Source organism: Anoplopoma fimbria, chromosome 18 (assembly GCF_027596085.1).
Source record: "Anoplopoma fimbria isolate UVic2021 breed Golden Eagle Sablefish chromosome 18, Afim_UVic_2022, whole genome shotgun sequence".
Lineage (NCBI taxonomy): Eukaryota > Metazoa > Chordata > Actinopteri > Perciformes > Anoplopomatidae > Anoplopoma > Anoplopoma fimbria.
In genome coordinates, this window is record NC_072466.1 from 12618567 (window position 1) to 12690655 (window position 72089).

The 72089-nt window shown below is 39.0% G+C and overlaps 3 protein-coding genes across 4 annotated transcripts in view; all 3 read left to right on the forward strand.

The window, feature by feature from the left end:
- The first annotated feature begins 9703 nt into the window (after positions 1–9703).
- Positions 9704–41286, forward strand: kcnk3a (potassium channel, subfamily K, member 3a). Its single transcript, XM_054618573.1, has 2 exons — positions 9704–10062; positions 38795–41286. The coding sequence occupies exons 1-2, from the start codon at positions 9780–9782 to the stop codon at positions 39721–39723; spliced, it is 1212 nt and encodes a 403-aa protein (XP_054474548.1). The 5' UTR covers positions 9704–9779; the 3' UTR covers positions 39724–41286.
- A 14892-nt stretch (positions 41287–56178) lies between these two features.
- Positions 56179–62656, forward strand: slc35f6 (solute carrier family 35 member F6). Its single transcript, XM_054618510.1, has 6 exons — positions 56179–56376; positions 58593–58665; positions 59719–59890; positions 60200–60415; positions 60628–60738; positions 61622–62656. The coding sequence occupies exons 1-6, from the start codon at positions 56300–56302 to the stop codon at positions 62113–62115; spliced, it is 1143 nt and encodes a 380-aa protein (XP_054474485.1). The 5' UTR covers positions 56179–56299; the 3' UTR covers positions 62116–62656.
- Positions 62657–71498: 8842 nt separating this feature from the next.
- hlx1 (H2.0-like homeo box 1 (Drosophila)) overlaps positions 71499–72089 on the forward strand; it is a 3965-nt gene continuing 3374 nt past the window's right edge. For both annotated transcript variants that reach the window (XM_054618625.1, XM_054618626.1), the window contains exon 1: positions 71499–72089. This exon is cut by the window's right edge and continues 10 nt beyond it. In XM_054618625.1, coding sequence (XP_054474600.1) covers positions 71688–72089 — 402 coding nt within the window. In that variant the 5' untranslated portion in view covers positions 71499–71687.

Consider the following 72089-nt stretch of genomic DNA (forward strand, 5'->3'; position numbering starts at 1 on the left):
TATTGCATATGGTCTATTGTGTAGTATGTGATATATATACTGTTTATTTTTATTCTATCCATCTATCTATTTTTCCCCAGTGTAGAGAGAGCAGAAGGACACCACATCCAGGCAGTGCACAGTGACAGTGTTGCTCACATCTCTCCACACATAAATATCCGTGGATGAGTTCTGCTCAGTGTCTGCTGCTGCAAACATTTTCAGGCCAGGATTAAATTCTATCTTGCGGTCTGCCAACCCTGATCAGGAGTAACATCTAACCTTCTTTGTTTTTCTTCTTGTTATTACAGCTTCTTCAGTCTTCTTTGTTCTCAACCTGTATCTGGTTTAAGCCATCTGCTTCCATCCTGTCGGCTCTCCTGAAAGCAGCAGTGGCCTTAAGGTCACATGAAAGTTTTACTGCCTTGAATGAAGAACAAACTTGACTGTGTGTAGCTACAGAAGGCTATTTGTTGACATAAATTTCAAAGAAGAGTTTTTTTAATGTGACCATTGAATATTTGGTGATGCTATTAAAAAAAGCAATGTGTTGAATGTGTTTGCCATGAGGGGGAAAACAGGACAGCAGTGCAAACAGTTGCAGACAGAAATCAAACCAACAAGTGTGACTCCCTCATACAGTCCCCTATGGCCAGTGTGATGCATGTGAAAATTCTAAAAGTAAAACACATAGAAGAAGATTGATAGCCAGACTTTGGGAACAGAGGTCAATGAAAAAAAGAAATCCTAACTCTAAACACAAAGCTAGCATCAAACTCCCAGATTTAGACTTTACAAAAACCTAACCTAACCAAACTGCTACTGAAAATACTCAATATTCAATTTCACATTCATTGGAAAAATAAATATATTTTTGTTGTGTGTGAATGAGACAGAAGTTGTGGCAGTTTTTTCTCGGTTGGATTAAAAGAAGGATCCATGACAAGTATATTTCATATAAATGTGGAAATGAGCACTGCAGTGAGACAACTGACTGTACAATCTTTTCTAAAATTCAGCAAAATGTTGAAACAAAAAAAATTATATTTAAAAAAAACCGTTTTATTTGTTTTGGTCGTATTTGGTATATAACGAGATAAAACAGAACAATCGAGACAAGGAAACAGGATTAGAACAAGTTTAAATATATATTTATTTTCATGTCTTTAATCTCTCAATCATTAGCATCCATTCATATTACAGTAGGGCCACCCTATCAAAGCTTTTTTCTTAAAATATCAACAATTGCTAATAATGTGTACTTTCAATATACAGTGGGGGAAATAATTATTTGATCCCTTGCCGATTTTGTAAGTTTGCCCACTGACAAAGAAATGAACGATCTATAATTGTTATGGTAGGTTTATTTTAACAGTGAGAGACAAAATATAAAAAAAATAATCCAGAAAATCACATTATATAAAAGTTATAAATTGATTTGCATTTGATTGAGTGAAATAAGTATTTGAGCCCCTACCAACCAGCAAGAATTCTGGCTCCCACAGACCGGTTAGATTAGTCCTCTCACTTTAAGAAAGTACTCTGAATCTCAACTCGTTGCCTGTATGAAAGACATCTGTCCACAGAATCAATCAATCAGATTCCAATTTCTCCACCATGGGCAAGACCAAAGAGCTGTCTAAGGACGTCGGGGCAAAGATTGTAGACCTGCACAAGGCTGGAATGGGCTACAAGACCATCGGAAAGCAGCTTGGTGAGAAGGAGACAACTGTTGGTGCGATTATTCGGAAATGGAAGAAACACAAAATGACCATCAATCGCCCTCGGTCTGGGGCTCCACGCAAGATCTCGTCTCGTGGGGTATCGATGATCATGAGAAAGGTTAGGGATCAGCCCAGAACTACACGGGAGGAACTTGTTAATGATCTCAAGACAGCTGGGACCACAGTCACCAAGAAAACCATTGGTAACACACTACGCCGTAATGGATTAAAACCCTGCAGCGCCTGCAAGGTCCCCCTGCTCAAGAAGGCACATGTACAGGCCCGTCTGAAGTTTGCCAATGAACACCTGAATGATTCAGAGAAGGCTTGGGAGAAGGTAATGTGGTCAGATGAGACCAAAATCGAGCTATTTGGCATCAACTCAACTCGCCGTGTTTGGAGGAAGAGAAATGCTGATTATAACCCCAAGAACACCATCCCCACCATCAAGCATGGAGGTGGAAACATTATGCTTTGGGGGTGTTTCTCTGTTAAGGGGACAGGACGACTTCACCGCATCGAGGGGAGGATGGATGGGGCCATGTACCGTGAAATCTTGGGCGACAACCTCCTTACCTCAGCCAGGACACTGAACATGGGTCGTGGATGGGTCTTCCAGCACGAAGTGGCTCAAGAAGAAGCACATTAAGGTCATGGAGTGGTCTAGCCAGTCTCCGGACCTTAATCCCATAGAAAATCTGTGGAGGGAGCTGAAGCTTAGAGTTGCCAAGCGACAGCCTCGAAACCTTCAGGATTTGGAGAAGATCTGCAAAGAGGAGTGGACCAAAATCCCTCCTGAGATGTGCGCAAACCTGGTGACCAACTACAAGAAGCGTCTGACCTCTGTGCTTGCCAACAACGGTTCTCCACCAAGTACTGAGTCATGTTTTGTTAGGGGATCAAATACTTATTTCACTCAATCAAATGCAAATCAATTTATAACTTTTATATAATGTGATTTTCTGGATTTATTTTGATATTCTGTCTCTCAATGTTAAAATAAACCTACCATAACAATTATAGATCGTTCATTTCTTTGTCAGTGGGCAAACTTACAAAACTGGCAAGGGATCAAATAATTATTTCCCCCACTGTATATATAGCTTTTTCTTTCCAAACTGACACATTATTTTATATACATACATACATGAAATATGAACTCTGCATTTAACCCATCCTAAGCATTTAGGAGCAGTGGGCTGCATTGAAGAGCCAGGGATCAAGCAATAATCCTTGCTGTAATTTACATTGCCATTAATTATATCTTAATTGCAGAATGATGTATGTACATTTTAGTACTTTCTTTACATCCATATTAGTTTATTTTTTGGCCCCCTGAAGGTGACCTAAAAAGCCAGGATTTACAAATGTATTCTTGGTATTTTATGTAACATTGATCCATTACTCAGAGTCAATCCTTGACCTCTCTCCCTTTAGGATTAATGAGGGTCATGCTGTCAACGTTGATTCCAGATCTATGGGAAGAAAAGCTGGTGACAGGGAGGGTAATCACTGCTGAAATATTCATATAGAGAGACAAGTGTTATGCAACATCTCAACAGCCATGTGACAGTGTTCATTAGAGTGGACGGTGTTATTGCAGGCAGCAGGGATGACAGAGACTGAGACAGACTGTAGATGACAGGTCACAAATAGATGTATTCTTCTATCTGTATGAAACAAATGTGTCCTCGGAGCAGAAGAGGAGTGGATGTTGATGAAAATCAATTGGCAATCATTTTGTTAATCAATCGTTTAAGGGATTTTCATAAAGCAAAATTGTGAGGATTTTCTCCTTTTCTTTGTCTAATGTAATGTAATGTAATGTGATGATTAACAAAATATCTTTGGATATTGGATTGTTGATCAGACCAAACAAGACATGAGAAGATATCGTCTTGGGCTCTGTGCAATAGAAAACTGGAAATTTTCTGAAAATGTATAATTGGAAGCCACTTGCTTGACAATACTGAAATTATTTGTATATACTGTAGTATGCAAATGTATAGGTTCCAGGTGTGCCTTTTTTAATTGTGCAGTTTGTATGGAATTGGCAACAGTTAGTTAAATAATAATACTTAGCATGGTTTGAGTATCTAGATGGAAAAAAAGTGAAATGAAAACCAGCATGCACACAACACAGCCTTACTCTAAAAATGGGCGTTGCTTTCTTTTAATATTTCAAATTTGAAATTGGTATTTGTTTATTTGACAATAGCTCTAATGCCATATACTGTATACATCCACATTTCCCATTAGAATGAAATGAATATTAGACAACTTTCTTGTATGTTGCATGTTAAAAAAGATATTAGCAAATAAAGTATGTTTTTTACTTGTAGTATACAGTATAATACAGTGTTGAATCAGGACTGTGATACTTTGATGTTAGCCATCCATAGTTTGACAGGTCAATCGTTTCCCTAATTAGAGAGAAAAGTATTTGTTCCCTCTCAGATACAGATAATCAATTCTGAAATTAGCCAATTTCATGCATAATGATGATGGGTTTGACCCACAGTCACATGGTCCAGAGGCACAACTCAACCGTAACAAAATATCCAAAGGTCTCAGACAAACGGTGAAGACACACGAACCAGAACCAACCAGTCAGGTTACCACTCTCACTGCTCTCCTACTTTCCAGTGTAATATCTACATTACAGTCCTTTTCTGTCTGCCATCCTCTCATCCTGAAGAGCAGGTGTATCGCACTCACTGGGGTGCTGAAGCAAAGAAGCAGCTTCACCTCTAATTGGAGGGATGTTTGGAATGATTATCAAATGACAGCAGGAGCAGCAGCAGAGTCACAAAGGCAGAGCAAATGATGGGAAAATGAAAGACTTTGATTGAATGTCAGCAGGAATCTGCAGGCCACATTGAACCTCATGTAATGAGTTGTGGGCAGCTGAAGGGCACCCCTCTCAGGATTAGGATGGTGGGGTGCAGACAGGGGGTGGGGGCTGGTGGGGGCCGATGGGATGGCCCCTGTCTCCCTGGCATTGCCTTAATGATGTCCTCATATCATGGCATTATGTAATGTGCTCTCCAGTAATGTTTAGTCAGCCCTAAGCACCCCAAGCCCTGCCAACGGTGCAAGACATGACATGAAACTGTGTTTCTGTGTGTGTGTGTGTGTGTACTTTGTATATGTCGGTGTGTACATGTACATTTTGTATATATGTTGGGAGTTTTTTTGCCGGGATGGTCTCAAAATCAATGTGCATTGTTTCTACAGGAGCTATGGATTTTACTTTCAGTTTGCTACGCTGAGGAAAGCTAACTGGGAATTTTCAAACGGGACATTCGTGACAGATCATGTCACAATAGTATCAATCGTTAGTGAAATGTTTAAAGTTGCTGAATTATTCTGCAGAAGAGCACTTGAATACACAGCTTGTTGTTGTACATAATATTTGAGGACACACCGGTGTATTTTCACTTTTTCTCCCAGCTCGGTTAGAGTCACACATGGCGCCCTGTGACCTGCCTGTTTCTATTGTTTTCTCTCCTCCTATGACTGTCTTTGCATATCACAGGGGACACATTTCAGAAGAGTGAGTCATAAAACCGAAGGACTGTTCATAGGAGAGGCAAATGAATCACAGTAAAAATCACAGTTTAGAGATGCACAACAAATACACAATGACACTTATTATGTCCACTGGGTTTTTCTGTCTTCTTGGCTAATGTAGTCTCAGATAAAAGTCTCAAAGACATCAAATAAATATTGCAAAGGAATCTACTCCAACAACAAGTAAATACAACATTGCAGTGTCATATGATTTACAGTGTGCACTCTGGAGATTCCCTTATTGAAAATGGTTTAGTTTTGCAGACACCTATTTTAAAGCCACAGAGCATGAATAGAACAACAATAACATCAAATATCTAAGCTAATATTTTATTTTTTCCTCAGTGGATATTCACTGGGATACTTTAGTTTTGAAGAGGTGTTCGTTTTTGGACTTCAGTGTGGACTTACCAGGATCTCCAAAATTGCAGTGATGAGAGTCTAGGATCGATCCCCAGCTCAAACCGCCGGGGGTCAGAAATTGCCACTAGAGAATTTTGACTGATACAGGAAGTGATCACGCTCCTGAGGATGTATTGGTGAATACACAGTGGAGGATAAGCAAAGAACTGACCGGCCTGCAGTTGATGCCCTGCAGACCAAGGACGAACATGAGAAACACACATGCTGGTCCTGGTTTTGCCTTGACGCGCAGGGGAAACAGCAGTCACTTGAGAGTTCCATGGAGCCAAAGAAACAGCTAGAATATGTTTCTATTCACTTTGTTTCTATTCACTTTCACTCACAAAACAGAGCAAAATTATAAAAACAATTTCCTCATTAAGTGGTTCCTCGTCTGAGGGTGGCTTGTTTAATCATGAGTTTAATACGTTTTAGGGTATCACCAATGTTAGCAAATTGTAACTGTGACAATACAAAAGGGCCTATTCAATGTTTTTCTTGTTGTCAACAAATGGAAACAAAATAACCAACAACTGATTTAACCTACAAGTATTGCCTGTGTACTAAAGCCTTATGTATCTTATTCCTCCGTACCATAGAGCTCCATTGTTGTCCAAAACTATTCAAACACATTAATGAGCAGCATTGTTGCACTGCTCATGCATTATGATAAAAATGTGCACTGTAGTTCATTTTAAGTTTATCGCACATACGCAATCCTGCTGACATACTTTCTCCAGCACCAAATGTGTTAATTCACAGCTGAAAATAGTCCCCGATAAATGCACTTGTGTCTATTTGAGTAACATCTGCTAAAAACTACAGTATCCAGGAAATTACTGGGACATTGTGAAAATTAAAGTTTATATTCAGACCTGTTTTTAAAGATTTATGTCTTTGGCAGCAACCAATTAAGTTATCAAATCCAGAATCAAGAAATGAAAGGATTTGATGAATAATACAAAAAATATGTCTTTTCCTGTAAAAACGAATATATAATTGATACTTTTTCTACTATTTATACTTTATTTGATTCTATAATTGACATATATACTTTATTGATTCATAGATTCATCGTTCTGTATTGAATTGATAGAGCAAATGATCATTAAAGCTATTTTTCTCATAAAGATGATTTATAACATGAGAAGAGGTATTGATGCTATTTATAATGTCCTCTTCACCTTCCAAAGAGCATTTTATGAAAGGCCACATTTTGGATCAAAGTGTCATGGATTAATTGATGTATTGATCTTGCCGAGGCCCGCAGCACTCCCGTTAGTGAAAGGAGGATTTATGCAGGCTCAGTCACGGATGACTTGACTGACCTGGTTATTGAAGCTAGAGCTATTTTTGGCCTGGCTCACAGTGTGGAACGATTGGTCAGGATCTATCAGTCAAAGACAGAGCAGGTGAGGTGCAGTAAAGATGCTATCTTCTGTCACAGGGTGGTAGAACTACGGTTATAGATATGATTTAGGTAGTGAGGATGTGTGCTATACTGGCTGTAAATATCCTTTTTAATTACTTAAAAGTAGCAAATCAAACATTTTTCTACTTATGAATAGACCTACCTGAAGTTTCAGGTGAGCAAACTATGGAAATAATGTATATGACTCCATGTGTGCAAAAGAAAGCTTTTGTTTGGCAGAAAAAATCCATAATAATGAAGGAAAAAATCCTATCAGGATTGACTTGACCTTTTCAAAGTGTCCTTGTCAAGCTGTTTCTCCATCTCTTAATGACATACAACACATGAGGGAACCACTGACTAGAAGCCAGTGACACTGAAGGTCTAGAAATCTGGCCTGAGTTAAGCTTTCTCTTCCCATTTTGTCTCTCTGCATCAAATCATCATCATCATGTGGTTCTCTTTCAGCTTAGACACACATTATATTCACTCCACACATACAACACACATAAAGTTTTGACAAAGTTTGTTTGAGTTTTTTACTCTCAAGTTTAAAAAATTGCTTCTTGTTTTGCCTCGATGCACAGGGGAAAGATAAGTTCAAAAAGCGGACATTTGAGAGTGCCATATAGCTGAAAGTAACAGCGGGTTCTGCAGAAATGTAGTGGTGAGTCATGTTGAGAGCATCCCTCATTGATGGAGAAGTTCCTTTATATTTGAAAAAACAAAAACATTCTCACAGCAGGGAATGGGAATGAACATCAGGGCTTTTTACCCCCAACTGCTCTGCTCAAGTAGCTCAGTGGTCACCAAAACAAAGCTGCTTTGGTCCGACATCACATAGGGATTTATATGATTTTACAACAAAAAGCAATCAAGTATATTTTATATCCACTGAAAAGTGACCTCCCTGCCATGTGATACTTTTTTGACCATGTTTTAGGGCGTTACAGTTATCTATTAGTCTTTTTAGTCAGAAAATAGATGTAAATATTCATTACATAGATCAAGGTGATCCCTAAAATTGCCTGTTTTTGTTAAATAAATGTAAAACAAGGGTAAAACATAAAGGCATAAAAAACAAAATTAAATTATTTCAATCAAAATTTCCGTACAAGACATGTCATACAATCTTGCCAAAAACAAAAAGACTGCCATTGACTGCCCGCTCACTCCTCACCAATAGTAGTTAGTGAGGAGTCAGCAGGCAGTCAACGGCAGTCTAAAACAGCCAATAGTGATACAATGAAAAAGTCGCAGTCACCGCAACCATGGTGACTACGAGCATTAAGCAATGATTGGCCACCTAATATATTGTGCAGTTTACTGCAGCAGCATGCGAGTTTAGCCTTGGACAGACACAGAGGTGCACAGTCAACTAAACAATTAATCAATCAATCACTCACTCACTCACTCACTCACTCACTCACTCACTCACTCACTCACTCACTCACTCACTCACTCACTCACGGATACAAGCACACTCATGACCGATTGCATGATACTCCTGGCGTAGATAATATAGAAAATAAACACAACGTAAATATAATAATGTAAAAACGCAATAGAGGTAATACAGGTAAGTAAGGGGAATTTAATATACCTTAAGATTATTACTGAGGGTGTTCACAAAGAGAATAAGTAATAGCAATAATACATTTTTAATTGACTGCTTAAATGGCATCGTTATTAGATGATCACTTATTTGTTGATCATATGTAAAGGAATTTGGTTAATTAAAGAATGATTTAGGGATTACACATTTGGGGGTTTTAAAACTTTTTTATATTGCTTTCTAATTCATGTATTAAAAGATGATGAAAGAGCAGATTTACTGTTTATACATACTGCAACATGCTGATACTAAAAACTTGTAAGTGGGCGGCTGTGGCGTAGTGGAGAGCAAGGTAGTTCTCCAATCAGAGGGTTTCCAATTCGATACCCGGCAGTCAATGTGTCCTTGGGCAAGACACTTAACCCCAAGTTGCTCCCGAAGGCTTGCCATCGGTGTGGACTGGATGTTGCATGAATGTTAGTTAGAGTCTGATGGTGGCACCTTGCATGGTAGCCTGTCATGAATGGGTGAATGATATGCAATATACTACTGATTGTAAGTCGCTTTGGATAAAAGCGTCTGCTAAATGACTGTAATGTAATGTAATGTAATGTAAGTGATGTTCACATTCATGCCCGGCCAAACCCCCACCAAGAGTAATTATAAATAATCTCCCAACCACTGCAGCTAAAATATCACACAATAAAAATGTGCACCTTAATTTACACAGTTGTTGGAAGTATGAAGTATAGCAATAAATGAAAATACAGTTAAGCAGTAGGCTACTTGAGTAAATATACTCGGTAACAACCCAAAGTTGGTCCAATCAGGGTTTTTTTTGCAGCGAGGGTTAAACTGGGATTCACGCAATGAGATGGGAGGCAGATAAAGATGGGGTGGTGGAGGGGTGGATGGGGGAGGATTCCGCCAGTGGGAGGGAGGGAGGGAAGTCAGGAAGGGGTGGGTGAGTGGGGGGGGGGGGCGTGGTGCTGAATGAACAGCTCCTCGGCTCATAAAGTCATCAGAGAGCCTCTCTGCTCCGTCAGAGCTGCACAGCCATGAGCCAGCCGAGCTCCCCGTCCTCCAGACCCGCACTGACACTCCGCCCGTCCCCCTGACACGCACCCGCACCACCATGAAGAGGCAAAACGTGAGGACCCTCGCCCTCATCATCTGCACCTTCACCTACCTGATAGTCGGCGCGGCGATCTTCGACGCGCTGGAGTCCCGGGCGGAGACGACCCAGAGGAGGGACCTGGACCTGAATAAAGAAATGCTGCTCAAGACCTTCAAACTGTCCACGGAGGACTTTGATAAGCTGGAGGAGGTGGTGCTGAAGCTGAAGCCGCACAAAGCCGGGGTGCAGTGGAAATTTGCCGGCTCTTTTTACTTCGCCATTACTGTGATCACCACCATAGGTAAGTCACTGAGGTCATGTCTCGGAACTTTGGCCATTTTTATTTTTTTTATTGTAACAAAAAAAAGTTGATATATTGGGTCAAAAATATTTTTCTGATTCATTTGAGGCCAGATTCATGTCTGTAAACCCATGAATAAGCTGCTAGCCAGCTGTTTTATCATCACATCAAGACTGAATGCTAAAAGAAACATTAGCAGATACAACAAACATTTTAAATTATTACTTAAAGGATCAATATATTACTATGAGTCATACAGATTGAGCATATTCATTAACTCAGTAAGAGTAACACACAACAGGTGGACAGTGTTACAAACCCCCATATGCTTCAACCAGATATCCTTTCTTGATATTATATATTCAAAAAAGCAAAAGTAGCAATACTGCAATGTAAAACACTCCATTACAAATAAAAACCCTGCTTTGAAAAAAGCTGTATCAATACTCTAAGTATCAAAATTAAAACTCATAATGCAGAAAAATTGCAACAGTGAGTTTTAGCCTCTGTTGTTTTAATGCTACATATCATTTTGCTGCTGTAGTTTGTTTGCTTACAGTATGTGTAGGCCACCTGTGTAGTCTGATCAATAACAATGCATCTAATTTTATAAGATCATCATATTTTTGGTGTAAAATCTGAACCTACAGAAACTAGCACCTGTAACGGTCTGGTACATGTTTCAAAATGTATAAAAAGTGGAGAAGAAGTATACCATAGAATGAAATGGAAATACTTAAACAAAGAACAAGTATCACTGATACTTACTTCAGTTCAGCAGCTGAAGACATAGAAATGATGCTTATAGGTACATAACACAATATGATATGCTATAATGATACCATAGACGGAGGAAATACCATAAAATGCGATATTATTTTTAAACTCAACAGGTGCACTATAAAACCCCTACAGCTGTATTATAATCATATATCATGAAATGCTGATAATCTAAAGTCTGATAACATGGCATTTAACTTCCAATTTACAGGATTATTCTATGACTACAAACACAGTGATTGCCGTTTCAGCCTGCCATTAAGTATTAATGACAACACCAAACCCTTGCTGTTCCGTTGTCTTTCTGGCACACAACATTAACACTGAAGATACTCTACTGTACACTCAATATCTTGCAGCCATGACTTGCAGTGAGGTCCAAATGCTGAGCCACGTTATGAGGGTGAACCTTTAAAGCTTTTCTTTGAAGCTAAAACTGAGCTATAGATGTGATTTATTTAAAATGTTCTCAGGATAAAAGAGGATAAAACTATGCGAAGAAGGTTAAAAATACCATAAATACGATCATCATACTAAATCTTGTTAAGTTTTTCACATCAGCGTGAGGTGTGGGTGGCAGCTTGAAGCCCCTTTATTGCAGTGTTAACATTGAGTGTATTGCTTCATGCAGACCTTTTTTTTTTAAAATTGAACCTTGACAAGCAGGTTTTCATCAGAGCCTTTCATACTTGAGCATTTTTTATAATTGTAGCATTAAAAAGGGGTTGCTTCAAATTCAAAATTGCAGTAGTAAAGTACAGGACTAGGACAAGCTTCTCTCCAAATATGAAATTCTGCTGCTCATAACTAAAGGTTGTTTTTGCAGAAGATGCTCCAGGAAACTTAAGTTATGAGACATTCTTTTGCCTCTTCTCTTCTGCTCTAACTCATTATTCCTGCTCCAAAAGGTCCTGCAACACCACAAGGCTCCCATCTCTTTACTCACTTTATCACACAGCCTGCAATCTGAGCCTGTTTGTTATTTAATTTCAACTTCACTCTGCTCTTTGCATAACACTCTGCTTGTAGCTACAACTCCAGGCTTGACCCAGTCAGACATGTTAAATATTAGAAAATGAGAGAAAACAAAAGAAAAGCATGAATTGTTTACCTTCGTCTGAATATTTGTCATTTTTAAGGTTACACCTTTAAAGCAGCTATATGTAAGTTACAGCGACCACTGTGGCCACAGTTGGAATTTACAGGCATTACATTTGAATGATTTCTCTTAAATAAGTTGCTTTGAAGACACCCTGTTTATCTGTGACGTGCTAGAAAAAGGGCCATGAAGTCAAGCATTACCTATCAGCCAACATAAACTACCTGTCACACCAGACCAAGTAAGACTGAAGTGGCATAAGACTTGAGTGTATTGACCATCTAAAATGTTGCATTTTATTGCTTATAAATTAAGCTATTTATATGTAAGAGGTAGATTGTTTTTTATTCTTATTAAAGTCACACAGTCTCGCTTTAACATCTCCTTTTCATCTCTTAAGAAGCCTTCCTTATCACATCCTATCTGAGTCTTCCTCCTGTGTTTAGAGGCCGGGGCAGTTGTCAGTAGTGACCTGTGACTTGTAACCCTATCAGATGCAGGCGGCTAATTGTACACTAACCCAAGCCCGGGTGTCTGTAACTGCGTTCTGTAATTGTGAGCCCAGCGGCCGCTACAAACACAGTGATTGCCGTTTCAGCCTGCCATTAAGTATTAATGACAACACCAAACCCTTGCTGTTCCGTTGTCTTCCTGGCACACAACATTAACACTGAAGATACTCTACTGTACACTCAATATCTTGCAGCCATGACTTGCAGTGAGGTCCAAATGCTGAGCCACGTTATGAGGGTGAACCTTTAAAGCTTTTCTTTGAAGCTAAAACTGAGCTATAGATGTGATTTATTTAAAATGTTCTCAGGATAAAAGAGGATAAAACTATGTGTGTCACTTACCAAAGTATAAGAATAGACCTGAACCTCATATTTCCTGTCATATACTTTGAAATTAGGCATACAGTTAGTTTAAAAATGAGGCCTCAGGACATTCAGATCCAACACAGGACACCCCAGGGACCCTAGTGATAGAGATGATGTGAAAACATGACATGGTGTTCTCTGTATGAAAAATCAAGTAAAACAGTAACAAGTCAGTCTTGTTGAAATTCATATTGTATATAACACATAGCGTGTCCATATTAGAACACATCATTTCCTGGGAAGCTATGACCAAATACGCACTTTTCATATTTCTAAAAATGCAAAACCCCCATAGGAAACCAACACATGACAAGATCTGGCCCGAGCATTCTCTACTAATAATTTAACATAAGTGAAGTAGGGAGGAGAAGTCGTATCAGTCATCACTTTCCACAGAGGAGAGGGGAGGCAGAGGGCAGGGTGTCCATTTACTCAGCAAGATAGGAGAGGGGAGACGAAATGTGATGTTTGTGTGAACATCACAAGGGGAAAATAAATGAGAAACTGCTTCAATATGGAAGGAGTGGATAAAAGTCTGGGGCTGGGGAAGCTCTCCTCCTGGGTACAAACTCAGTGAACCACCTCCAGGGATGCACGTCACGCTGATGACACATTGAACTCACCGCCCAGGCTGCTGTTCAAGGTCAACTACAAACCTCATAGAGGACACATGACACACTGTCTCACAAATAAGACATGGCTCATAACTTCTGTGTGTTATCGGATGTACTGTACGACATCTGATAAGTGAAGGATCCTATTGTGTTGCTCTTCTTGGGCAGCTGATTTGATGTTGTTTTTTTTCATCTCATGTTGACATACATGTCATATTGTGTAACACACAATATCATATCACAGTATGGTTACACAACTTATGTTAATCAAATTAAACACACACAATATACATTTGTTTTCTCTTACTTCCGGTAGTATGAAGTTATGCAGAAAGTTTTGAGTAACAGTGACAATTCTTCTTCCACCACCAATTCAATGGAGGTGAATGGAATTCTTGTATTGGAAATGACATACATAACATGATCTTTTTCCAGAACAGACCTCCCTATTAACGGTATTGATTGGAACAACTTTCTTTTTCTTATTGTTGCAGCATATTGCATAGCATATTGGTTGATTACGCACCTCACAATTATGGTTGAACACCAACGTTCAGTATCAATGTAAGAAGTAGTTTTTGTAAAGAGACAGAAAGTAAAGGTGGAGAAGTCAGGGTGGTGGATTGGGGAGTAGCACGTCTGACTTTGCAGGAGACAGGAGTTCATGCTCTGTTACACACCTGCATTTAACGGTTTATAGTTTAGTATGGTAACTTTTTTCAGTAACCTTACTATATTATACCTTTAATTACCCTACTAAACATTACCATATACCTTTAAATACATTTAATTTTCTAGATCCACAACCTTCCTTTAGCTTAACTATACTGTGGTTTCCATGTGCAGGTATTGCAGAATACAAATTATCCAGAATTTATGTTTTTGAGTTTTTTAATTAATGTTGACACAGTTGTGTTTTTTTACAGTATTTTAAAAGCAATTTAAAGGGTCGGTTCACACAAATGAAATTAAAAAATCTCAGTTATCTTTAGCTGTGTCTAGCCAAGCAGCTTCCATTTTGTATGTCCAAGAATTGAGATATCTGTATCGCGATTTTGGCCAAATTCAATGGAGGTAGACAGGATTTAATTTCTGGAAAATTTCAGCAGAACTACATTCTAGTCTTTTAAAAAAGCCTGTGTGCTGTGGGTTGTATAGATTAATAAGGCCACTGAATGTTTATTTTGAAATAAATTTTAAATAATTGTTTATTTCCAAAATAAATTCCCAGACAACCAAAACAGTTTTATATCACCAGGAGTAATTGAGACACTATGTTTCTTCATAATTTGTTTGAAATTACCCTTTAACTACCAAGTGATCTAGTTCTTTTAAATTGTGAAGAATGAATCTTGCAAAAGATCACTTTTTGACTTTTGACCTATTGTCTAATATCTAATCTCTGAAGTCATTATTCCTCCTCTTAGGCTCATAAACAAAACGTTTTTTAGACAGGACCCTTTAAAGTCACCATATGGTTGTGGTTAGAAAAAAAAAAATCCCTCCTGGATTTTTATTATTGTGAATCACCTCTTGTTAAGTACTCTATGTTCAAAGATCTTTTGGCATCTAGCAGATTCGGTAGACATGACCTCAGTGTTTTCCATAGAAGAGCTCATCGTTTGTAGTCAGTGAGACTTCATAATTGTAGAGAGAGGAAGTGAGTACAAATGCATTCAGGGCATGCAATCTGTACGAGTTGCTATAATCCCAACAGATAGCATCCAGTCAGTGTTAAAGCATTGGAGTTTGTGAGGAAAACCTGCTTGTTGGTTTGCAGGCAGCACTCCTCCATCATGTCAAAAGTGTCTTGGATCAGAGAGCTGAAGCCTTTCCAGCTCTGGTGTAGTTGCTCCGTCACCAGCGGTGCATCAGTTGTTGATGTACTGGAAAGCTACCAAGTGCTGAAGCACATTAGTGTGTGAATGTGAAGCAGGCTGTAGGTGAAAAAGCGCAGCAAATTCTCTCTGGGTCAGTGCATCTAATGTTTCTATATGTGGACTCGCAATGAATAAAATATCCATTTGCAGTTGAATAATTAGAGGTCAGATCCTGAATTATTAACAGTGATTACTTACATTAGTATTATCATTATTATTTAGTCAGATTAAGTAAGTGGTTGAGTGCACAAAGAATATAACTCTTCCTAGCTATTCCACACTGACTCCTATCATCACCAGACAGACAGAGGGAGATGGATACTTCAGGACATCTCAGAGAGCGTCGGCAAGGAGACGGTACAAATAAATATACAACTGCATTGCACTCAGTCATCTGGTGATCTATTGGCATCATTAGTGAGACAATAGAGATGCTTCTTATGGGTTTCTCTGTATGAAGTTATGGGATGAAAGCGCTTTCATGAAAATCATTTATTTCAACATATATAGACGTAAACGTGCTTCGGTTACGCTGTAGCTTTCATCAAGTATAATCACATCAAACAGAATGAAGAGCTTTCTTATACTTTGTTCATCTGTCTGTAATCGAGCTGGATTGGAACAAAACTTTGTACAGATAATCATGGTTTCCTAGACGACGAATCCAAATGTTTGCGATCCTCTTACCTTTTCTCAAGTGCCACCATAAGGTTGACATTTGTTGTTCAGGTAGAAATGTCTCGACAACTAGATGGATTTTAATGTCATTCATGGAGCCCTCAGAATTACTTGCAATAATTTTGGTTATCCTTTAACTTTCATCTAGCGTCACATTCAGGTCAAAGTTTAAGATTGTCCAACTCTTTTGTTTATGACCAAATACCTGCAAAACTAATGACATTATTGTGCTAATAATATAACAAATGGCATAGAGATGGTAACATGCTCACCATTACATCTAAACACCAGCATGTTTGGAATTTTCATTGTGAGCATATTGCCATGCTAGTAGAACCATTTAGTTTAAAACACCACTCTGGCTAAATACAGACACACAGAGCCGCTTAAGGCTTTTGTCTTGTTGTGAAGTTTTTTGTGTTGTTCCATGATAAAGACCATAGCTCAGCTACCTATTGAAGTTCAGATTAACAAGCCAAAAAATACTGTAGAGGCTTTTGATTGTTTGTTTGCTTTATCTTCCATGGAACATCTTTAATATCACCAGCGCTTTTAGTAGTTGTTTTACCATTAACATATTTTCATGCATATTTTGAAGTATCCTGCGGACTCTCCGTATTGCTCTCGTAGATGAGTTAGATGGCCAAGCCGACTTGTTTTGTTTCCAGATGCCAACCTCTACTTCTTCTACTCTGTTTTGTAGATTACAGACATGCCTAAGCATTTTCTGATCAAACTTTGCTGTAGCAGAGTTTATTCGCTCAAACCAAATGATGTAAAGGTGCCTCATTGGCACTTCCTTCTTTGCATCCTTTCGAAAGCTCATTTAAAATTTGCTAGTCAATTGATTTGAAACATGGCAACTGACAGCTCTAAAAACTATTTTATTTTAGAAGTGCTTCATGCAGCTTATCTGTAATGAATCAATTGACAAGTGATTGTATATAATCATCCAGAGCTGTTTCAGTTTACAGTTTGATTGAATTGGGGAATTGATCCGGGTCCTGCTGTGTAGCTGCTGCTGTGTATTAAGTGATTTGGGAGATAAGGTAACTATAACTCTCTCTGGTGCTTGCTTACACAGGCCCTAGAATTACCTTGCATAACCCAATGTCGTTTTCTGCCGTTAACCGCTGCCCTCCTCAATCAACATGCAGACAGACTGAGATGTAATGTGACATAAAAATTGTAAAAAAAAAAAAATTGACGAAAGAAATGGAAGATAGCTCTGTTTTTGTTTTGTGAAATTACATATCAGACTTAAAACGGGTTTTTCCAGATCCGATATGACACAGGAGAAACTGTACATGACATATATGTGCATGTTAGCAGTATGTGAATTAAGAAAGAACAGTGGACAGTCATTGAGTCAGTGCTGCCTCGAGCTGATAGGATGACTAATGTTTGATTGACTCTTTGTTTGATTTGCCCCTTCTAGAGTTTATGTCACTAAGGTTACAAGAAGATCACAAACTTCAAAACAAAGACAGCTATAAGTGTCCATGGGTCAGGGAAGGAGGTATCAGCCCTTCAGACGTAATTTGAAACAGCTCTGAGCAAGTTGAAATGCTGGCAGGCGTGGAAACTCAGCAATATCTCGGAAATTGAAATCAACTGTACTGATAATAAAAGTCATAGTGCAAGGATTTGTATCACATGACCAGGAAGTCTTGTTTGCACTTCCCTTTTCTGACACTGGGAAGATAATGATCTGAGGGCAACCAAGGTTGACTAATTGTTCAATATTTAGGCAAATTGCCTTTCAAGAAAAAAAAAAATTACTATATGGGGTAAATTAACATTTAGATGCGACCCTTTTTTGTAAAATGGCAAAACTAATTTGTTTCCATATGGTAACAACTTTATATGAGAATATGGATGTGAACTGTGCATTCAACCTATTGGACTGTAATTGGCATATATAGGACTCAGCTACAATTTCTGATTACATTTACAAGGGGAAAAAACCTTATTGAAATAACACTTAGTAATTGCAGACATTTTGTATGTGTACCGTATTAGCTGGATTATAAATTACACCACTGGATATTATAGCTTTAACAGAAGGATCAAGGTGTACATCAAGAGAAAAGGGAATTCTCTCTAAACTGTTGTTTCTGGGGAAAAAGACAAGCCACAGCTTTGTGCAACCTGATCCGGTCAGGAAGGACAACATAGACCACGGGCGCTGCACCCAAATGAGAAGGGAAGATGCGAAGGCATTCTGAGGAGCAGATGCCTCAATTGTGCCGTTATTCTTTGCTTCACTAGAGAGAGGAACCACGTATTTTACTTCTACATGGGTGAAATTGGGTTAAAATGGAGAATGTTATGTAAATTTGATTGAAAAACATGTTGATGATGACTGAATTAAATGAACGATTTTGAATGAAAATTATTAAATATAGATAGTAGATAGTAAAAATTAGATTTTATGGGACTTTCAACAATTGCGCATTGTTGCAATATGGCAACACATATCCCTATTTATTAATCACCTTGCAAGCCCTAAGATTAACTTGAAACCCATTGAACTCTCACTTTTTCAACTTGGATACCTACACCGTCCATCTTCACACTGTGGTCAATGCTAATTGACTGTGATTTCATGAGACAACATACAACCGCTACTAGTGATGGATCAGAGTTAGATTCATCGTGATCTCACAGAAATACGAGAAATGACCACGACCTCTTGACAGCACATCGGCTTAGACTGTGTTTGGATTACGTGTCACCACAGAAACCATTCAACGTTACGTTTAGGCAAGAAAACTACTTTGTTACTTTCAGGAAAGAAAACATCATGGAATGATTAACAAAAAAAATCTGTTGATCCTGGGAATTCACATCATAAAAAAGGATCCTGATTGATTTTCCAATTGGCATTGTTTCCATGGTGCTCGCACGTAATTTTAACACATACCGTGCCACAATCACGTAGTGTGTTGTGTTGATGTCATGGTCATTTCAAGTAATGTGAGATCACATTGGACAGGTTTGATGCCTGTCCTCTCACTATGTACTGGAAAAGATTACCAACTGGCCAAAATCCCATAAATTTGTACTCTTGTTCTTTTTGTTTACGCCTGAAACCAGACAATAATTATAAAGGAGATGAATTAAACTTTTAACTTGTTTTGGTAAACAAAGTCCACTAAAGTTTCTGAGTTTACTAAGTGGACCTGAATGAGCAATAAAACTTAAATGAAGACGGCAGCGCTCCAGTTAAGTGTATTTTAATGGGATCTGTGTTTTCGTAATCATATTTATTGTTACTGAATAGGATAAATATTACCGAAGTAAAACACACCAACACCTCCATCAGCGAACAGCTGTATAAATAATTAGACACAAATTAAACAAATCCCTGTGTGTCAAAGTGTTTAATAGGTCTTGCATGTTATTTCCAGGGCTTGCAACATTCAGTCTTTTTAATTAAAAGAGCCTAAACAATTTTGCTTTGATTTTAGCATCAAAGGCCCCAATTTCACTGAGCTGTGGGTCCAAAAAAAGTGTTCAGAGAGAAATGTTAAAACATCCCCAGCTATTATTGGCTTAGAGAGCTTGTTGCTGTTCTGGATCTGAAGTAGTAACGTCTGAGAAAGTTGACAGAAGTGACTCTCATTGCTGCTGCTGCTCTGTTCACATGACCAGCCAATGTTTACCTATTGTACGTCTGCTTTATGCTGCGCTGCCTCAATGGAAAATTGAATGCTTGCCTGACTCACTAAACAAAACATGACTTTGTATTTATTAGACTTCATAATCCAGCGGGGGCTGACTGGAGTTTAACCAAATAAAATAGTACACAGTAGTGAGATCTGAATCTCTTTCACTAGAAGTTTCCTACTGATTATCGTCCACAGTATAAATATACACTAAATTACATATTAAGTCTCTGCTATTCTATGGCAAACTGACTCCTTTGAGGTTTATTTGACCAGAAATGAAAACCCTTTTCTCTACTTTTTCTCTGAATAGCCTATAATCTCATATCCTGGAAAATTGAATTATGCGGCTCTCTACAACCCAGAGCTTTTAGTGTTGGCTAGTCACAGTGGTTCGATTAATGTCCTAATTAGTCCAGTTGGTAATTTGATATTGATTTAAATAACTGAAATGTGTCTCAGTAATTTTTCTGTGGTATTCAAGTGCAGGCCCATTTGTTTCCTTTAGTGTAAATCTTTAAAAATGTATCACAAAACTATAGTTTATTTTTATGAAAAAGCTGAAAAACTGCAGCTGGGCACTGTCGTTTTCACCAAACATTACTGAAACCTGGGTAAATAGTGCTTTTGTTTGGGGGCTATTTTCAGCAGGGGATTAACACACATTTGGTGGTCTATTGGGTATTTACAGCAGTAGGACGGTGGATGTGAGATCAACTTCAATTAAAGTAGAGTGCCCATGTGCATTGGAAGGTGTGGCATGTTTTAGTGGAGCTTTATGTAAGATATCATATAACTTGTTAAGAGGATCAATTCATTGTTGGTTTTTCACTTGACTGATGATGGACTATATTTCCATGGTCTACATTTGTGTGCATTACATATCATTTGTGTGCTCCATCTACAACTTTTTTCCAAGAACAGTAACATAGATCGTCAAGTGACTGGAAAATGAGATATGTGGGAGAGAGTGACTGGCTGTGAAAGTGTCCTGGGGCTGTCTCTTGATTTAGGCTGTGTCACTGTGTCTCTTCTCTTGACCTGAAAAGGAAAGGTATTGGAAACTTGTTCAGTGTGCAGACAGTTCAGCTGGGGTGTTATTCCAGGAACAATGCTGGTAACAAGTTAATGTCGCTCGTTGCTTCTGCAGCGGAGTACTCAGCAGAGAGAGAGGCTTTACAGGGAAAGTTCAGCATACAAACAGTCCTTTCGGTCAATGTTGCTTATTAGGAAGGTTCGGTAACCGAAACGTGAGCGTAATTCATCTTTAATCATGGTTTGTGCAGAGAAGGCAAAACTGAATCAACACAGAACAAAAACAAACTAAGATGGACTGATAAACAGGACTTAAATACAAACTAATCTGACGAGGGTATGAAGTGCAGGTTGAGAGATTTGTGGAGAACCCCAGGTGAGGTGAAATCAGGAGATTATGAAGGAGGGTGCAGGTATTAAAAATCCCTGACCTTAACATCACAGAGAGTGAGAATTCCCATATTTCAATATCCTCTCTCGGTCGTCCTCAGACGAGCTTCCATCGGAGTCTCCAATCCTCTCGGTTCTCCATACACCCGGCCAGCTCTGAAGAACTTTCAGCTCCCGCATCTTTCTTAAGCACGTCCACGTACGTTAGCGCGGAACGTCCTCGCGATCGATGCCCGCGCGTTGGTTCCCACAGGACCAGCCTGCTGGCCGGGAGCTCCCGATGTCTGTGGCAGTGGCCGGCCAGCTTCATTCTCCTGGATGCTACCTTCTGGTTGAGCCTCGGCAGCCGCCCGTACAGATCCTTGTTGGTAATGTGGGCATTCTGGTCTACATTCAGCACTGCTCGTAGCATCCTGGTGTAGCACCCATCCAAGGACTTCTGCAGGGTGGGCGTCAGGGTCCAGCTTTCGCAGCCATACAGGAGGACGGACTCCACAGTGGCATGAAATAGGCTCAGCTTTATGCGACGGGGGAGATTTGAGCGCCACACGCTTGACATAACATTCAGGGCCCTCCACGCCATTGCCTTCCTGATCTTAAGGTCTTGTTCTGTGGAGTTTACCCAGGAACCCAGGTATTTGAAGTCATTGACCTCTTGCAAAGAGCTGCCTTCTGATGTTGTAATCGGCAGATGGTCTGTGCAGATGTTATAGGTCAAATGAATAGCCATATTGTTTTGTACGAATTATAAGTGCAGGTGCAGCCCCTTGCACACTTCGATGGCTCGTATTTTTTATTAATTAATATGCTGCAAATAGCTTGTGATGTTTATTTACAATGCATTGCACTGAGGCCATTTATGAATGCCCCCCCCCCCCCCCCCCCCCCCATCTACCGATCGATTGGCTGAAGCAGGTAAAACTTTAGTCCACCAAAATGTTCTTTGGTTGACTACAGCCCTAGTATGTAAAGGTCACAACAGTAATTGTACTGTGTCAGACATTGTAACATTTCAGTGTGACATGAATGATGTCAGAATATTATTTGTTATTTTCTGCTGTTAAATCAATTGGCTGTGTTTGAGGCTCTGATTGTCTATTTTCAGTCAAATCTGGCAACACCTCCCTGTAAATCACTACTCAAACTCACTAATCAAACTCACATGTATGACTTTCACCAATATGTCTTTCCAGAGATTTAGTCTCGCAGATATTAAATGCCTTTTGTTGTCCACACTGCTGCAGTTCATTGGCTATAAAACATAATCTAAAAAAATCCATGCAAGCCATTTCATAAGAACTGACTCAAGGGACGTGCAGTGTTTATGCACAAATGTGAAAGAAGGCTCCGACAAAAGCATTTAGACGTTTTTCTCAATTATGCTTAAGAGACACAACGTTATGGCCCACACTGAGCCGTAAATTGTCTGTTTATTTCTTCGAGAAATGTCTGAAGGCTTATGGGAAATTGGCAACACAAAGCTCATTATGTGTACATTGGTATGCGTGTGGTGTGTATCTGTGTGTCCTTGTATTTTTTTACTCCGTTTGAACTCTTTTTACCCCCTTCACAAAGCATTAGAGCTACTGTATAGAGCCACAGTAGTGATACATGTATAATCCCACAGCACACCTCATCACCTGACAAATAACACACAAATTATTGCCTGCTGATTGAAATTACTAATTCAATCATAATACCAGTTGAAGCTCCATTTAGGGGGAATAAAAAACTAAATAACTGGCCTCTGCTGCTATAAAAAGCAGATACACAGCTAGTCACACAGCCACACCAGAGAAACTCTCCCTGAGGAACTCACAATGTCATGAAACGCAGCTCTCCCACACATTTCTCTCTGACAGAAGGGGGGTTTATACCAGTGTTGATTATATGCCCAAAGCACTGAACTGTCTCCCTCCACAGCATACAGAGATGGTGGAAGAGCCTCAGTAGACTTTTCTGCCTCACTACATACATAAGCCAAAAGAAAAATCTTTCCACATCAAGCATGTTGTTTCCTCAGCGGCGTGGAAAGCGTCTAAACACTAAGGTGAGAGGCGAGGAGCTAATACTGTATGTTTATGGTTCACGGACAAAACAGAGCGCCTTCATTGCTGTCCTTATCAAAACAACCTGAAGTGATTTCTTCTCAACTCACTGGCTCCTGACGGCTCCAACCTTCTCCTTGTGTTGAACCCGGGTGTTGCATTAGCTTTACGCTACTCCAACTGGCTCGTAGCAGTGGAATGATTCGGTTGGACAGTGCCAAGCCACTGTAGTTCGCCTGGCATATATATGTACTGTCTCCCAGGGGAATTTGTTTTCCAATTTGTTTCCAGCATCTGCTTAATCTCTCAACAAGCCAACCTGGATGAAGTGGACTGTCACACACTGGGGCCTAATGATAATAACAATAACAGTGATAGGTGAGTTGTGTTTACCCCAGAGGGCCGCTATTAGAGTGCGAGCTTATGAGTACACATTTAATATCCATACAAAAAAAAAACCACATGCGCCCTGAGACCACCTTGGGCTAGAACAACAGGCTGCTAACCTATTTTCTGTGGAATATTCCTAATATCACAGCTGTCAGTGTGATGTGTCTGCTACTCATTCAGTTTATGGTTGTGTGAAACAGTGCTAGAGTATTTATTGTTCATGGCAATTTGCTCCAGTGGGCACTGAAGCAATGTGATTGGTCAAAGATGCATTTAAAGCAACTATGTTGACGAATAATGACACTGTCTGCCATGTTCTTTATTTTTTTTGATAACCTAGCAGAGACTTTTATATATATTTACCAAAGTACAAATAAATTGCATTCTTAATTCAATTTGAGGGAAGCGTATTTCCTCTTGGATAACGGTCACAGTTATAAACACGTGGCTAATGTTGTTAATTGAAACAAAACAAAACAGAACCAAAACATGACAAAACTAGGGTAGGTTTAGTCAGAAATCATGGCTTGACTTAAAATCAATTAGTTTGTTACATAATTTAAATTACGTACATAAATTAACATAAGTCAATGAGGACGTTTGGTTTCTCATGGGACACAAACAGAGGTCTCCGGGGAGAGAGTCTAGTGTTTGTTAAGTGACTCAGGTGTCCGTTCCAACCTCCTGCATAAATGCACCTCTGCAGACGATAAGAAATGTATTTGTGATACGTTAAAAATAAACGTAATACGGGAGAAAATATGTTTCCCTAGAAACCTATTTTATAATGCAGTTTCATTGTATGGAAACATAATTTAACCAGGCTCTGAGTAATCCTATGTATCTGTTTTACTACACTATTGAGGCAGCACCTCCCACTTTGGAGTAATCCAAATACAAAGCAGGGAGCTTTTGAACTCCTTCTTTGGTGTTTGAACAAAAAGACATTTACACTAGCTTGCCAGTCATCCTATCGGCTATCATTGCAGCATTAAAGAGTAATGATATTCATGGTCTTAGGTTACTGCACTCTGTTTCACCCTTCAGTAAGAAAACAAAACAGTAAATGTACTCTAGTTTTAGAATGAAAAGATGCCAATGTATGAAATGTAACCCAAAGTAGTCTTCATGTACATACAGCATGTCCCCACACACGCTCGTGTTTTTGCCTCAGAGAACTGAAAACTACAAATGGTAACTGCTGTTTGCCACAAGATGAGTTTCAACATTATCCTTTGTTGAATTCATATTAGACACAGTGTTACTGTGTCATGATCTAATGAATCAGTGGGACAGTCTGGCTGTTTTGGCTCCTAATGAATATCAGGCTGGAACATTGAGTGAAGTGACATTTACGCGTTCTTTTTATGGTGGTTTTATCCTCCAGACTGTCTGAGTTGCCAAATGAGAAATACCACCGAAAGCTGAAAGTTAAGACACCCTTTGGAACAAAAGAAGCCAATTACAAACATTTTCCTGACACTTCAGTATGCACAAGATTCATTATAATAAATGTGACTTGACCTGCTTGGTATTTAAGTGAAATAAATAAAAATAAAAATGGCACTGATGTAATAAACCTTATCCGTCTACTTCTCCAAGTAGGTTAAACAAATGCTAGGGATGGATTTGCAGATAGTGTGTGACCCAGTCTGGTAAGGTGAACCTGCAGATGGAGTGGAGGTGGAGCTGACGCTCCCTGTCTGTCTGCTACCGCCATATGGGCAGCCAGAGGCACTGGTTACCTCACCAAGGTGACAAGGAGACCCAACACACAGTAAAAAACTGGATGGTCATTCACACTGAGTTTGGACAAAGTTATAACACTCTATGTGGTTTGATTAGGAGTTTGTCCACGTGTGCAGCAAATGTAAAATGATGTGCTGAAAAGAAAAAGCAGCCAGGACTTCAAGGTCACATCAACAAGGATGAACATTCACTCTCTGCTTGTAATGGAGAATAAAACTTTGACCTTACAAATACACAAAATTGTCTGTTAGCAAATTACATCTTCTTTACCTCTTACCATTGTAACACTTTACTTAAAGGTGCACTGTGTAATTTCTGGCCATCTGTTCCAAACAAATAAGGGGCAGCATTTTCATCCAAATATTGTGTCCATACAATTTAAATTTCAGTCTTCAGATATGGAAAAAATTGCCAACCATTAACTAACAGCAGAGCAAGAAGTCGCAAAATTTGACCAAAGCACTGAAACTATGAACAAAAAAATAATAATTATAAACTTAACATGTGACGTTGGCCAAAAGTTTACGTTAGCCATCCGTGTGTTTATGCCACTTATAGGGAGCTGCATGGTCCTTGTACTCTTTGATAGTTTGTTTAAACTACTTTGCCCGGAGGAGAGCGGGTTGCTCCGCAAACAGACCTCGAGTTAGCAGCTGCGACTCCGTTCAGCAACTACAAACTACAGCAACTGGAGTCACAGCGGGTTGGTGTCGCTAGGTCTAACCTGTGGGACGGCAGCAACAGAAACTTTGCTGATCAGTTGGGGAATTCGACTTCCAGGTCCATGATCAGATCCCCGGAGCTAGCGTTTGCACTTGCTGGATGCGAGCTAATTGCTAACCACTCACTGAACGCATGTTACAACATGGAACAAAATACAAGTTGTTACAAGATAATTTTGTTACACCAGAACGGACCACAGCTAGTCAGTATGCAGCATGCTTTTTTCCGTAGATATCTCTGCAACACAATACATAGACGCCTTTGACATAACGTCAACCCTGCAACCTCTTCACATTCTGTTGATGCCAAATTCTTAAATGTTGAATACTAAAATTCTGGCCAGATCTTAGACATTGCTTCTTTAAAGAGTGCATGCAAGTTTAAGGCAATAGAGCAAAAGCACAGCAAATGTAATGGATGTGTTGCACACAACAAACGTGTTGCTATTGAAGCTCTTTGTGTCTCCATTTCATCAAGGCATTAGGTCCATGCTGTAAAAGAGACAGCTTAGGCTCCTTTGCATTAGGGTCATTTGGCGTTCATTGTTTTGCAGAACAATAAAATAATCTTAAAATAAACAACAGACAACATTATGTTCAGTACAGAGGAGGATCAGCAGTGCAGTTAGGGGGTCATATAACATCTTAATAAGATCCATTACTAGATTGAATTGCATTTAGTCATTAAGCCAGGTGCCAGCATCAACCTCATGCATGACGTGACATATGATATCTTGTTGGCGTATAACAATGTGGCAACAAGCCAAGTCAGGCAGCCCAGCCAGGACGTTGATGGGCACTCATGTCGCCAATAGAAAGCCATTGTCAAAGGACCACACACTCTTTGTGAGAGTGTTGGTGTGTGCACTGTGTGTTGCAAAGCACACACATTTCCTCATTTGGTCTTTGCATGTGTGTGCGTATCCATCTAGACTTTGATGTCGGCCTCCTTTTTTTGTTACTTACAAATTATATAAATATATTTGACTCAACTCGACTCTATTTGATATTGATTCGATAATGAAGTTAAAACAAAAGCCAAATTAATTATTTCAGTCAATCTGGGAATGTGTGGAGTTAAGAGTTAAAGTTTTTCCTACTAGCTCCCTAAACACACGTGATTGGCTTCAATAACTATATACATATTTTTTTATATTTCATGGTTACATTTCTTAAATTTAAGCAATCAGCTACAAGTTGGAATGCAATATCGTTTGTAAAAACAAAACTATTCACCATATTGCACTATAAAAACATCTAAAATGAAACATTTTATATTGTGAGACCTGAAATAGATATTTGCTTATTAGTCACGTTTTTAACAGTAGGCTACAGCTAGCCAGGCTCTGGCCAAAGTTAAAAAAAGAAAATCCACCAACCTAGAGTACGAACCTAGTTCAACCTAGAGAATGAACTCTAGAGGAAATCCACCTCTAGAGTTCATTCAATAATGGTATCATGCTTCTCAATTAATTGTCTGGAAGAAATTTTCCAAAATGTAAGGAGCCACTCATGGATCATAAATATGTCCTTTAATTGTAAAAGCATCACATAAGTGACCATACTTTAATAAAGAAATCATAAATTTGGTAATTTATTTATTGTGATGGAGATAGGTCTATGTGCTGAGTGGGATATAATATTGGCAGAGCACAAAGTGTCATACTCTGAAAAACCACGGCCACTACAGGGAAAACAATCCGTGCCACAACGAAGTGCTGAAACGCTAAAAAAAAGCATTAAAAACATCAGATTTCAGCATGTCAAAAGATTGTTTTAGCACCCTATGTCTACCAAGGATACAGTAAATAACTAAATTGATAGGACAGACAAGTTAGCTTTAAGCAAGCTACTATAGTTAACACATTTTTGGTACTTGCAAATTGCTAATATAATACATCATAGCTTGACTAACAAAAAAACAAAGGTTAATTAGCCTAAAACTGATATTCTGACAGATTGCTTGCACACCTAGCGATAGGCATACTGAGTGTTGGAGATACAGTTTTCCCATTCTTTCTGCTGATGCCTCATGTCTTATTGCCTGTATCCTCAGTTTTTCGTTTTGGCAGCTTACAAAACCTCACGGTTCTTTAGCCTGTCGGTAGTTTATCCAACTACACAGCAGTTTATAGGAATTTTGTCTGTTTTTTTCCTAACAGACGAAAGAGACAAGAAGGAACCTTCATGCAATACAAAGTTAAAGGAAAAGCGTAAGAATTGTTTTCCCCTCTGTTGTTGGTTGGACTTGATAGCGCTCTGTCTCTCTGCAGTTGTAAAATAATGAAAAAAGAAGTCAGTTCTCTTTGGTGGACAAAACATTTCATGTACACACGGTTTTCAAATTCTCCTTAAACACTGGCATTGTAGTTTCTTGTTATTCATCAATGGGCTGATAAATTGGTCTCTCTATGGAAAAGTAGTCTAAAACAACATAAGAGTGACAAGGATACCCTGCAATATGTACCAGATGTAATTTCTGTTTGCATTATTCAATAAAAATTCTTTGTGTTACCAGACACTGATGTTTATCATTATTCCTACCTGTGTTCCTCTCATTTAATCAAGAGTTTTTCCAATATTGTCTCCCTTTTTGCTGTGTAAACTGATCTGTGTGTTATGCGGTGCCTCCCCTTTAGCCAACACATGTCAGTTTAGGACAGCATCTGTTCCCTAAGAGCAGCTGAACGAGCTGAACTGGGGCCAGACCGCGTACGCATATCATAGGAATCAGGTGTCAGAGGCAGGTGACTGTGCTGCAGAGGCTGCAAAGAAAGAGCAAATACATCTCTTTTAGACTGATGGGGCAGAGACATTTATAGAGAGAACGGAGGGTTAGAAGTCAGTACTGAAAGGAAAATAAATGTGGGTGAAGGAAAAGTAACAGCAGAGATAGCAAGACAAGCCGCATCTATTTTTAAAAAGAGCATTCAGCTGAATAAAACATTGTCGGGCTGCAGTCCAAATTAACAGAAATCACAAGGCAGGCCCATAATAACCATGTCGAATTAAAGCAGGCTTGACACATATGCTTTGTTTTTTAATGACACCAAGCTGGACTATTTCCACATGCATTTTCTCATATGCTGGACTGCAAAGACCCCCTTCAGAGTGTCAGGAATAAAAAACATAAATAAAATGTATGCTCTACAATATCAGCTGTCTCTTAACCGTCTTGTGTGTGCAAAAAAAGAAATGCTTGTTTGGAGCGCAGATAGATCAGAGGCAGTTAATAGTGTGTGAACCACACTTGGCCCAGTTCCTAGCCTAGATGTAAGTGTGTCTCCGCTCTTTTTATAATCCACAGAAAATGATCCTCGTCATGCTCACCACCATCATCATCAGAGACATCTGTGACTAATTATGCACACTGTAGCGAGTGCATCCCAAATGTTTTGGTGTGACGTACTCCGACAGCCCTGACAGATTAACTCCTTCATCATACATTCATTGTTCAAGGTGATTGATTTTAAACTGAATGATTCATTTCAATCTATAACACAGTACTCTCAATATTTAGTTCAGTTTGGTCAAGTTTAGTAGACCACGCTGAAAGAATCTAGATGTATCCAGTACCAGTTCGGTTGTACTTACCTCTACAATCTTGTAACACTTTCTGGTGGCAAAAAAACAAGATGATGACAGCCAAACTGTCAAACTCAAGGCTTCAAAACAGCAGTCCATAAACCAATGTGTTTGTCTGTGACTACGTCCAGTTCTTATATACAGTGTATTGTCCATCCCAACCACCTCCAAACACAGACTTTCTCCCTCTTATAGTACGCCTCCTGCCTCACAATTATGTGGGTTTTATGCCTATTCAAATCACATCACATTACTTTCAGTAGGCAGCCTAAGTACGAACAGTGAATGAGAACAACCTGAACTATGCCAATGATTTATGCATTACTTTAAAATACGTATTTGAATTATCTATCCATAACTTTTAGCTGTCTATTTAAACCATTTAATGATTACTAACTATAGCAATTTCTCTTCTCTCTTGATATCTCACATTTGAATTTCAGCAGTGTTTTAAGGTGTGATACTGCATTAATGTGGATCCATTATTTTCAAATAGTGATTTAATATTTTCCATTTGTTGGAGTAGTGGAGCTACTCCACATTCTTTCCACATACCCCCTAGGGTACAAGTATCTCCGGATGGGAATAACTGTCCAGGCTCATTATGGAGTTAGTAGTCAGATAATAGGGCACATTGGCTCAACAATCAATCCTTATTCTGCGTATCTCTGCTCATTTTCACTTAATGTTGTTATCATTCTTGGCATTCAGAGGAAATTATGTTTTGCTTTCTTGCTAGCAGTTTACAACATTGGTTTTAGCATCTATAACCAAAAGAAACTATTTCAAATTCCAGTATTGTATTAACAATGCTTTCATTCTCTCTCTCTCTCTCCCTTTTTCTTTTTGTGCCCACACAGGCCCATTTTAAAAGCAGATAGCCTGAATAGAGCACTTGAAACTGATACATCTGTTATTTGAGTTGACCTCCTAAAAGCCTGGAAAGAAATTGGAGTTCCTACATTAGCAATGAATACAAATTAAAGACTTCCTACAATCTAAATGAGGTTTTAAAGCATTATATCTTCCTTCTATAATGGATTTTTTTGTGGATTTACTACAGTGTAGCGCATGAGTAATGTATTAAAAATCTCTTTTCCTTTATTTCCCTTCATATTTCATCCCCCTGTCCTCTCCTACCCTTTCCTCCTCCTCCTCCTCCTCCTCTGCTCCCCCGTTGTGTTTAGTATCTGTGTATGTGAACCCCATTTTAGTCCAGCTGTGTTGTGAGTTTTAAAACAAGTCCATATCAACTGTGTATCAGGTACATAAATCATGTGATTTATTTAATTAGCTAACCCCCCCAGAGATCTCACACTCTGCATGGAATGCCTTGCTTACTGACCTCATGGAAAACTTCGGCCTGCCAAAGTTTCCTCTCATATCCCCTAAAAAGGAACCTAAGGAGTGCTTTTGGAAATAGATCCTGATAGGGATTTTTTTTCACAGTGAAAATAAAACACACAACTAAAATGGTCTGACAGACACAGATTGTTGCTTTGATAGAAGTGCTCCTTCAGATTAAGCATGAATAAATGTGGGTGAATTGCGTGTGATGATCAGAGGGGTTTTATTACAACACAGGTACACGCAGGGAACAGAGTTACAGGGAACAGAGTTACAGCTCTCTGACGGCTGGTCGCTTTGGTCTTCAGGCTTGCGATGCTTTAATGTTTGGGCCTCAGCTGTGAGCTGGACGAGAGCACATGCTCCCAGGCCCGATTTGGAGCCCACACAGGGGTAACCGAGTTAAAGTGAACCCAGGCAGACGCTTTGCCAATACGCTGTCTCCTCTGGTGTTACATCGGATTGCTTGAGATGAATTCATCCCGTATCCACCGCTTTCTCTCTCTCTTGTACTGGTCAGACAGGCTCCTCGTTCACTGTCGGGGCTTATAATGAAAGTTTGATTACAGAGATTATTCTTACTGTTTTACTGTCGGCTGACAGCCAAACCAGGGTAATGTCAAGTTGAGAGAGCTGACATAATTGCAAGTACTGAATATAACAAACGTAAATCCCTTCAAATATTCTGATCCAAGTTCAAAAGTATAGTGCACAAATGACTGATGTCCAAAGTCATTTAAAGGCCAAGCAATCGCTTCGCTTCAACTTGCACATGCTCTGAAAGGGTATTGGGAATAATGACTGATGTCTTTCTGTAGGAAAACCGAAAGTACTATGATGTTGTTTTCGTGCAGCAAAAACTACTGGCCGAGAAAAGATTTTTGCAACATTGGTCCTGTTTATACCTGCAATCTTGGCAGGAAGGGACGTACAAAAGTGGTTGAAATAATAATCTTCTTTTTTGACCCTTCCTTTTTTTGTGTCGTTGGTTAGTCCTGTGCGTTGCAGTCTATCTCACAATGCCTAGCAAAGCATAATATATATAGTATAGTTCATGTCACAATGAAAAGAAAATGGGGGCAAGCTTTGCATCAGTAGGTCTATTGTTGGGGTAGATTAACAAGGGTTTCTTTTAACTATGACCACGATCTTTCCCTAACTTTAGCCAATTAGTTTTAATCATATAAACCTAACCAAACCTAAAACATAGAGATGGCCGATCAGAAAAGGTCATATGAATGATTTACAGTGGTTTTGGAGGAGGCTGACAAACATGTTACTTGTTATTCATGTTAAATATGAAATTCCAGTGTATTGAGGCTTAATGTTAAACATAATGTCTGTTTTTATTGTTTCAGGACAGATAAACTTGCTCAACTGATGGCACTGACATTAAGACTACCAAATCTTACTATTCAGCTCCGCACCTTTGCTGTCCAACTGAATAGTGCAGCATTTAAATTATTAAAAAAGCCGAAAAAGCTTCTTTATAATCCATTGTAAACAAAGTAATCTTTTCTTGATTCGTAATGGCACTCAGTCTTTTTTTTTTACAGTCTTTTGAATGCAAAATGTTAAAAAAACTTTCCCAAATAAAGCATATTCCTCGAGTTCTCACAGACATTACACAGCAGCTGTCAGCAAGGTCTTGTGTGTCAAAAGCCGGACGGAGTAATGAACGTAGGCGGGAGGACTGGAGTTTGTGTTTGAGCGCCTGAATAAACAATCACAGGGTCATCTGGAGTTTGAGGTGTCTGTGACTGAGAATTGATGGGGCTGAGGGGGCTCGTGGTCATTTGTGAGAAAATACAGGATCATAGTCGACTTTTGATGGAACATCTTTGGTGTTATCTGTGTAAATCCTTAATGCTCACAAGTAGACAAGAGTTACAGTGTGTCAGGTCGTGTAATGATGTCTTTGGCCAGAAGCAGCTGGAGATGAAAGCGAGCTGTAGAGACAGCATGCTGGGAAGCAGAGTGGGCTGCTGCTCAAAGATGGCTTGTGCCAAACGGATGACATGATAGGTGTTTATTTGCACGGTTTTACAGAACATTCCTCAATCTGCACAGCTTTTAGGGATGGCGTAAACGCAGATTAAAGTGACGTCACGCCGGGATGGCTGCTCGGGCCACCTGTACAGTGAAGAACTAGGCTGACCATATACGGCTGAATATTGTGATTCTGTGTAACACCTCTTAGTGCACTTTAGCAATGCAGAAGGAATTTGTTTACTGACCACTAAAGTGATACACACTGCCAGTCATGTCCTCTTAGTAGAGCTGTAAATTAACTACTGCAGTTATTCAGCTTCAAAAGGAGTTTTTTACTAACTGCCGACGTGAGGACTTTTAAAGTTTGTGCTTATATTTCAAATTTAAGTGGTTTTGGACATTGAAACGTTATTAATCCCTGGTGACTAATCTGTAATCAATTCTAATTCTTATCTAATCCATATAAATAATAATCAAAATCCTGTTAAGTCTTTTGGCTTTCAAATCTTTTCAACATTAATATTTCTCTCTCAATTTCCACTTTCGACCCCCTTACTTATAGGGTTTTAGTTTTATTTACTCCCTTAAATCTCTTTTTGTGAGATTTATTTATTGTTAGCTAGATCATAAAATCTCATTATTCCGCACTGTCTGGCAGCATCATATGCATTTTTATCAGCTTGTTCAGCTCTTTACCAAAGCTTTATGATATTCACTAAGCGGCCCTTTAATGCATATCAGCCAACACAGTGAATTTTCCGAAAGTAATTAACCACATGAGATGCTATCCGATGTAATGTTTCATAACGTGATTTGTAATCCCTATCCCTCAGGTGTGCACATATTTACATTTCATGTTATATTTTTGACATCTGCAAACACATATTTTACTTTTGTGTTTCTTATGCTGATGCTGATGTTTTTATTTTTACTCACACATGGGTTTCACCAGATTGATATATTAACCTTGATAAATGCGCCGCCTCTTTGAGAAACCTTCCCCATCAGCTGAGGTGTTGTGCTTGATGAATAGGTTGTTCTCCTCATCTTGTTGGCGAGAACATATTGAGCCTGGTAATCAATGAAAATGTAATTGAGTGACAGAGAGCTAGAGCCCTAACAGGCACATTATGCCATTCTTTGATGTATTTTCAAAGCCTGCCTAATTAATCAGTATAACGAAGGCTTAGGATGCAGTGGGTGATGCTGTGTTTTAGAGGTAGATACCACAAGGAAAGAACTATACACACTGAGCTGTCATATTTGGAGGCAAACTGGCAATCACAACCCCAAAAGGTGAAACAACAGCCAACAGCAATGACATTGTTTGCATTGCTACAGTGTTTGTAAATAACATTTAATTAGAAAAACTGAATGAAGGTGAATGTGGCACATCATTGAATTAATATGTGTGTTCACCTGCTGAGATGAATGAGAGGATCCAAAATTGTGAAATTAGAGGGAAAATATATATTCAAGACTCTGAATATTAAATGTTCAAATTGTATTGGCAGTGTATTAGAATAGCAAAGATATCGAATGGGAATATTTCTCCTCTCTGGGAAATTATTTGTTTTGAAGTATTTAATATATAATTTAGCTAGAGGCTTTATCCTGAAGGATTGGCTGTAAATTGTTATTCTGTAATGATAGGCAGCAGCGAGAAGGGAATGAGAGTTTGTAGTACGGTGCACCTGCGTTCTGCTTCCACGTGTAAGCCCAAGCCTCGCCTGCTTGTCAGTTTTGCCTAATAGGTCTCTCAAAAGCTCTTAGTGCCTCTCAATGTTATGCAATTTTCATATTTCCTTTCACATGATAATTACAGAAATTAGGTTATGAGACGATCCGCCTTGGGTTGCGGCAAAGTCTTTGATTTCCCTTTTATATGTCGCAACAATTCTTACACAAATTGGGAAACTGAGCTAATTTTAGAGGGAATTACTGTTTCCTTAGGAAAAAACCTGATGGCTTGTAATTTCCCAGATGTCTCCTTTGTGTTTTCTTACCATCAATCCATGAAATATGTGCAAATAGTTGCAGCCAATATATTGAGTATTAATGCTTCAGCCGGTGCAAGAGTCTGGGGTTTTCCAGATGTCAATCAAACCTCTTTGGTCCATTGTTTTTTTCACCTTTCAGAGCAGTGTGACTGCACTTTTTCCTCTGCCAGTAGCAATGACTGTAATCCGTGTAAACAGAGCGCGTGACCCTGTTGGCGTTCCCCTGCGTGCCAGGGCAAACTGTGGAGACGTCCTGTCTCATGATAACTTTGTCACTGCTGTGGGGGAGCGGGTGAGGCGAGGGAAGGAAGAGCTTGTCAGGCGGGCCTCTCCACTCTCTCACACGGCGGCGGGAGCGCTGGGGTTGTCGCCTCCAGCTTCTGTGTCTGCTGTTGACGAGGGCCGCTGTCACCCCGGTCGTCCCCACATCTCGATAAGCTGCTCCCTGCTGCTGGCAGCTACTGACAGGCCTGCAGGTCATCCTGTGTGCTCACCTGAACACACTGTCCTGCTCTTTCTGTAATGAATGAATGGTCAATACGTGGATTTACCTTAATATATATTATACTTCTTAGAGTGAGATTAGAGTAACATTTTAAATGGGAAATAACTTAATAATTTTCTCTAAACATTTTGAAATACACTAAGGGTTTTTTCTTCTACAGTACAACCTCACTGTGTCTGGTATGACCAGTAGGTTAAGGTAGCCTTAATTAACCAATGTTATTGATATTGCTGTGCAACTGACATTAATGAGTCAATTTTCTATCTGTTAGTCAACAACTCTTCTGTTTGCCCAGTCCCCAGGAAAAAATGGTTACTGTACGAATCTGCAAACCACGGCTTTAATAAGTGTTAATGTGTTTTTGGGTTTTTTTTTGCATTCTGTCAGAACAGATGACGTACTACAACGAGCGAGCGAAACACATTGCGTCGACTGACTGTTGTTGAAAGTTACGTGGTATAAAAGCGAGAATTACAAGTGCGAAATTTCACAAAGAGTGGAGTGGAGGGGTGGGGATATCGGTCTGCACAGGACTTTCACAGAGGAGGCCGATGTCCGTGTCCCATGTAAAATCGCTTGTTAGGTAAGAGGTCAGATAAAAAATATATTTTATTTTTTTTCTCAGAACTTTATCAGGTAAACTTCATATAGACAGACCAGAAAGTGATCAACAAGGTGCGGGGTGTTTTTGAACTGTCTTATTTGAAAGAAGGATGTTTGTATATGATTTTTATTAAAAGGAGTAGATATTAACCTTACCTAAATATGCCCTGGCCAGGACGAAAATGTATCCTCACTTTAACTTCATTAACCATACTCATTCACGATAATCCAAAGACCGAAATTGTAAACTAAACAGGACTGTTATTTTAAATGGGATATTAATTTAACAGGATTATTGTTCCAGTACGGATAAAGTAGAATTTTATGATCGGGAAAACATGTAGTACTTCATACACAGGGGGTCAATTCTGGGTGCTTTTCAAACCATTGGATAAGTTCCCTGATGAGAGGCAAATGACAGAAAATAAATCAAGACGCTGTAAAATGTATTTTTGGTATCAAACAGTATTTCCATTGGATTCAGCCAGGAGTCAAGTCAGAAAATATACTTGTGCAAGGTTGAAGTAAATGCAATTTTGGGATTATAATATTTTCTAATGCAGAGCTTGAGGGGAGAGTTGTACCCTCTCAAATGGAAGTAATAATGCAAATTTTCTTCAGAGAGTTATGATTTTAATATATATTCATGATGGATCAATAGAAAACATTAATATTCACAGACCTGTGCTGAAATGTTGGAGAGCAGACTGACCATGTATACTAATGCATTTTTAAATTAGCAGTATGCACTGGAATAAAGGAATCCAGATGTTACTTATAATACAGGTCAAAGAAACTTCATGTATGTTGTTGTTGTTGTTGTTGTATTGGTTGAAGTAATGCACATATTATACAGCAGTGATTCCCACCTGTGGCTACGTGTACCCATGGAGTAAGGGCTTCTTCAGTTGCAGCGTAGGGGCCATTAGAAAAAGTAGCTCATATAATTTTAAAAGATAGGAAGCAAGTGAGAAGAGATGTTGAAACAGTAAGCAATGTATAGGAAGGTAAGTAATGGATGATTGTGTTACACACTGAATGATGACAATTTCCATTCAGTCGCCAGATGAGTTTTTAATTCTGTGAATACAAACAGAAAGACAGTCTCGGGTGAATATCTTTCACTGCCGCTATCCTGACTGTCCTTTCTTGGCTTCACTAACTTGCTTCTCTAAAGAATTACAGTGTCACTGCCAAACATACATCAGTGAGACTATCTAAATACAACTGTAATTAGGTTAAACAAAATATAATTACACAACCAGGGTGCCACACCTGTAATAACAGTGAGAGTTCAATCGTATGAAAAACAAGCTGTAACAATTTAACGTACTTGAGCGTTATACATCCGTCCAGTTTAAATATAATTAAAAAAGTAACAAATTAGGAAAATCTTAAGGTCATCAGAGAAACAGTCTCCTTGGTAAGATGTATTTAATAAATAAATTACTAATCAGAACAGAGTACTCTTCAGTCTTCTCTCTGTCATCAGAATATGGGATGAATGATTTTTTAGTAATGAGATTAAAAATAGGCAACTCTTCTAGGGAAGCAAAATGTATTTTTCCTCGGGTCAGTTTTCTTTCCACAAGGAGATACATCAGTGGTAATGGCTCTCATTTTGGCGGCCCAACTGGGAAAGCTTTAAACAGATTTGGCACCAGACAGACAGATGGCTCAACCGCACAGATCAGTGTGACAATAAAACCAGAGCCTAAAGAATTAAATCAACCCTTGGAGTAATTACATTCAAACTATTGGTAAACCTTTTCCATTTGCTGATCCCATTGTTATCAGGGACATCATCTGTCGGCTCCTGTGTGCAACAGGTCCACATGTGGGGAATATATCTCAGCCTAATGATGTTGCATGCAAGGGTGCCGTATCCTGTGGGACAATAGGAGTGAGAGGATGACATTATGAGACAAAAGGTTGGCATTTAACCTGAAATGTGCAGCAAGGAAACTCAAATCCATCCTGAAATCATGAGCTCTACAGTTTGAGTGTATAAAGCATCACTCCCAGTTGGTATGAGTCATGCAGTGTCTGAAATTGGCTGGTGGTGAGCACTGAACAGTATTCTCCACCTGGCCATTTTAGTCACTTACAAAACAATAGATCTATATAGTAAATGGTTTATTAGCCAGCCACGGTTCATGATAAATAAATGACTCAAAAGCTCCTTCAAACTTTGGCATGTTCTGCAAGAAGCTGCTTAACTGACTCAGAATTTGTATTCTTTTTTGGGCTGAAGACTCAGTGGAGCACACACAGACCACACTGCTGACTCATTCTGTTCTGCTACAGGGCTATTATAATCCGAAGAGCCAAAGAACTGCAGGACAAAGAGTGATTTCACTAAACAAACAAAATAACCTCCAATATTTGAACTGAACCCTGTAGGGTCCTGTTTGTTTGATCTGGACTAATTAGGTGCAAAGGCACTCATTAGCTGAAGTCACTCTGCAGAAGCCAATTGTCAATTAATTATTCAGGCCCTCTCTCCCATGCAAGACATCAATACTTGGCCATTCCCGCCACGCGTCTGTGTATTCTCATCTTCAATTGCATTCTACCGCTGTGAAATGAAGAGTCTGTGAATTTATAAAATGCGCTGCTCAAAGAATACAAATCATTTATATCTTTCTACTCTGGGTTTGACTTTCCAAGCCTCCAGCCTTCTTTTCTCAGACCCCTGTCCGCTGCTCTGCAGATTTAATTAGTTCTGCCCTAGTAACCCTGCTCCTTTCTCCTTCTCTCCCTCAGGATATGGCCATGCAGCCCCAAGCACAGTTGGAGGGAAGGTGTTCTGCATGCTTTACGCCCTCCTAGGCATCCCTCTCACCTTGGTCATGTTCCAGAGCGTTGGTGAGCGGATCAACACCTTCGTCAGGTTCCTGCTCCACCGTCTGAAGAAGTGCATTGGCATGAGGCGCACCGAGGTTTCCATGGTCAACATGGTCATCATCGGCTTTATATCCTGCATGAGCACGCTGTGCGTTGGGGCACTGGCCTTCTCACACTTTGAGGGATGGAGCTTCTTTCATGCTTACTACTACTGCTTCATCACGCTCACCACCATCGGCTTCGGGGACTATGTAGCGCTGCAGAGTGAGCACGCTCTGCAGAACGAGCCGAAGTATGTGGCCTTCAGCTTCATCTACATCTTGACGGGCCTGGCTGTGATCGGAGCCTTCCTCAACTTAGCAGTGCTGCGGTTCATGACCATGAACGCCGAAGACGAGAAGAGGGACGCCGAGCAGAGGGCTCTTCTCGGTCACAACGGTCAGGCGGGTGGACACATCCACTGCTCCGCAGACCAGGCCTCCTCCTCTTCCGAGCCGTCTGGGTGTGGTGGAGGAAGCGCAGTTGGAGGTAGTGGGGGAGGGGCGGCAGGGGCGGCAGGCCGGGGTCTACGAAACGTTTATGCTGAAGTGCTCCACTTACAATCTATGTGCTCTTGTCTTTGGTACAAGAGTAGAGAGAAGTTGCAATACTCCATACCCATGATCATCCCACGTGACCTCTCCAGCTCAGACACCTACATGGAGCAGGGAGAGGCTTTTTCCAACCCCATGCACTCTAACGGCTGCGTGTGCAGCCTGCAACGCCACTCGGGCATCAGCTCAGTTTCCACTGGTCTACACAGCATCAACACCTACAGAAGACTCAATAAACGCAGAAGCTCCATCTAAACCTGGAGGACGTCATGCTTTAAGGTCAAGTCCCACTAAGGGGCCGTTCTACTGTGGTAATAAATCAGCTGTGGACATCAGCGGGACACAACTCCAGTCCTAAAGAGATGTTTGCTTCTTTCTGGCACTGAAGAGCCTGGTGATGCAGCTTCCAGACTCCACATATTTAACCTCCATTAGCTAAGCACAAACCATTAAACACTTGCATCGTTTCTGATGTCACTGACAAATAATGCTAATGGTTGTTTAAGAAGCATTCGTTACACGAACTGTTAGAAGACAGGCTGCAAAACACATCGGCGGCTCTCTCTGCACCTCTGAATTCTAATATTAACTATCATGATAATGAATTCAGTATTTTCTTTGTTCATAAGATTGATTTTCATGTTCTAATATGAAAAGGGACAAAGTACACTGTGAGACATACTTTTAAGAGGGATTGTGCGTATTGTCCTCGAAATGAAGAAATATTTTATTGAATAATCTTAAACACACTTTTTCTTTGGTTGTAAGTATTATACTCACTGCAGTGAAATGATATGATGTATATATTTAGATACTTCACTACTACTGTAGGACTTATTAAGGGAAAGCTTATTTTTTCAGTGAAAGATTTCAAAAATATTCTCTATGTCTTCTCCCATGTGTCTGTAAGTGAAGTTCAGGTTCAAGCCAAACTTTCTTGTCTGCTTCATCTACTTTCCCTCCATGAGAAAACTTATATTGACGGCATTTAAATGTTTTGAGTTTTGATGGAGAGTGATCAAGCACGTTTGGCTTAAATTTCTTGCAGAAGGATGGGACACTTGTAGCTGTTGTGGGAATCAAACCCGTGACATTGTCTCCAACCACTTAGGCCTCCCTGCCGACCCTTTCAGACCTCATCGCTATGAATTGGTTTTTCATAGTTTCTTCCTGTACATCAAACTATTTTATGTACTTGTTTCTTATCATATGTTTTGATATAGCACAACCTTATTGTGATAGTTTAACTTAGAGCATGTAAGCTCACTTTGTGCAAAGTAGAGAGTCATATCTTATTCACTGCTGCACCTTAGAAGACAGTTGTGTATGCTTTTGGGCATTCAGCGCACTATTTTATTTTTTATTTAATGGAATCACATTATGTTTTGTTATGTAAATTATACGCCCTTATTAATTCTTTCTTGTGTTATGAGTCTGCAATGTTTGAATCGATACTCTGTGTTATTAACGATTGAGAATAATAGCAGTTAAACTCACTTATAAATGGCCTCAGAGTTTGCACCTCATGCACTTCGGGGTCTTTTCACCAGCCCCACCTAAACAAACTTGATTCAGCCAAATGAGGTCTTCATGCAGTGTAAACTTTCTTCCTTGTTTTGGTCATTTTCTTGCATAATCATAAATATTTTTATTTTATTTGCTTTGGTTTTACTTTACAATGTCTCAAAATTGTGGTCATATCAAATTCATTTCAGTAACATTTTCAACATTGTTATTGTTGTTCATCCCTCATGAGCTGAAAGAGGCACTGCATTTGGCTTTTTGTGTAGCTATACCTTTATCATAAAAAAATTTCTTCAGTCAAAATAAAATATGATTTAAATTATAACAACAGTTTATTCATTTGAGTGCCAAATTATTTACTAACTGTGATCTTGTTAGTATTGGTGAGATATACATTTATTTCATTTTACCCATTCTTATTTGTTAGTGTTAACTCCTCTTAAAGGCTTATTGAAGGTGTATTCAATATGGCTGTATATCATTCACTTTGTTGAGAAATCTACTTTTACGAGTTTTCAAATAGTATCCTACTGAAAACTATTTGAAAATTCAGGGCAGACCGATATCATTCACTAGAATGACATTTGGACAAAATGCTTGTTGCAAACCTAACAAGTATTAGGGTTATAGTATTGCCTTTCTTCCTGCTGATGCATTACATTACATTACATTACAGTCATTTAGCAGACGCTTTTATCCAAAGCGACTTACAGGAAGTGTATTCAACATAGGTATTCAAGATAACTACTAGTCACTAGAAGTCATAAGTGCATCTCCTTTCTTAAACAAGCATCTTAAAGCATAAACCAGAGCAAAAGTATAGTGCAGAGGCAAATTACTACGAAAACAATAATTGCAGTAAACGAATACGAATTCAATAAGTGCAGCGAACTGATACGAATACAGTAAGTGCAACAACTAATATGAATGCAATAAGTGCTACGAGGAAGGCTCAGGGTAGTGCTTCTTGAAGAGGTGAGTTTTCAGCCTGCGCCGAAAGATGGGCAGCGACTCTGCTGTCCTGACGTCGGTGGGGAGTTCATTCCACCACTGTGGGGCCAGGACAGAAAAGAGCTGTGACCGGGTGGATCGGCCGCAGGGACCTCTGAGCGACGGGGCAACCAATCGCCCCGAGGCAAGAACTTGGGGCGATTGAACACCAGACGTGCTGCAGCTTTCTGGACAAGCTCCAGAGGTCTGATGGCCGACGCCGGGGCTCCGGCAAGTAGTGAGTTGCAGTAGTCCAGGCGGGAGATGACCAGAGCCTGGATGATGCCTCATGTCTTATTGCCTGTATCCTCAGGATTTGGTTCGGCAGCTTATCAAAACTCATTTCTGGGTCCTTTAACTCTGCATCTCACCACATAAAAGCTTTCAAGTGTTTTTATGTGGCTTTCTTGCAGACTAAAGAGGCAATGAGGTGCCTTCAGTACAAAGTCAATGAATAGTTTTTCCCTGCGGTGTGGGCGGGAGTCAGTTGTGCTCTGTCTCTATAGCATACAGTATTACAGACAGCTGTTTGCGGTGGAGCATACGTCATTCTATATACATTCAACGTTCAATGCTGTACATATTGCAGGTGAACTGGACTATCTCAGCCTTTAGTACTATAAGGGAATAAATACTGAACAAACAGAGATGCCTTCAACAACAATACAAAGCCAGCATCCATTCGGCTGAAAATCTGACCTTTGTGAAACTCAACAGGAGAAAACAACTTTTTACCAAGCAAATAAAGATGTTTTTTATTTATTTCATGCTACAGAGTAAACATGCAAAATTACTTTATAATAACATAGGGAGAACGGGGTAATGTGAGACATTGGGTAATGTGAGACACCCCCTGTATCTAGGCAACGGGACACATTTGTGGTCATGTGACCATTATGTTTTCAAGCCCCTCCCATTTCCCCTTGGCCATGAAGGAGAGAACCTCCTGGTGCTGTGGTAAGCATGTTTTTTTCACAAAAATATATTTTTTGCATGTTAAAGTAAATTTTCTTGCTGTCAACTTAATCAACTGTTGTGCCAAAGCAAATTGATTCAGGTAGAAAAACTTATATCATACATGTTGATGAACTACCAACATATAAAACCATGTGATGATGCTAGCTGAAGATTAGCCTGAATTACTAAGAGAGGTAATTTTTTCTAAAATGGTGGTGGTGGGGGAAAGTGAGACAAATGCCATGAGGCACAAGTGATGATAGGAGCACCTCCAGGAGCCAAAGGTACCTCCAGGAGTACCTCCAGGAGCCAAAGGTACCTCCACCAGAACGGGATGGATGAATGAAGACACCTGGCCCAAGTTCCTTGATCACCTGATACAGCACACTAACTGCACCCCTGACCGTCCCATGCTGCTTATCCTGGATAACCTGAAGGCTCACATCTCACTCAAAGCAGTAGAAGTAGCCAAGAGCAACGGTATTGTTCTGCTCACCATCCCTCCCCACACATCCCATCGATTGCAGCCTCTCGACGTGACCGTGTATGGCCCGTTCAAGACCCAATACAGCCGAGCTCTTGATGGGTGGATGAGATCCAACCCTGGCAAAACAGTCTCCATCTACCAGATTGCTGGACTTGTGAATGAGGCCTTCATGTCAGCAGTGACACCACGCAACATCACTTCTGGATTTAGGTCCACTGGGATTTTCCCATATAACCGAGAAATTTTCCCTGATGGAGCGTTTGCACCATCCATGGTGTCCGACCGGCCAAACCCTGAGCTGCAGCCTGCCACTGCAGATGATCCGGATGGTCCACCCACTTCAGATGGTCCACCCGCTGCAGATGGTCCACCCGCTGCAGATGGTCCACCCGCTGCAGATAAATTACTCGATGATGCTAATTCATCCACTGCGCATGGTCCACATGGATGTGCCCCGCCAGCTGACTCAGATGTGCCACGTGTTCCCAGCCGACCTGGATATGTGTCCCCTCGTGAAATCGTGCCACTTCCCAAATGTTCCCCCAGAACACAAACCAAACGAAAGCGTGTGAAGACAGCCATCATAACTGATACTCCTGAGAAGCAGGCAATTGAAAAGGCTTATAAAGAAAGTCAAAAGAAACTGGCAGGGAAAAAGCAGAATAGCAAAGAAAAGGGAAAACCGAAAAAGAAAGCAACCAAAAAGAAAATCGTAGTTAGCAGCTCTGAGGAGAGTGATGTCCCTGTCCCACTTGATGATGTGTCTGACGAAGAGAGCTCTGAGGATGAGAGAAGTGATCCAGGAAACACAGATCTGTCCGTGGGTGACTTTGTCATAGTAAACTTTGCAACCAAACACAGGAGCGTCCGTTACATTGGCATGGTTGAGAAAGTTGAGGATGACGAAATACTTGCACAATTTCTCAGAAGAATCAAGGGAAACACGAAAGAGTGGGAGAGACCCATGTTTGCTATAAAGGAAAATGATGTGGCACATGTTCATAAAAGTGACGTGGTGAAGAAGCTGCCTCAACCTAAAAGGCCTGGAGGAACCACACGGAGAGAGCAGCTCTTCATCTTTCCCTGTAACCTTCAGGGCTGGAATGTAGAGTAGCCTACTTCGAGTTAACACATAAAGCATTTGAATTATACTATGTTGTATTTGATTTTGTTCAGAGTTACTTTAAAGTGTTTAGGAAAAAAAAGGGCTTAATTGACAATCCCCATGATTCTGTTACTAGTCTGAAATTAGTTGTGGAATGTGTGGTTGTCAAGCTAGCTGTCAGGATTCTAACTGTTACAAAATGTGTTGTTATGGTAGTTTCAGAGTGGATAAAGTAAGTGGATCAGTTTACCCCTTGCTGATTCACTTTACCCCATTGATTTCGCTGGTCTGTCTCAGTTTACCCCTGAGATGGTGTAAAGTGAGACACAAGACCACTTTTTAAAAAACAATCATATTTTCACTGCCCTTCGTCCTGAATTCATTCTGATAATTTCCATGGCTAGGAAACATCCTGAATTAATGGTAAATGTGTACATTTTACTGATATGTCATTTTAGCTCGCTTAGAGGGGAGCAAATGTAAAAAATGTCTCACTTTACCCCACTCTCCCTACAACAAAAAGCTGCTTTTTAATTTATAAAACATGCTGTATAAATGTGGCCGTGGCCTGTTCACACACCGTTGCAGCAAAAAAACTCACTGTGTCATTCTGTGTTTTCATCATGGTAAACTTTTCAGCGAGGCTTTGGTGCAACATTACATAACCAGAATTAGGACGAGGTGACTGTAAGTTTACTCACCCCTGTTGTGATTGTTATTATATAACTGTCACTGTCACTGTTCTCACCTTTATAGCTGCAAACCATGAACTCTTCCACTCCACTTACAAGGAGAAGCAATCAGCTGAGATCTCGATGTCCTTCGTTACCTTTCATCCTTCACCAAACGTATCCTGACATGAGGCCTGACATGAGGCCTGACATGCTCTACAGCTCATCTTTATCTTTACATCACCTGTCGTTGTTATTCATACGACACCATCATAAAGTTAATCAAGAACGAGTAACAAATCTTGTTGTAGTTATCTTTAAGTGCAAGTAGTTAACCATATATTTGATGTAACAACAATATAGATGTTTGACATATCTGTTCATCAATGACCTGAGACTTGGCCTTGGTATCTCTTGGTGCTTGATTAGTTTTACTCATGTCTTGCAGGACCAATATTTTGATTGAAACAAGATGTACATGATTAAAACAGGTACCAAATATTCTTTCAATATTTTTCTAATTCTGCAGAGATTTGAAAAATTTGAAGAAATCTTTTCAGATTGAGGTAGACTTTGGGGGATTTAAATGTCATGCTTCCACATCCAAATACATACCTTGTTAAAACATGCCCCACCTTCTAAAGGCCCTTCAGTGTTAACATTAATTTCCATATATCATAAGTTTGCAAAGAAACGGTATGTTCTCATGCAGCAGCACTTTGCAGTGTGGAATATTTCTTTTTTGAGGCATGATAAGCAGAACTGTACCCAGGATTTTGGAAATATGGATTTTGGAAATACTCAGGTTAAGAGTTCAAGGACCCCCAGTGCAGCGATATCTACTTATTTATAGCAACCAAATAACCATGATAATCATCATATAAATCTAACAGACAAACATTGATTAAAAACAGTTAATTAAGATACAGTTATAAATTCTCTCAATGGGTATTTTTGTGCACTTCAATGGAAGCCTGTTCTCTACCAAATTCCCAGAAACAATATTGAAAACATCCTGTCCTCTGTAGCTTTAGCCGTGATCAAGCATGACGCATGGTTTGGAGGTTTTATCTATTCAGTCTCTAACTTACTCTGTATTTTGGTTCTGCACTATTTATCCAAGCTTTATAACGCTATCCAAACACTTTTGAAGATGTCATTCTCAGTCTTGTTAAATAGACCCTGATGAGCACGTCATTAGAGCTTTGTTATATGAGTAAACTACAGAAAATGCATGGATCTGTGAGTTCAAGGACACAAATTACATCTGACAGGCTGCAGTACCTCATGCTTGGTTGGCCAAGCATTACAAAATAAACTGAAGAAATGTTCAATCTTAAGTGATGCTTATGTTAAACCATGTTAGTGCTCCAAAAGAAGAGTTTGGTGACAAATAAATATAATAATATGAATTGCAAAGACACATATTGCCTGTCTTCTTATATAAGACATTTCAGATACAAGTAAACATTATCAGAGGTTACATGCAGTTAAGTGGAAAATACAGTATATAGAGCAGTCTCTAAAAAGCCATTTCCCCAAGAAAACAGCTTCACCTTGTTAGAGTGGAACAGTTAGTTATCAACATGCTGTCAAACCAAGGTACTGATTTTGAGGGAAGAAGCCACACAAGTGTTTGTAACTTAACAAGAAGGTTAAAGTGGGGCTGGCAGGAAAAAAAACATCTATCTGCCTGAAAATGTGTGAATTGTCCATTTTTTCCTCAACATTTGCACACATTCAACCACCTCTTCCTTTATTTCCTCTGAGCTTTTTCCTGTAACTCTTTTGTCTCCCAAGATTGGCAATTTGTAGAATACGCAGTCATTATTCCACAGAATAATCTCTGGATGAGTCCTTTTCAGAGTCAGCAGAGCATATTCACAAGAATGAATGAAAGTGGAGAGGATGAAGGTGGTTGTTTAGTGGATGATGGGTTTCTAATCTTTCCAGAGCCTCCACCTCTGAATGTCCTGTATTAGGTCCCTCTCACACCTCAATCCCATTGCATCGCATTAAGCCAACTAATTTTTCACAGGAAACTGCAAGTACTGCCAGGACCTTTATATCACTAGCGAAAAATGCCATTAATGGCCTGCTCCATTCTCTGTTGTTAATCACATAGAGAGGAAATGTCTGTCTATTTGCTGTAAACCATCTCTCTTGAAGAAAGTAAGATTGGTGGGCATTTCCAATCTATATGTCAAAATTACGCTTTCCCATCACTATTATCTTTGTTGAGATTGACAGCAAAGAAACACTTCCTGTAAATGTCACACTGATTGGTGTCACTCATGAAAAAATAAATCAACAGGATGTCAAACATAAAAGCCAAAGGCCCATTCCCAAACTGTAAATTGGGAATTTCTCTTTCAATCTGTCATTCAGTCTTTTTATTATTTCTAATCGTTCCTGTCTCACATAAACATTGCCGCATTTTTGAGATGTCACGTAAACCAGTTCAAAAGTAGAAATAAGAGACACACTGTGAAAGCTGTCAACGCCGTATTGCTTCATCTTATTGAAATCTTTCGGCCACAGGCCTTCCTCAGAGCATAAACCAGGTCCTCAGTTACATTTTATATTTTAATTTGTTTATTTAGTTTGAAGATTCACCCTTGACCTGCAAAACAGCAGCTTGATGAAATTCCATACTTTCTTAGGTCATACATGATAACTAAACCATCTCCATGACAACTGAGAAACACCATCCACTGAGGGAGGGCACAAGGTGTGATTGAAAGCTTCAGAAACAGCAAGTAAGTTGGGCCTTATGTGCTGACTTTTATTGTCAAGTTTTATACTTTTAAAGAGTTGAGTCTAAGGAGAAGATTGATGCCACTTTCATTTCTGTCTGTTAATTCTACAAAAGCAAGGCTAATTGTTTCCCCCTGTTTATGCTAAGCTAAGCTAACTGGCCAGTTATCAAAGCATTTAAAGTACAGACGAGAGAGTGGTATCAATCGTCTCATCTAACTCTAGGCAAAAAAGTGAATACACATATTTCCCAAAATGCTGAACTATTCCTTTAACTTATATGGGCGGTGATTAAAGGGTTAGCTTAACTGTTTAGCATTACCATTTAACTGTCTGCTGACATCAAGCTGAGACTGCTGTCTCGTGTTGGCACTTAAAGCGCATGTAAATAAATCAAAACCCAAAATTGACACATTGAACACAATCCTCTCTTTTTGCTTCTTGTGAAATCATGACATAAATATTTCTGTCCCTGATCTCACTGAACATTTACTTTCTCAACAGAAAGAGATGAAGCCAAAAGGCCCCTTTACTCTTTTCTCTGGGTTGTTTTTCTGTCTGTCTTTGAATTTCAAATAGTTTAAGGTCAGATGTCTTTACTGAACAAAGATGATAAAGGATTTATCCGAAACATGATTTCTGAGAATGAAATTTAATCTTTGATGGATAATGTGCCCTTGATAAAGCAGTTAAACAACATCCAATCCAATTAAAATATATTATGACAATTTGGATGATAGAAGGGATGGGTTTTTTGTCAATAAGACAACAATTAGGCAACATTTGCACACTTATTCTCAGTGGGGAATTTAAAGACCAGAATTAGAAAATAACTTCTTTATTTTTCTCCAGGTAACACCTGGAGTTTTTCTCTCCCTGTCAGCAGATGAAATGTTGGGATGTTTGCCATAATTAACCTTTTCATCCTATCTAACTCTGGCTTCTTGCTATTTTTGTGTTATTTGTGAAATGTGAGAGCAATCACAGGAGGAATTCACATGCAGATGCTTTACATGTGCTGTACAAATCAACCGGAAACAGGTGCTACACAGATGATGGATAGGATTTAACACACTTGTAAAAATAAAAAAAACATTTCCATAGAAGTCAGAACACACTGACCTTGTTCCCTCTTCATGTTACACCTGAATCAACTGGACACATTGGTTTGAAGAGTCGGACTTCCACGATTCAGAATGGCTATAATGTCATTACTTCAAGTAATGTAAAGAGAAATTGGCATACAGCAACAGGGATGCTGGGGAAGGTCTCATCTTCTGTGATGGTCTGACATTAGTGGTGTTACATAACTGCGACCTCCGGCTCCTCCTCCCCCCACCCCCATCACCACCACCACCTCCCATCTCCTCTGTAATCATTCTGCTTGCACGGCTTCAGACATGAACCCAGGCTTTGTGGCCAAACAGGCTGTTGGCACTGGGCGAGATGTTCTTCTGATCGGTTGACGCCGTCAGCTCAGACGAGAACAAGCGGGAACACTAGCGAGAGCATGCAGAACAAGACCAGGACCCATGTGACTGATATCACTGCAATCCCTGATGTGCTACAGAGGAACTGTGAAGCTGGGAGACCGATGATCTCCAGTCTGTGACCAACAACATATCGCAACTACCATTATATGGAATATAATTTAATTTAGAAGGAGTTGCATTCTCTGAAGTGGGTCCAGTAAATGCAGGATACATTTTTTGTTTGAGTTATATGTGTCACTTTCCCTGAGCCAGAAGATAATGTTAAATCATTTTGTTTGATTTTCCTTAAAAAACTAACTGCTAGTCATGCATTCATGAAGAATAACACAATTACATTTTCTAGAGTAGCAATATATATTTTCTTAATTATATCTTTGCACTGGTCTTAATACAGTGAAACTTTATCTGAACTATATTTCTATGGTTAAGTGAATTCATCACTGACTTTCTGTTTGGAACAACATCTCCTTACAGTGTTAGCGAGGCAGACCTCGAAATATTAATGTCACTGGAAATTCTTAAAAAAATTTGGAAGACTAAAAGTGTGGCCACACCAGGGAACAACCAATTAAATGGTTAAAGGAGTGAGTGTGCTGCTGCTCTCTGTTTTCCTTGTTCAATAGGCTTTTATTTATACTATAAGCTGTGTTACTTTTTCCGTCTGCAAATGTTCTGCCAAGTAAGACATCCTTTGTCTCATCAGACCAAACCTGGTGAGGAAAGGCTTGGATCATCAGAGGGTCTGTGTCTGATCAGAAGTAATACACCACTAATATGGAGGGTTTGCCAGGTTGATTTGATAGAGCTGCACTGCAGAGGGACAATCAAAAGAGAGCATCACAGCCATCAGACATCAAAAAACCTGCACGTCATGAAGTAACACAATCTGCAGAGTAAAATATAGCTCAGAGGCCTTACAGTCATTCAAACATTCAGTATTTCCATTCAGGATTTAGGCTGTTGAGGAAGAATTTTAAGAATTTAAGTTGTTCACTATTGTTTACATCATTAATTTTCATACTTGAATGTCTTTCTACTCCATATTTTATTTACATCCAGTCTTACTGTAATATATTTCATGTTCTTCCTACCTTTTCCTTCAGAGGCTTTTTCTTTCTCCAACGTCATAGTACATTGAGTTCGAACTAAAAATGCAACACCATCTTTGACCAGAGAATAGTCGAAGCTTTAGGGAGACTCTGTAATATCATGTCAACCCTGTAGGCTCAACTTTGCTTTGACAGCTAAAAAAGAAAAAGGTCATTGTGTTTATGTTTGTGTTTCATTCTCGCCACATGTGTCGTTATGATAATGTGCGTACAAATTTTTGAGTAATGATAAGTTTCAGACAAAATGTGCATCCTTAGGACATATTAACACCTTTAATTATGACATGCTTATTCTAAGAGAATTAGCTTATAAAACAGCTTATATTGAATATTGAATACAAGTTGAGGAACAGATACAAGCGGCTGTGTTTTGGGGCAGATCTCAAAGCTTGACAGTATATTATATATTATAGTCCAGGTTTTTGACTCCTTACTCCTAACCTAAGGTGTGTGTAAATGATTGAAATAGGTATCACATCGCAGCCGTCATGGCACAATTTCAATTGCGCCCTTTTTATCTAGAAAGAACCGCTGAGAGCCTTGGAAATGTTTCTGACTTCAACATGGATTAACATCAAATCTGCAGTGCTGCTCCTGTGTCACTTGTGATTAGGTGTCCTCCAAGAAGATCTGCAGGAAAATTTGCCAGGCTCTCCGTACCCCCGCACACCCTGGCAATGTCGCAAAAGCTCCTCGACGGTTAGATAATCAGATATGAGATATGAGCTGAAGTGATTGTTGTGAAATTCATACAAAAAAGCAAAGTGACATTCTGCACAATGTAATGTTGAAGGATTAATGATGATATTAACATTATTGATAATCTTCTTGTTTTTGTACTTACTTATCTTAGCCAACAATATTTCTCAATGAAAAAAAACACAGAAGGAAAATGTATATCAATCAACAGTGACGTTTTAAAATGTTTATAACAGCAAATTTACAGTCACAGTCCCACCACACCTAAAAAGAGACAAAACAGATAAAAAACAAATAAACAAAATATTTTACACAGTAAATTACCAAAGAAAAATATGGAAATCATTGTGGTGGGAATACCTTATGTTTCACTTCACAAAAAAAGCAAGACTGACACCAACTTTAATTTTGTTTTCTTTGGACCATAACTTTTCTTTGGACCATAACTTAACACATCCCACAAAACATTCATTTTCACTATGTCAAACTTAAAGATGTTCAGAAAATATTGTAGCCACACTTTATGTTTGAAAGATGAGATCGCTGCTGTTGGTAAGCTCTTGTTTTATTCATAAGGGAATGTGGTTTTATCTCCATGATGATATATATATTACCTTTAAGTGTTTTGTTAGCAGTTCAGTTTAGGACCATAACATGTGTGAGTTCAAGTTACCCATTGATTGAAAATGTGCAGAACTGGCAGACATAAAATATATCAGTTTTATGTAACTGTTTTGATCATTTTTTTGAAAAATTAATCCCACAAGGGAAGTGTGAAATTAAGTAAAAAAATTGGGAAAGAAAGAAATAAAATACCTTGACATGCTCTCCCAGAACAGTCTGACTCTCACTTCAGCAAAGATAAAAATGACAACTCTCCTCCTTTTCTGTTCTCTAATCATAACAACACTTCTGAGGTCTATTTATATGTATATTGAGTGGGCTCAATGGGAAAGAAAAGTGAACAACAAATGGATAATCCAGGTGGTTGGTTTTTTTTCTCTTCTCAAGAATTCTGTCCATGTAAATCCTCCTCTTTTGAAAACTCTCAAAGGGACAAACTACTTAATAATTCCTGAAAAGCCCTGTGTGTTAAATGGCCTCTTCTGCCATGCAGGGACTTAAGAGAGCAGGTTCTGGCTGCTAGAACATCGAGCACCGCTGGAGAGCGATTGCGTAACCCATGACAGCCCTCAGCGACTAATGCATAATCGCCACAGCGACAGTTACTGTCCTGGTGTGTTGCTGATACAGTGGATAACACAGAAAAGATGAGTGGACAGGGGAGACAACAGCTCGCAGGTCAGGCGTGTCTGAGTCAGAGATGTTGTCTTATTTTAAGATACCCAGCATATCTAATTTGTTTTATTAACATTTTGCAAAGCCAACAGTAAAGTTGCTATGTAAGTTAAAAGGTTGCAGCCTACAGTTTGTGTCAATGATGAAAAAAACAAGCAATTCATCTTTTTTAATTTGTTTTGTGTCCACAGAGACTGATTGTATTGCTCTTCCTGCAATTATTCTCATCTGACAGTTGTATTTTTCTTTGAATTCTAGTTTCTGTTCAGAAATTGGTGTTGTTACAAATTAAAGAAGTTATTTGCATGTCAATAAAAACATAATTTGAATCTAACCAGTCTTGTTTTTTTTACAGAGGCCAGGCGGATCTAAAGTCCAGCAATTACAGTTACAATTCACCCTCCTTGTGTTACTGTGGCCAAATATGGACTCCGGCTCCTGACCTCGATTCAACTGAATCTCAAACTTCCTAAAAATGTTCTACATATAGTTTGGTTACAGATTTGCAGACCTAATTAGACTTTCATTCCTGAATTAACTCCTGTCCTAATCCTCTGTCCTTTCTCTTGCGCATGAGAATTTCCTAAATGGTAAGAATGATATTTAAACAGTAGCTCTGCCTGGAAGTCTTGCTTTGTGTCTCCAGAGTTCATGGTAACTGTTGTTTATTTTATTCTGGTATTAAAAGTTTGGGCAGTAAATTGCACAGCTGTAAATCAATATATAAACAATGCCAGTAAGGGTGAGCCACCTTTTGTACAGGAAAGGTCAAACTGCAGTCCCAGGATGTAAACATCTGAAAGTGATCACACAACTGACAGTTTCTGCTTTTTCATAAATATTGATGACTACTAAAGATTTCTAACTGGCCAGTATTATAAGACATGTTTTAGCCTTGAAAATCACTTAATCCCTTATTTTTGTGATACAGATTTCCATATATCACAACATTTTAACAGTAAAGAAAAACGATCTAATTATTGTCGACTAAAAAGAAGTCACAAGTATTTAATGGTAAATATATCATGGCAGAGATGTAAAACTTCTCAGTGAATACATTGCTGCTTACATTTGTCTTCAGGTGAACGATCCTGCATTTGCTCTGGACAGAGCAGATGCACATGTTATGCAACAGCACGGAGTCACAAGTTTACCAGTGATATCTATGCAAAGTATGCACAGGTGAGCATTGCTGAATGGTGATCATGAATAATTCTGCGGTCAGAAAGGTGAACAGTTCCCACATGAAGCTTTTTAACGAGCTGTTACCAGCCTCAGTCGGCTCAGCAGACCCTGTCATGTGACATTTCAGTGGCCTCAGATGAGCTGCGTGTTCATATAAAGTGCTGCCCCGCCACCTTTCCCTCCCGCAGGTCCAACTTCACACCACTGGAGGTTGGATGTCAATCAAATGTTTCCGGGCCATTCAGCGTGAAATGATAATGCTCCTGGGCACTCATATTTTTTTCATGGATGCCACAGATGTTGTGATTCATCAAGGGCACATTTTCAAGAATTACAGGCTCACTGAAGATGATTTTTTACAAATATCCTGCAGTACCTGAATTTTAAAAGAATAGTTACCCTGGCATCGAGTAGCTGATCCTTATATGGCAGGTGGACGATACCACAAAAGTATACATACTGACCATGCAACTAGAGGTTATTGCATCATAAATTCACCCAGGAGGATAGACTTTTTTTTTAATCTAGAGACTGCAATTCCTATGTTGGTTGGTCGGTCCACCGCCTGCTTCAAAACTAAGATATCTCAGCAAATAAGACATAGATGGGCTTCTGAAGATGTATCCAAATGACTCTGGTTTTCCATCGACTTTTCATTTAGCGGCAAGTTGACATATGTGGTTTTTAGATCAATGTCTTGATAATAAGTATGTGGATTGCCTTGAATTTTGGTTGACATTACCATTATACCCATAGTATGAAGCCTGCAGACTTAAACTTTATATAATGCTCTTATAAGTTTGATTTTATCATTTTGCATCCCTTGCAGTAAAGATATAAGTGTCTCAAACAAAATAACAATATAGAATTTGTTCAACACACACACATGTGGCAACATAAGCAAATGTGCATCATTTAAGTGCCAATCATAAACTAGCAAAAATAAAAAACTTAATCTTAGCTTAAGGTGGTGTGATGTTGGGATCCATCCTGTGATAGCTAAACTTAAAGAAAAAGAAAGACAATGTGAGAGGTCATGAATTGGTCAGGGGGTTATCATGACAGACTGATGACAGCAGCTGTGTAAAAGATGGGCCGGTGCTGGCTTCATTTCAGATTTTCCCACAGCTGTTTATAGTAAAAGAGGACATCCAGCACTAAATTAATGACCATCTTAACTAAGGTCATAAGATTTCAAAACTCTTATTAAATCGAAATCTTTGAAGCACTAAGATGCATTGCTAAATCCAGTACAAAAAAACTTGTATTTCATTAATTTGTAATGAGTAACCAATTATTGATCTTTAAAGCAGGTGATGATCAATAAAGGAAAAAAAATAAGAACTTTGCATCATAAATTGACTTTGTGTCAGACGGGAGATTAACTCTATTGTCAATGTACATGGGTGTGGATGAATTAATTAGATGAAGTGTGAACAGTAGGCGATGTGTGTGCATGCATGCTTGACAAAAGGTTTTATTTATTTATTATTTTGTATTATTATATTTGATTTTATTTGTTTTTATATTCAATTACAGGCTTTGGAAAGCCTAAAATTGACATCAAAAGCACTCGGCATTCTAGTGGAAAATGTTCCTAATTTTAAGCAATGTGAGGCCACAGAGGGGAAAAATGTCTGTGATCCCACTTTGTTATCCTAGATAGTCTAGTCGGTCTTTGACGCCCCCTGCTGTTTATCCTTGATGCCTATCGACTTCGTATAAGGCCCCCTCCTTAACTCCTCTTTTATTGATCTTGGAAATTAAAAAAATAATGACATAATCAAACCATGTTACACATAGTATTTTAATTGCAACAACATTTATTAGAACCCTTGCCAGTGTGATGAGAAACTACTGCAGTTTCCCACATCAGGTATAGACTTATACTGCGTTTCAAATCACACACTTTTCTTTTTACTGCGTTATTACCTGCTGCAGCAGTCCTTACAATGTAGGCCTCAGATATTTGCTATTTTCCTATTAAGTTATATATATTGAAGGCACAAATAGGTTTACTATTAATAGGCTTTTTTTTTGTATTAAACTAGCAATATGGATATGTTTGGTTCCTCTAGTTTTATAAAACAATCATTCAATTCTTTCACAGAGTTTTTTTGAATAAACTTTATCAAACATTGTATATTTTTTTACAACTAATCCGGGGCTCAACAGTAGAGCAAATTTAGCATTAAAGATATAATTTAGCATGTGAATAAAAACATTGTGTTACCGTATGATGATGATATGATTATTATATCAATGTACCTTTTTTCAATAATAGAGACCTTTAATTTGCTGAATTTACACTTTTGCATGCAGACTTTGACCATTAAAATAGATACATCATAAAGCTTTCATTCAATCTTCCTTTGTTTATTGGGCAATTTCCGACAGCACGTGAATGCAGCGCGTACTTTGCTGAGCGGTCAGCTGACTCAGGGTTGTCATGTGACCTTTGCAGGCAGACTAGATCCCACTGAGGACTGTGGGGACAGCAATCAGCCCGGTGCTCGTCTGTCCCCGGTTTGTTTGCCCCATTGCACACGTCCAGCATGGCTTGGACTAAATACCAGCTGTTCCTCGCGGGACTTATGCTCACAACTGGCTCTCTCAACACATTATCCGCAAAGTGAGTACATTTAATTCTGTTGTTTACTGGTGTCATGTGTTCATAGTTAAAGTTCATTCACTGTAGGATGGTTTCCTGGTAAAGCAGAGTACCAATGCTTTATATAAAAAATGAGAATTGTAACTGTAACGTCAGTACTTATTTACTAGCTGATTAATCGAACTGGCTTGTTTACTTTTGTTACAAATATTAGCATGCTATCCTCTTGTAGTTGAAGCTACTATTGTATCTATTTGCTAACCTATTGTTAGCTTGTTAGCTTCACGGTGGGGCTAATATAAACATCCTTATCGAGCGTTAAGTGTGATAAAAAGCTAATGGGGGACAGACATTTTAATCTCTGTTATTGACATGATAAGATTTATGCCAGGAAGCAACTCAGGATGGGATGTAGAGACACTTTAAAGCGGGTTATCTTAAGTCAAATAACAAATTGATTGTACAATGGCATTATCATTAGCTATCTGTGTTTAAATACAAATAGCTGGCAAGAAATATGATATGCTTATTAGCTGCAACTATCTATAACTTTAATTATTAAATGCAAATTAAATCACATCTTGAAATGGCTTGTTTTGTCCTACTGTTAATGTTAATGTTTTGAACTATTCCCTTGATAAACGATCTAAACAATCGATTAGTGATCAATAGTGGTGACTGTTAGCTTTCTTTTGACGGGGAAAGAGCGATAAATCATCGTCATTTCCGTCCTGAAATGATGGTGGATTTATTTAAAAGACTGCAACTCACAACTACTTTCATTTTCAGTTAACCTGCAGATTATTCTATCATATTATTGATTAACCCTTTGGTCTTTAAAACATCACAAGAAAAGTGAAAATGTCCTTTTAATATTTTTAGATTACTTGTTTTCATCCACCAACAGTCCAAAACCCAGAATATATTTGATTTACCAGTAGAGAAAAGTGTAAAAAAAAAAACCTCACAGTTGAGAAGCTGGAGCGAATATTTGTTATTTTTTCTTGATATATAATTTAAATTATTTATGACTAATACATGTAAGCACTCTCTAGTTATTGTCAAGATAGGAAGAAGTTTTTCTGTTCTAGTGAAACTAGACCTTCAGCTTTTTTAGCTTCCCCAATAAATCTGTGATGTCAGCTCCCTGCTGCTTGACACACTTCTCTGTCCTTTTGTGGGTATTGTCAGCAAAACAAAACTCAAGAAATGTTGAATGAATCACGGTCTGAGTGTTAATGTGTCAGACGAAGCAAGCTGTGTCATGTTGCTCGGAGGAGAAACGGCAACTAACAGGTAAAGTTTCACTACAGTCACCTGACACCGGCCTCGTCACAGCGCCGCCTCGCTGGGTTTAAAGCCCCATAGCTGAGATCAAATACAGCATGAAGATTGATAGTTTATGGTGCAAGTTCCCTCTTTGCAAACCTGCACCACATTCAAGATAATCAACCCAAACACAGTGACCAGAAACAAACAGGAACAGTCACCTCAGATTTGGATCAAGTTTCTCTCTGTTTGGACGAGCTCTGGACGTTGCAATTTCTTCCAACGTAACTGTTGGAAGAAATTGCAGTGTCATCACCACATTCCCTTGTCTTGCATTTTAAAGCCGACAGGACGCTCACATGCTGGTCATGCTTCCTCTGACTGTCTGATTATAGAAGTCAGTGGATTATATGGACTTAAGTACTCATTAACTTCACAACCAACTGCATCCGAATCATTTTGTCTGACTGTCCAATATTCTATGTGAGGGCAAAGTGAAACAAAATGTGCTCTCACTGCAGAAATCTTCCTCACACTGGTATTTATGAGTTGGTTGTCAGTCAAACGCAGGCATATTATGAAAAAATACAAAATGAGAAACAAACAAAACTCCGTTCTACAATCAGAAACGTATTGTTGCTCATTCTGTTACTTGTTTGTTCATAAAATGTCCAAAAATAGTGGAAATTGTCTGTTCTATTTTCCCCATAGTTAAAGTGTTCAGATTGCTTGTTTAGTTTAATATTACATATGACAGAGAAAGGCAGCGAGTCATCACATTTGAGAAGCTGGAGCCAGCAAAAGTTTGTAAATTAAAATGACTAAAACAATTATTGATTATAAAAATAAATGTTGATTAATCAACTTCTCTTTGCAGCTCTATCTGTGTGGCAAACCCCTTTCATATTAAACGACTTTCTTTTATATTTTGTTGTGTAAAATATCAATAACGGCTTCTTGTCTGACAGATGGGCCGACATGTTCTCAGCGAAGGGTTGCCGCGATGACCCTGAACATCCATTTACTCACCCGTTTGTACAGGTAAAGTAATGAACTGTGACATTACTATATAGCAATTTATATTCACTCCACACCACATTGGACCTAGAGGGCTGTGTATTGATCCTCAATTCTGTCTAGTTACTCACCAAAATGTGTCTGAGTAGAGCTGGGCCACATGGCCAAACTCTCCTGTCACCATACAGGTCATTTCATATCACGATATAGCACGTTGGTAACGCCTGTATTATTCTCCTGTGTGAATTAAACACTTTGCAGATAAAAAAAAAAAAAACACAGATTATTTTCTGATTTCATTAAGAATGTTAGTGCAAAAATGAACATAACAGTCTCAAGTGAAATAACCAAGACAAAAATACATAAATTATTCTAGCTTTACTCTGACTATTATTATGGGCATACACACAAATACCGAATACTCAGATTTGGTACAAAAGTTTAATTTAACTGAATTTGATCTGATTTCTGAGAAATTTGAGTTATCATGTGCTTGTTATTATCAATTTAGACAACGTAATTGTCTAAATAATAATTATATTAAATTATCGGCCAGCCCTTGTCTGTAGGACATTATCAAATTCCATCAAGTACAGTAAACTGGCATCAAATGCCTCTTAAATAAGTTTTTGCCAATTTTAGTTATGCAAAGTTCTGACACAGCTGCTTGTTTTTAAACATTTAACTTAGGATGCTTTTATTGAATGGATATTTTTATAGAAAAACTTATAGTTAACTTAACTATATATAAAGATAACAAGTGTATATATATCATTTTTCTTTTCAAAGTAAGATTTCACAAAATAAAATTGTTCCGTTGAAGGTTTTCAGACGATACCCAGCTCCATTAACCTCATCCTTCCATATGAACATTTATGTGTTTGCACTTCAAATAAGTGCAACAAATTTAAGACCCTCTTGAAACGAGATGATGCATCTGAAATGAAACAATACATTTGTTCAGTTTTCTACCAAAAGTAAAATCCAATCAGTTATTATTGTCTCACTTGTTGTTCCCAAAAATAATTGATAATCTGTTTCCCCTCTCTGTGACTTCCTCCCTCTCTACCTGTCCAGGCCGTGGGTATGTTTCTGGGAGAGCTCAGCTGTATTGCCGTCTTCTACATCTTACTCTGCCACGACAGACGAAGACCCGAGCCCAAGATGAACGCCGGCCCGAGCTTCAACCCTCTCCTCTTCTTCCCTCCCGCCATGTGTGACATGACGGCCACCTCCCTCATGTATGTTGGTAAGTGACCTTAAGAAGCCTTTTATCTGTTCACAAGCTTGTTTAAAGGGGTTGATTTTTTTTTCTTTTTTTTTTTTTTAAATCCCTGATCTATTCTGCCCTTCAAAGGTTAAATGTAATGACTTAAGTCCCATTGGCCAAACAGAGTTATCTACTTCAAGTCACAGATAATGTTGTTGTTGTTGTGTGTGTTATGCAGCCAGTACTTTCAGCTTTATTGAGCAATGTGAATTGTTTATTTATGCGACGTTGAAAAGAAAGTATTTCAAGAAGGAAAATCAACTTTTTTTCCTTTTTTTTTTTTTGCAGCTCTCAACATGACCAGCGCCTCCAGCTTCCAGATGCTGCGCGGAGCTGTCATCATCTTCACCGGTCTGCTGTCTGTGGCGTTCCTGGGGCGACGCCTGGTGACCAGCCAGTGGGTTGGCATCTTCACCACCATCCTGGGACTGTTGATCGTGGGCCTCTCAGACTTCTTCAGCGGGCACCAAGACGACACGCACAAACTCAGCGACATCATCACAGGTGAGGTGGATTTAAGTTACAGGCTTTATTATCTGCTGTAATCCACTCTGTGTTCAGTCCATGGTGTTTCAGGATAATGGCAAGAAAAGTAAAGTGCAACACTTATTTGGTTAAATGTTCTCTAATGATGCAGTAAAGGATACTCAACCAAGCACCATGGACAGATCAAAACTCAAATAACCTCAACCTCAATACTCTCTTCTGTCCTGCAGGAGACCTTCTGATCATCATGGCTCAGATCATTGTTTCAGTGCAGATGGTCCTGGAGGAGAAGTTTGTCTACAAACATGATGTCCATCCTCTTCGGGCCGTTGGTACTGAAGGTACAGTAGCTTTTCATCTGCAGTTACAAGCAACATTGTTTCAAGAACACCAAAAGAAACATTTTGACTTATAACCCTTGTAGTGGTCATGAACAACAAGTCAAAACAGCCAAAGTCTTCATTTTCCAATGTTAACAAAAGTAAATATTGAGGAATGCAAAGGTCAAATAGCAGATACGAGTCACCATTTATCTAAAAGGGAAGAAATACCTCTAGTAGTAGAGTTTTAAATATTCTTGTGACATTAACAGGCACTGAACTTTCTCCACAGAGTTTGGCCAAATAAATCTAAACCTAAATGTCAAATTGTTAAAGCTGCATTAGTCAATATTCTACACAATCAATGGATCAAATTACTTTGTTTAATATGAAAATAATCTCTTATAGTGATGAACCCACAGCTCTACGGAGCTTATCAGTATCTTTCAGGGCGTCACACCAGGTGGCAGCGAAGTCTGGGTTCCTGTATTTATTACATTTTGCTGCGGCGAGGAGGCGGCTTCATGTTTTACAGACGAAAAAAAATGATTTGTAACAAAAGTCAACATGTCACAGGAGTCTCAGGACTCTGTCTACTGATTGCAAGTACTCTGGCTACACCTTCTCATTTAAAGTTGAACTATTAAAACAGCTGCTCCTAGCTGCAGTTTTTGCCACAGAGTTGTTATCGGGTCACAAGATATTTGCAATAAACAGGAGAAGAAAGCGGTAAAAAACATGTTTTCTGCATCCAAGTTTTTCATTTGAGATGTATGTTTTTTATTTTATTTTTATTTAACTGGTCACACGCGTAGAGGGAGGGCAATAAGACTTTATTTTGACTATATAAGAAGGTTGTGAGCTGCTGTTTAATGTCATATGTAATTCTGTTCTCTATTTGCAGGTTTCTTTGGGTTCGTGGTCCTGTCGCTGCTTCTCATCCCGATGTATTTCATCCATGTCGGCGAATTCAGCGGCAACCCTCGGCAGGTCCTGGAGGACGCGCTGGACGCCTTCTGTCAGATCGGGCACGAGCCCCTCATCATGCTGGCCCTGCTGGGCAACACAGTCAGCATCGCCTTCTTCAACTTTGCCGGGATCAGCGTCACTAAAGAGATCAGCGCCACCACCCGCATGGTGCTGGACAGCCTGCGTACGCTGGTCATCTGGGCCGTGAGCCTGGCGCTGGGCTGGGAGAAGTTTCAGGGCCTGCAGGTTCTGGGCTTCCTGGTGCTGCTGGTGGGTACGGCGCTCTACAACGGACTGCACCGCCCCCTGCTGGCCAGGATACCGTGCTGCTCCAGGATGGTGAACACAGAGGAGGAGGAGGAGGAGGGCCCGGAAGAAAGGGAGAGGTTGCTAGGTGACGGCAGGGTGCAGAACAGTGACGAGGGCTAAAACCCTGAGTAGTCCCGGTCTACTGGACTGTCTGTCAAAGACATGCACCTTTTATGTAGTCTCTTTTTTTTTTTAAATATGGTTCTTGTTCACACCTCAGATTTTAACTGACCTCACTCAATGTTATACTATGTGGGAATGGGCTAGCTCTTTTAAAGGAATAGTTTGCCACATGAGTATTATTCATTTTGCTCTCCCAGTCAAGAAAACAAAAAAGTTCCAGAATTGTTCAACTGTTTCTTCAGATTAACAGAGGCCAGTCTCAAAGACCTTTTGTATTACAGTATAGATTTTTATAATTAATTCAAGTAAGATATGGATAACAAAACAACAACATAATCATTGATAATAGCCAGTATCAACATTTGCTCACATATTTTATATCCTTAAAACAATGCAGGATAACCACCGCTCCACCTGGCTTGGACTTCACTAAGGTGATGGAGGTATCAGGAAGTTCAAACTATCGCACTCTTAGATCTATGCAGAATACATATATCCAAGTGTGTGGATATCTCTTCTATCAGTTTATCCTTTAAAAGGTTTATGAAACCTACTGCCACACAAGATGAAAATGAATCCTTTTTAAGTTTTATGCAGATTTTCTTGAATCGACGGGTTTTTGATATTGTTTTAAGAACGGGTTTTATTTTTTTTTAATGTTGCTGACTGTGATGTACGATTGTGCCAAAGTAATGCCAACAGAGACCGGTGTTGCAGTGGTTCAACATTTATTTTGTAGTCAAGCTGCAGTGTCATCTCCTTAATCTATAATTTAGTTGAATACAGAATGTGTGCAGAAAAGCAGTTTTAAAAGAAAATGTGTGTATATTTGCTGATCTTAAATTTGGGGTGATTTGTTTTTACTGATGGACACGTATCAAAACGTCTGAGTTCTTAAACAGAGGGATTTACACTTATTATTGTAAATTCTGCTTCTCCTTGTCTGTTTTAATAGTTTAAGGCCGTAACGTACACTAAGAAAAAAAGGGAACTGTCATTAAATCACTCTTGTTGAATTGTGCATTAGCATTTTTACTCGGGTCTTTGTTGGCCTGCAGAAAACAAAAAATTGATGTGATGAGATGTAATGTAATGACAAAAAGAGGGATATAAAATACAATTCTCAAACAACCCACAAAGCCTGAAAAGATGTTTGTTCTGCATGATTAGATACAATATTGTGATTGTGGATTAATGGATTATTTGATCGTCAGAAATTCAATCTGCAAAAGTTTTTAAGGATCCATTTGGTGTCACAGTTATTAACCCAAGGAAATATAGCAAATATTCTCTGTTTCCAGCTTCCAAGCTTCCTCTTTTTTCGCTTTATAGTAAATCGTAAATGTAATATCTCTGTAATTTTATACACTAAAAGATTCATCTTTTAATAGAAGAAGATTAACTGATTATGAAAATAACCATGTTTACTTCTTATTACAGTTTGGATGGATCTGTTTTTTCATCAGAGGAAGAAAAAGGAAAGCAATGACAGTATTGATATTTGATGATACAATAAATGCTATAAAATAATGATTTTTAAATGCATTTATGTTAAATATACATAATATTCAACCGCCAATAACACTGTTTTTTCTGCTTTGCAGCATCCTGGGATCCAATGAGATGAAAATATAGACAAAATTGTGATGAAATGATGACGTTCGACAGCAGAAAATACCAGCTCAGCTCAGCGAGCAGCCAGTTAAGGGTCCAGTGTCACCAGTCCCACCAGCAGCTGACACCTGCCCTCACTTCCTGAGTCAACCCGACTTCCTCCCTAAAGACCGGTCTAGTGCTTTAATGGAGGTCAAAGGTTGAACACAGGAACCCCTCGAGATCTACACACACGACCCCTGTCCAGCTCCAGGAACAGGGTGAAGGAAATGTGTTAATTGACCAAATACACATAAACACATTGATAAAGAAGTAATGTCATTACCGAAATACTCAAAGAAGCTGCAAATAACTGAGGACTTTAAAATAATACCATAAATAATTGGTTGTTTTTTATTTGCTAGACTGGTGTAAGCAGTGTCTACATTCATTACAGACCAGGTTAAAATAATAAAAAATGATAAAAATGAATGGCTTAATGAAATAAAATGAATGGCTTACTATAGTTTTGTATATGTGGTATGACACACGGTCAAAAAATAATTTAAATTGAATAATGAGTGTGACTCTATAGAAGAGAACCGTTGTGGGCCCTTGTTAATTAATTAATTAGTACATTTCCTAATTATCTCACAAACATCGTGTCTCATGACAATACATAACACGGCCGCTAGATGGCAGCATTTCGCTGATAAATGAAACGCAGCTCTTCGTGTGGCTGGTTGTCGTTGTGAGCTGCTGCTGCCTTGCCAATGAACTGAGGGGACAAAGATGTTACATTATGTTGTCTACAGCAACATTATAGTCATATAGCACAGTGAAGCCATTATGTATATTATTAAACACATGTGAGGTGAATATCTGCAACGACACAGAAGGAAATATGTTGAGAAAAAATATTTTAGGATGTGTATATATTTTTCTTTTAGGAAACATTTTCATTGTATTATACATTTTAGGCTGAAATAAAAGCCAGTATGTTCATAGCAACACAGATGTGAACCAAATTTGGTTTAGGGAAACCTGTTTGCAGCTAGACAGTTGGGTCATGATCTACAGCCTCTGACATAAAAAAAATAATATTAAAATAAGTGAAAGTAGCACAGAAGACGCCCCTGGGACAGCATGGAAAAACTATTCCAGAAGCTGTTTTCTGGACAAATTTGTCCCGATGCGGCCTGTTCTCCCCTGAGACAAACTGAGCTTCTGTTAAGAACCAAGAGCAACAAAAGAATCCTGTGTAATGATAGATAGATAGATAGATAGATAGATAGATAGATAGATAGATAGATAGATAGATAGATAGATAGATAGCACAATAATTATGCTTTCTTGAATATAACTTCTGTCGTGTTTTCAGGGATTTAAACTTTTCTGCTTTGCATATTCAGGTTTGCTGCTGCTCGGAGTCTGTCGGCTGATGGATCTGGCAGAGATGTGAATCATTAAAGCTGCAGGGTGAGATGCTCTGCTGCAGCCTGACTGACCTTAATTCATCACCTGAAACGTTTCTATACGAAGTTACTTTAATTCTGAAAAACTGTTAAAAGCAGTTAAATAATGTCCTATAGTTAAAGGTATATTATGTGATATTTCCCCCTTTTACTGCAAACTCCTCAATGATTAAGACAACTATCTCTGGAACTACTCATGCTCACTTCATTTAAAAAAAAAAAAAAAGGTATTTCAAACATATCTGACATAATATATGTTTTTATTTTGTTTTGTTTGCAGCGGTTTATGCTCCTCGTGGCAGCAGCAGCAGCAGCATCGGGCCTAATGGTTTGTTATTCTGACCTCTTGTGTTTCCATTAGTCTCTCCTCCTGCAGCATCGAGCTCACAGCCGTGTGTGTACGTTTGCACACCGGAGCTGCAGATGGCCATGAACCTGCCGCACAGGAGGTGATTTTAATCCGCTCCGATGTAAACACGTGGTTTTTTGCTCAAAGGCACTGAGTCACCATCATATTTAAAAGCTTCCATTAAAGCTGCTCCTTTGGGTTGTTTACAGCAGAGGGCAGGCCGGGGTGAGTGTGATTAGTCTGCCTCTCCAGTGTCCAGCTAATGACCACTTAATGCTTTAAACTCCGACTGTGCAGAGCTGACAGCCAAAAGCACAATACCACAAAAGGAAACACGGGGCAGCAGATCACTCCTATCATCATTTTAATATTTCTACCTGCATTATAGGACCTTTTTTGTAATTAAGTTATCAATGGGTCATAGCGGTGCAAAAGTATTGGCATTAAAATGTAGCCTGCTTTACTAAAACTAAAAGTACTCATTATGCAGAATGACCCTTTAGAGAATATTGTACAATAAAGTCTTATTTTATATAATAATGCATCATCATTTATTTGTTGATTGCATTTTGTAGTATTAATCTGAATCTTCAAAGTCAAGGGTATCAACATACATGTAGAGGAGTAAAATACTACTTTATTCTGCTTATACTAGTATAACTAAATAAGAAATGCAGTAATTTACCATTGAGCAATTTCAAATCACCGCCTGTGTTTCTGTAGATCCACATTGAGTGTTATTTATTCAAGTCAACCACAGAAAATTTAAATAACAATCAACACATATTAAAACTTGAAAATTGAAGTATTTATACTTAAAGTCAGACAGTTGAGACAAACTCAAGGGACGAACATTTTGGGTTTTCTTTGTCTCTCTCTGATCATTTTTGTTCAAATAGAAGGTCAGTGTTTCTTCTGTCTGCAGCTGCTGCAGTCGCTCAACATGAACAGAAACAAAAGCAGTGGTAATTAAAATTGTGAGGTTTATTTTTTTCAATTTTCTGCAAACTCCACTACATTTCAGAGGGAAACATTTTTTTTTACTCCTTTACATTTCTTTGACAGTTTACTTTTCACAGATTAAGATTGTACTAAAACACATATACACCTAAATCATTAAATATTTAACCAGTGGTTTATCATTTTGACTTGTGAACTTGTACAGTAATTCAATTCTCACATAGTTATGTTTAAATTTAACAGTTTTAGGTGAAATCATCCCACATTTCACATTAAAAGAGCAAAGATGAGAGAAAAGTCCAAAAATGTAGCAGAACTTTTAGTTTTTGTTCTTTCCCCTCCTAATAATCATCCTGGGACCCTCCAGATTTATTTTGAGTATATAAATTAAAAGTAGCTCCACCTCAGTCAGCTACATCACTAACATGCTGTCATCTTTAATCAGTAGCTGAGGACATTTTTTAGCAGAACGGCTACTTTTACTTTTGCAACTTTTAGTACATTTATCTTTTATACTTATGATATCATCTTCATATAGTTTCAAATTCAACAACGTGTGTTCATCTCTCTACTGACATGTTTTTATTTAATTCATTTTTGTTGATTGTAGATTAAATATTTTTATATATATATATTTTTTACGTTTGTTCTGATCAAAAGGAAAACTACTTGTAGAAAAAAGCCCAGAAGAAGAGGAGAAAACATTTTGTCACAGGACTTTTTTTACTTTTCCTTAATTAGAAGATCTGAATAGCTGTTCCATCATTGTCTAGAATAATGGTGAGCAAAGATGAGATCATTTTATTAAATGATACTTTTAAGAACATAAAGACTATAATGTTTCATACGAAATACACAAAACAAAGCAGGACTGATCACAACAGGAACATGTAGTTACTTTCAGACTCACATTCAACCTCCTAAATGCAAATAAAAAATAATTTGAGTTCATCTCCACCTTAGAGAGAGTTCAGTGTTTGAAATATATTGTCTGTGTTCGGGATCACATAAATGGGGACAGTCTTGTTTTGACTTTATACACATCCCTCAGTTCTTTTTTTCCTTCTCTGTGGAGTTGATGGCAGGGTGCCATACAGAAGGCTGTGTACAATGGCCCAGGTCCCATTAAATCTGCGAAAGTTCCTTCCTGAGGCAAACATTGCCAGAAATAGTAATCTTGGCTTGGAGAGCTGGAGTCTTACAGAGGGGGAGCAATAATTCTCAGTGTAATAATGGAAATCATTTAATTCTGTCCTGCAGCCTGTGATCCAGCCGGGCTTCAGTCCGAGGTGCTCATTCAGTCTTCCTCCGCCTGATAACGCTTCCTGAAAAACACACAGCGAGCAATCAGCCGACAACAATGGGCTCCGTCAGAGGCTTTAAACTTCAGGTAGTCGGCTGTGCACAGCAGCACGGCTTTGTTTTCCACACAGTGGGCATGTGACTCATAAAAGCGTTGACTTTTCATTTTCATGTTTGTTTAAGCTGCACGGCAGAGTGTATCTGTAAAGTAGAGCTGCTGCCTCCTCTGAGCTCATTAATCAGTCATTTAGCTGAAGTTTTACTCATTGTTATCATGTTTTAACAGCGAGGTAAAGCTGTTAGTTATGAATAGAAATGATCTCACATCTCTTTCACAACAAATATGTTTTGATCTCTATTAAACACCAGATGTTATCAGATTCTAGCAGTGGTTTATTAAAGTAAAAGTACAGTAAAGCACCATATAAAATATTATATTACAAGTAAAGGTCTTGTATTCAAAGTAAAAGTACTCATTCTGCAGGAAAAAAATGTCCTTTCTCCTCCTATTTATCCTATTTTGTTTAATACTTTATACACTGCAGGTTGTTTAATCCCGTAGTTTGTTCTTTAACATACTGTAGATGTGAGGCCCCTCCAGTTGGACACATCATCCATCGGGGTGGTCCTGAGATGATTAAATATGATAGGAAAGAAGAAAATAAGCAGCACGTTTCCCTTATCCTTGAGTTTCTGTAAAATATTGGGTCATTTTACCACTTTGGGTTAATAAATCCATACTAGGAGTTCAGTGTGGGAATTTGGACATTTTTTCTTTAATCTTTAGCAATTCACATTTTTATCATGTTTTTTTAATGTAAAATTTAAATCTTAATGTATAAAGTAGCGTTTAATGGAAATACTCAAGTAAAGTACAAGTATATCTTGGAATTGTACAAAACTTAAGTGATGGTACTTTCCTCTGGATTATAATGTTTTAGTGTGTTTATAGGGCTGAATACACACATGAGACAATGAGGTGGCCAACAATTCATTTAGAGGACAACAGCCTTAATGCAGGGACAATATTCAAACATCTCTAGAAAAAGACAATCTGATTTTTTTTTAAAGGATTTTATGGCTGTGAGTTTTCTAGTGTTAAAGACAGATTTAAGTGTGGAGTGCTTGCAGTCCCTTAAACAGAGACGGGAGCCGCTGGCACTGGCACTAATCCCACCTGCCATCATTCATACAGCTCCACTGAGGACTGGCTTTGAAAAAGGAAATAAAGGTGAATAATAGTATCCAACAGGGCTCTGGCTGAAAAAAGTAATATTTCAGGTTTTACCAGAGATTTACGGATCAAATGTGTGCTTTTTCTTATTTTTCACTTTTCATCCCTGAACTTCCAAAGTAAACAATTCTGCACGGCTATGAAACCATAAGTAATAACAGGTTTATTGTTATGTGCATTACGGACTCTCCTCCTTAAGACACATAAAATCAAGCGGTGGGTGTATGAAGGTACATATAAATCATATAGAAATAAGGAAAATAAAACTATAACTTGATGACACAATTTAATGAGACTGCAGAATTATTGCACAGCTTCTGGTGCAAAGTGTCTCTGTAGTAGGAATAAATTCTGATGTTTTTATTAATACAAGTACCGTCTACATCTTCTGCAGTCTTTGTTTGATTCTGCCCCGAAAAGGATAATCATCGGCTCTCTTTCTTTTTAAATATTATTATGTTATTCCTTCAGTTTCAATGTAGATTATAAAATTAGAAATATGAGAGAATGCAACATTTACAGCTGGGAAACAATATAATGTTTGTTTTATTTTGTCAGGGTATCTGTGCTACAACACCTGGAGTGGCACACTCACACTAAATTCATATGTTGTACTGGTTAAATCATGTGTGTGTGTGTGTGTGTGTGTGTGTGTGTGTGTGTGTGTGTGTGTGTGTGTGTGTGTGTGTGTGTGTGTGTGTGTGTGTGTGTGAGATGTTTTTTGCACAGAAATATGCAGGGCTCTTAGGGGTTATATGATGTGTGCTCCTCTGCTGTTTGTAACATTTAAAGTAATACATATTTTTTATCACAGTGCCCCGTGTGTTGTGTAGCATGCATGCCTTTCTTTACAGTAAAAAAAAAAAAAAAAATTACAAATGATCTTCTGAATAATGGATTTATATCGTTCTGTGGCTGAAAAGGTATTTGAACTGAATGAGTACCAGCTTGTCACAGGCCCTAAAGGCTGATCTGAGGCCTGTGTTTCTGAACGCTTCCCACTGAAGGAGCTCATCGGCACCTGAAATAACTCGAGGCGTGCTGCGCTGCTACATCCTCTTCCCTGGATTGTTTTGACTGCATGATGGAGGGCAAACGTTAAAATCTCTATTTCTAATTTTAACCCGGAAAAGTGTCACTCGAAAAAAAAAACCCAGCATGATAGCAGGCAGTAGGCAGTCAGGGTCATCGGCGCTTCCGCCCCATGAAGCAAGACTTAAATGAATGCGGGCTTCAGAAGCCATTGTTTCAACACATGCGAGAGAGAGAAAAAACATGCGATCGGAGAGTTTGTTTGGGGGAGGAGGAGGAGGAGGAGGAGGAGGACAGTATCACGGCACGACAGTGGGAGAGAGAGAGAGAGAGAGAGAGAGAGAGAGAGAGAGAGAGAGAGAGAGAGAGAGAGAGATCATTTTAATTGACAGTTAGAAAAATACAGAAAGTATATAAACCTATAATAATTACAGATGTTATTAATGCTAATATCAAAGAGGTGTTGTTTTAAGCGAAATATCAAACGACAAATTAATTCATGTTAAGGCTACAGGGGAAAACAATGGTAGAATTAGTACATTGGTACAGTTTTAGTTATAATGTAACTGGTCAGGACCCAACGTGTGGATCCTGAGGGCCTCGCGGATGAGGTATCGCCTCTGAAGTTAATTGTGTTTTGGTGTTTTAGAGGGGAATCGGTTTCCTCTGTTTATTATGAGCATGGGGACGGATTTGCGTCACCGTGCAACTTGCAGGTCGAGATAAAGTTGCACAAATATTGAAAAGGGGAAGTTCTAACAGTCATTATAAAAGTCCCCCCCTCTGCTCCGGAAGAAATAAGGATTTCTGCTGTATCCTAAAATACTAAAACAGCTTCTATTTCGGGGGCAAATCTAGCAGGAATATCCGCTCATTTAACACGAATCACGGCCCATCAAAAACAGGATGAGAGGCGCTAATAGAGCCTCTCCTGGGCTCAGGGTCACGTGCTACACGGAGATTATTATTTTTTCCTATTTTACGTAATCCTCTGGCATGTTTTTATATTGCATTTTTAAAAATCTTTTTACAGAGAATGTATGTATTTTGTGTTCGAAAATAAAAAAGTTTAAATACTTTCTTAAAAATCTTTCTAGTCTTCTACATGTAAACTCGCCTCTGGAGTGAAATGTGATTTATTTCCTTAAATGAAAGAAAAAAGAAATCAACATAAGAGGTAATGGGTGTAATGTTTTGTTTTTTTGTGCGGTGATGGGTGGGGGGTTTCTCTTTAAGTAATCAATCCATCATCTCAGGATCAAAATTGCTCCAAAGTGTCCCCGGTCGTGTGTGTGTATGTGTGTGTGTGTGTGTGTGTGTGTGTGTGTGTTTTGGTTACACACCATCCTCATTTGTAAGGGCGTGATGTGAGCGACTGCAAAACATCCATTGGCCCTGAAAGCAACCAATCAGTGTCAGCGGAGGAACTTCAGAGTGGAGCTGCAGGGTTTGGATTTCAGAGTTGGGAGAGCGATTTTGGCACTGACACAAAGTGGACCTATCACCTATCCCCCTAAACCTCCATACCTGCTTCTTCTTTTTCTTTTTTCTTTTTTATATATACATGCCTGTATGTTTATATACCCTCTTCTGAGAAACAATAAGTCGCATTAGAGGCTGCGGGATGTACACGGCCGGGCTCAACCCGTTTTACGCGTCGAATTTCAGCCTCTGGTCTGCGTACTGCGCGGGGGGCTTCTCTGTGGATACGATGAAGAAACCCTCATTTTGCATCGCAGACATTTTGCAGGCGGGAGACGCGGAGACCATCCCGGGCTCCTCGGCGCTGATGGTGCATATGGGACACCACCACTCGCCGCTGCGTCCTTCTCCCGTCGCTCCCGAGCCGTACGGTGCGAGGCTGAGTCCGGCGTCTCCTTACAGCAGACACGGACTACATCTAACGTCAGTCTCCAGGACGGCGTTCAACTCCCAACAAGCACCCCCGCCTTCAAGCAAGGACCTCAAATTCGGAATTGATCGGATATTGTCGACAGACTTTGATCAGAGAGGCAAAGAAAAGTCG

Excerpts from the sequence above, each read along its gene's own strand:
- kcnk3a (XM_054618573.1), top strand. The coding sequence starts at position 9,780 with ATGAAGAGGCAAAACGTGAGGACCCTCGCCCTCATCATCTGCACCTTC. Across the intron at positions 10,063-38,794 it reads TACTGTGATCACCACCATAG|GATATGGCCATGCAGCCCCA; the intron begins GTAAGTCACTGA and ends TCTCTCCCTCAG.
- slc35f6 (XM_054618510.1), top strand. The coding sequence starts at position 56,300 with ATGGCTTGGACTAAATACCAGCTGTTCCTCGCGGGACTTATGCTCACA. Across the intron at positions 56,377-58,592 it reads CTCAACACATTATCCGCAAA|ATGGGCCGACATGTTCTCAG; the intron begins GTGAGTACATTT and ends CTTGTCTGACAG. Across the intron at positions 58,666-59,718 it reads TTACTCACCCGTTTGTACAG|GCCGTGGGTATGTTTCTGGG; the intron begins GTAAAGTAATGA and ends CTACCTGTCCAG.